This window comes from Choloepus didactylus, chromosome 18, assembly GCF_015220235.1.
Source record: "Choloepus didactylus isolate mChoDid1 chromosome 18, mChoDid1.pri, whole genome shotgun sequence".
NCBI lineage: Eukaryota > Metazoa > Chordata > Mammalia > Pilosa > Megalonychidae > Choloepus > Choloepus didactylus.
In genome coordinates this window covers 50,718,489-50,790,577 of record NC_051324.1, presented here as the reverse complement: position 1 = coordinate 50,790,577, position 72,089 = coordinate 50,718,489, and the positions used below count along the sequence as shown (strand labels likewise).

Genomic DNA, 72,089 nt, shown 5'->3' with positions numbered 1-72,089 from the left:
TATAGAAGCAACACAAGGTGAGCGTATTCCCCGTGCCTTGTTACATGTGTTAGTTCTACTTGGAGAAAGATGCAAATGTTAGGCCTGGAAACAGAGGACCTGGCATTGGGATTGCTTCCATCATTTCCTAGATGTGTGAAATTCATTTTCTCATCCTTAAACTGGCAATGAAATCTCTGCTCTGCCCAATTTATAGGGCCATTTCGAGACTTGAATGAGGTAATAGATATAAAATTCAATTCAAAAGTGAGGACTTATAAAGGAAGCACTATTGAAAAAAAAGAAAACCCAAGAAACATGCCATCTTATGCAAGAAAATACAGATTTTATTAGCAAAGAGCACCTATGAACACAATTCAGATACCATTATGAATGAAAACAAAACTCAAAATAATATCCATATGAAAAATGCTAATCCATTTTGATCATTGTACAGAGCTAAACACACAATCAAAAGATTTAAAATTTTTTTTCTTTTTAGTTAGAGACAAGAAATGATGATCACTTTCCTAAGGCTGAGACTGTGAATCCCGGGCAAATTCACATGGCGCTGCCCAGCACTGAGCGCAGTAATGCGGAGGAAATAAAGGAGATTCAAATCAAGGTGAAGTAGGACGGCATTCCTCAGCAGAATCGCAAGCTTTGCCTTACGAAGATGCCAGCCGTAGTCAAAGTCACATGTTGTTTCTCAGGCAAGCATGGGGGACGAGATTTTTGCAGGAGTAGGAACTTGTAGAACGGTTGAGGATAGATGGTCTGTGGTGGGTGGTGGCTCTGGGTATGTACTTTAGCAACAGGTAGGGCGGCAGCAGCTGGAAACACAGCAAGGGCTGCAGCAGCAGCTAGGGCGGCAGCAGGTGGTCCTACAGCAGGTGGTCTGACAACAGACTGGGCAGCAGCAAGGCTGGCAGCAGCTGGACCCACAGCAGGATGGACAGCAGCAAGGCTGGCAGCAGCCTGACCCACAGCAGGTGTTCTGACAGCATGCTGGCAGCAGCTGGACCCGTAGCAGGATGGACGGCAGCAAGGCTGGCAGCAGTTGGACCCACAGCTATGGGCTAGGCAACCGGGTACGCAGCAGCACGTTGGTTGGTAGCAGGTTCTCGTGCAGTACACGGGGCCACTGCAAGCTGGCCGGCAGCAGGTTGTGTAGCAGCAACTGGGGCGGCAGCACGGCTGGCAGCAGCTGGACCCACATCAGGATGGACAGCAGCAAGGCTGGCAGCAGCTGGAGCCACAGCAGATGGGCTGGCAGCAGTTGGTCCTATAACAGGTGGTCTGACAGCAAGTTGGCTGGCAGCAAGGGGAGCAGCAAGGGGAGCAGCAGCAGCTCATGGTGTCAGGTGTGGAGGGCGAGTTCCTTTTCAAAGGTGAGTTTCCCAGATTCTGAGAAATCCTTCTCTTTGGGGGCTTTTATACACTGGACCCCCAATATGTGGACCAATGAGCAGAAACTTACTTGTTGTTTATGTTGTTTTCATGGTCCATGGGGAAATGGCCCAAGAAGGAAGTTGTTTCTTAAGTGTTAAGAGTTATCTCAAGGTAATTGATTTGTTTGTTTTCTTAAGTGATACATAAAAATAAGACTATTTCCCGGAAATGAGACATGCAGTCATGAAATATTTTTAAGCCTGCTGAGATGTCACAAGTGTCTGTCTGCATCTGCTTTCCCTCGGTGAGACTTACATTGGGAAGCATCTTTGAAGAGAGGGTGATGGTCATGTGTAACATATATGAGCTTTTGCATTATGCCACAACTCTTTCCTTTCCCACAGGCCCTAGAGGACAGATGCTTCCATATGCCTAAGCAAATTGATAGACCAACTTGAAAGCCTTAATTTGATTCCATACACAGCCAACCACAGTGTGTCAGGGCCTCAACCCCACGTCCCTTTGTCTGAAGTTTATCAAACATTGAGTTGTCCTCTGGTCAGTGCTGACGAGCATAGCAAAGAACTTCTGTCTCTTCACGCTGCCGAGGGCGGGGTCCCCACATAAGCCCTGGTAACTTCTCCATCTTATTCTCCAGGCTGGACTCGTCCGAGTCATTCTTTGGTGTGTTGTGCCCCTCGCAGTTGGGTTGAAGGCTGCCTTATAGCACAGCCCCTGGCCTTACTGGAAGCATGCTGAGTCGTGGTGCTGAGTTAAACCCAGGTTTACTAGGCTTCTGGTTCCACCTGCAATGTGGAAGCAGCATAGGATTTACCCTCCAGCTGTAAACAAAATTGAAAGCTGGGGAAACATATAAGACGAGTATTTCCAGGAGAGCAATCTGATTTGCCTATGATTTTTCAGTGAAGGAAACGCATGAGGTAAAGCCTGCATTTTCTCCAGGTGTGCCAGTTTGGATGTATTATGTCCCCCAAACGCCATGTTCTTTAATGCAATCTTGTGGGGACAGATGTATTCGTGTTGATTAGGTTGGAATCTTTAGATTAGGTTTTCCGTGGAGATGTGACCCACCCAACTGTGCGTAATATCTTTGATTAGATTATTTCCATGGAGGTTTGGCCCCACCCATTCAGCCTGGGTCTTGATTTGTTTACTGGAACCCTATAAGTGCTCAGACAGAAGGAACTCAGTGCTGCTTCAGCTTAGACAGACATTTTGGGGATGGCCATTGAAAGTAGATTTTTGCTAGTCCAGAGTTTGCCTGGGAGAAACTAAGAGAACACCCCCAGATACCTAGAGAAAAACATCCTGGGAGAAGGCCATTTTGAAACCAGAACCCCAGAGCAGATGCCAGCCACGTGCCTGTGCATTCCCAGCTGACAGTTGTTTTCCAGACACTATCAATATTCTTCAGTGAAGCATTAGCAAACAGGAACACCAGGTTTTCCTCATTTTTTACAATGTTTGTCCTGGTCAAGAGATATCTCCCTACTTGAAGATCAAAAGTAATTCGCATAACTTATCTGGTAAGACTTTTAAGGTTTTGTTTTGTATCTTTAGGTCATTAATACTCTTAGAATTGATATTTTGTACATTACGTATTCTTGGAATCCAATTTTAACTGTTCCATGTGGATAGTTTGTTTCTAGCTTTGAACAGGGTACATTCTTGCTTCATCCATAATTTTATTATCTCTCTTCTCTCTTTTTCTTGATCACTCCTGACAGTGGTTTGTCAATATGTTAGTTAAAAAAATACAAAACATTTTTTGGGGTTTTTATCTTTCTCCTGTTTCTTTATTAATTATTTTATTAATATACCCTTTAGTTAACTTACGATTTCTTGGTTAATTTAGTTTGTATTTTTCTAACTCATGAAAATGGGTTTTAGTTAACTAATTTTTAGATTTCATTCTAATCAAAGTATTTAAGTCTATAAATGTAGGTATAGAACCAATTTTACAGCATCCCAAAATTTCGGTAAGTAATATTTTCATTGTCATTCATTTAACACATTCTATGGTTCACGCTATGAATTTTTCAGGTTTGGTCTTCCATGTCACTGTATCTTCTACAATTATCCTATCTAGTGTGCAACCTAATGACTATATGCCCCACTCTGTTTTCTAACTAGTATTATGCCTCATATAATCTCCCCCTACTTTCAATTTATTTTATTAAGTCATTTTGTAATTATTTCAGAGTTATAGAAAAATTGCAAAATATTTCAGAGAATTCCCATATATCTCACACTTTATAAAAATAATAAAAATGGATCATGAAATTAAATGCAAAATGTAAAAGTATAAAACTTTCAGAAAGAAACCATAGTAGGAGACATAGGTGAAGCAGGCGGTGTGGGTGGGAAGGAGGTGGGTGTGGCTCACAAGGGCTTCCTGAGGGATCCTGGTGGTGATGGAAATGTTCCGTATCTTCACTGTATTGTTGTCGATTTATGTTTGTGATGTTCTATAGTTTTGAATATTTTGTTTTTTGGAAACCGGGTAAAGGTTAAATTGGTTATCTCTTTTTCAAAATAAAAAAAAATTACTTTAAAATTCTGATTGAAGGAAGGAGGAAAAGTTTAAAAATGCCATCTGTCTATAAAACACAAAAGTATTAGAGGGTTTTGAGATTAGTCAAACATTTAGTCACCTCCACCATAGCCTTGGAGATCATCCATCACTGGGATGTGAGTCACTTCTTAAATAAAAGCCTAACTTGCTGTTGAATGTGGAGTCACAGTATCTGTACTGCATTTCCAAGGAAAGTCTAAAACTTTGCCCTGAAGCCTCTATACTAACTAGAGAGGTACAATAGAAATCTGTCAGACTGGGTAGATCTGGTCACTAATTTGTGAAGCATTTCAACATCTTGGTCATTGTTTCCAGAGGATATTAGAACATTCTGCCAGATTCATGGGCATCCCCATGGATAATTTATATAATGGTTTTGTCAGTCTTTCAAATTTGACAAATTTGTAAAATCATTTATATCACTGAAAAAAAAATTTACACTTGTATATCTCAGTGGAAGTTACTGTACATCTCCCTTGGATTCTTTTTTCATTTTTCCACTTTTCCACATAAGGAAATTCGGAAGATGGTAATTTTCTCAATCCTCCTTTGAATCAATTTGACTTTGATAGGACTTCCATTGTTGGCACTGTTTTTAGGATTCTATCATACACCTTAAATGTCGGTGCTACCACAGAGTTTGGGTACAGAGACTGACTTTCCTTCTCTTTTTCAAATACATCTCAAGTAAAATCATTCTGATACCTAGTTGATTAATGTAAATGACAAAAATGAACAGAATAAAAAGATAAAATTCCATTGTGGATACTCAGGAGGCAGAGACATGAGTCAGTTGGTATCAGAAGTCAGGGAGCACTAGAGCTGCAGCATCAAGGCTGCAGAATTTACGCTAAGTTGATTGAAGATGTTTTCTAAATAACCTGTGACTCTTAAATGGGTCTGGTGAGGTTGGGGCACCATGGCAGCTTAGGAAGAAGAGGGGCACCAATGCAGCTGTCAGCCAGGCCTGGCCAAGCACTGCAGGGGATAGAGAGAGCCGGACAAGGCACATTGAGACTTCAGATTCATTGGCAAACTATTGTGAAACATGTACAGTAGATGCCGTTCAATATTCTTCTCCAAATGCCCTGTTCTGGTATTTTGAACAGGGAATAAACTCCTCGTTATGATTTAACTTTTCACACAGGTATGCTTATAGGAAAAATGTGCTTGTCAAACGACCTATGAAAACTCTAGTTCCTCTTTAATAATTTATTTATCATGTAAATTAATCATAAATTGTAATATTGATTTTATAGGCTTGATAAAAGTGAATCTGCCCCAAGGTGGTTTAACCCTTAAAATGGAAGTTAAAGGCCTTTTTTCCTGTTTCCTTCTTGAAGTTTTGTAGTTTTATGTTGTTACACTTAGGTCCATGGCTTATTTTTTTTTTTTTCATTTTTTATTGAGATTGTTGAGATACCATACAATTATCCAAAGATCCAAAGTGTACAATCACTTGACCCTGGGTACCCTCATACAGCTGTGCATCCATCACATTTAATTTTTGTTCAATTTTTAGAAACTTTTCATTAGTCCCGACAAGAAATAAAGTGAAAGATGAAAAAAAAAAAATAAAAAAAGAAAAGAAAAGGAACTCTAATCCTCCCCTATCCCTAACCAACCCCCCTCAATTATTGACTCGTAGTATTGGTATAGTACATTTGTTACTGTTTATGAAAAAATGTTGAAATACTACTAACTGTAGTATATAGTTTTTAATAGGTATATAGTTCTTCCCTATATGCCCTTCTATTATTAACTTCTAATTGTATTGTCATACATTTGTTCTGGTTCATGGAAGTGATTTCTAGTATTTGTACAGTTGATCATGGACATTGCCCACCATAGGATTCAGTTTTATACATTCCCATCTTTTGACCTCCAACTTTTCTTCTGGTAACATATATGACTCTGAGCTTCCCCTTTCCACCTCATTCACACACCATTCAGTGCTGTTAGTTATTCTCACATCTTGCTACCAACACGCCTGTTCATTTCCAAACATTTAAGTTCATCCTAATTGAACATTCTGCTCATACTAAGCACCCACTCCCCATTCTTAAGCCTCGTCCTATATCTTGGTACCTTATATTTCATGTCTATGAGTTTACATATTATAATTAGTTCCTATCAGTGAGACCCTGCAATAATTGTCCTAATGTGTCTGGCTTATTTCACTCAGTATATTGCCCTCGAGGTTTTGTCATCAACCCATTTTTTTTTAATATGGTTTTGTTCACTCACCATACATTCCATCCCAAGTAAATAATCGATGGTTTTCTGCTTGGTCATACATTTATGTGTTCACTACCTTCACCATTATCTATATAAGAGCATCTACATTTCTTCCACAAGGCAGGAGGGAGAGTCAAAGAAGGTAGAAAGGCAAAAGAAAGAGGAAAAACAAAGACAGCTAGGAAGCAGCAAAAGAAAAAATAACCTTAAATCAAAGTAGAATAGAGAATCAGACAATACCACCAATGTCAAGTGTCTAACATGCCTCCCCTATCCCCCCCTCTTATCTGCATTTACCTTGGTATATCACCTTTGTTACATTAAAGGAAGCATAATACAATGATTCTATTAGTTACAGTCTCTAGTTTATGCTGATTGCATCCCTCCCCCAGTGCCTCCCCATTTTTAACACCTTGCAAGGTTGACATTTGCTTGTTCTCCCTCGTAAAAGAACATATTTGTACGTTTTATCACACTTGTTGAATACTCTAGATTTCACCAGGTTACACAGTCCCAGTCTTTATCTTTCCTCCTTTCTTGCGGTGTCTCACATGCTCCCCACCTTCCTCTCCCAACCGTATTCATAGTTATCTTTGTCCAGTGTACTTACATTGTTGTGCTACCATCTCCCCAAATTGTGTTCCAAACCACGCACTACTGTCTTCTATCACCGTGTAGTGCTCCCTTTAGTATTTCCTGTAGGACAGGTGTCTTGTTCACAAAGTCTCTCATTGTCTGTTTGTCAGAAAATATTTTGAGCTCTCCCTCATATTTGAAGGACAGCTTTGCTGGATACAGGATTCTTGGTTGGCGGTTTTTCTCAGTATCTTAAATATATTACACCACTTCCTTCTTGCCTCCATGGTTTCTGCTGAGAAATCCGCACATAGTCTTATTAAGCTTCCTTTGTATGTAATGGATCGCTTTTCTCTTGCTGCTTTCAGGATTCTCTCTTTGTCTTTGACATTTGATAATCTGATTATTAAGTGTCTTGGCGTAGGTCTATTCATATCTCTTCTGTTTGGAGTACGTTGCGCTTCTTGGATCTGTAATTTTATGTCTTTCATAAGAGATGGGAAATTTTCATTAATTATTTCCTCTATTATTGCTTCTGCCCCCTTTCCCTTCTCTTCTCCTTCTGGGACACCAATGGTACGTAGATTATTGTACTTTGTTTCATCCTTGAGTTTCCGGAGACGTTGCTCATATTTTTTCATTCTTTTCTCCATCTGCTCCTTTGCGTGTAGGCTTTCAGGTGTTTTGTTCTCCAGTTCCTGAGTGTTTTCTTCTGCCTCTTGAGATCTGCTGTTGTATGTTTCCATTGTGTCTTCCATCTCTTGTGTTGTGCCTTTCATTCCCATAGATTCTACTACTTGTTTTTTTGAACTTTTGATTTCTGCCGTATACATGCCCAGTGCTTCCTTTACAGCCTCTATGTCTTTTGCAATATCTTCTCTAAACTTTTTGATTTGATTTAGCATTAGTTGTTTAAATTCCTGTATCTCAGTTGAAGGGTACGTTTGTTCCTTTGACTGGGCCATAACTTTGTTTTTCTTAGTGTAGGTTGTAATTTTCTGTTGTCTAGGCATGGTTTCCTTGGTTATCCAAATCAGGTTTTCCCAGACCAGAACAGGCTCAGGTCCCAGAGGGAAGAAATATTCAGTATCTGGTTTCCCTGCGGGTGTGTCTTAGAAAATAGCTCCACCCTTTGATGCTTCAGGTCACTGTGCTTTTCCGCCCAGCATGTGACGCCTGTTAGCCTATAATTCTTGACTGGTGTGAGGAGGTGTGGCCGTGTTCCCCCAGGCTCTGGGGTCTGGTTGTGAATGGCAAGGGCCCCACCCCTTTCCTCCTAGAGAAGACTGAGCTCCCAGGTGGAGGTCATTAGCATTTCAATGGTCTCACTCTCTCTCCTTGTGCTGTCTCCACCCTTCTCCACTTCACAGCCCTGGAAACTGAAAATGACTGGGGCTTTCTCCACTGAGCCAAAAAAGAAACAGATAGTCCCCTTCAGACCCAGTCCAAGGCGACCCTCCGGCTCTCCCAGGTCAGTCGTCACCCAAAGCCTCTGTCTGTTTTTTGGGGATGCGTACCTGTAGTGAGCAGTTCACACTCGCTACTTAAAACCCCAGTTGGAGCTCAGCTGAGCTATATTCGCTTGCTGGGAGAGAGCTTCTCTCCGGCACCACGAGGCTTTGCAGCTCGGGCTATGGGGAAGGGGGTCCCACGACTTGGTTCCGCAGGTTTTACTTACAGATTTTATGCTGTGTTCTCGGGCATTCCTCCCAATTCAGGTTGGTGTATGATGAGTGGATGGTCTTGTTTGTCCCCCTGCAGTTATTCTGGATTATTTGCTAGTTGTTTCTGGTTTCTTGTAGTTGTTCCAGGGGGACTACTTAGCTTCCACTCTTCTCTATGCCGCCATCTTCCCTACTCTCCATGGCCCATTTTGAGTTGATTTTGGTATATGATGTTACGTAGAATCAAGATTCATTTTTGTAAAGGGATCTTTGATTATTTCAGTACCATTTATTCAAAAGACTAAACTTTCTCCCTACTTATGTTGGCATCTTTCTCTAAAGTCAATGGATGATATGTGTGGATCTATTTCTGGATTCTTATTACTCTCTATTGATCCTATATGGCTATCATTTCACCAATAGCACACAAATTAACATTGCTATTGAAGTCATATAGTGGTGTGCTGTTCATGCAACTTGTGCAAATTGCTCTAAATCCATCATTTATGATTTTCTCAGCTCTAATATAGGGGCAATAATAAAAGACTCTCAGGATTCTATGAGAATGACAGTGTCGATAAAGGATGGAGCTCACTAACTAGAACACAATAGGTACTCAATCAGGATAACTCATCCCTAAGTATTCTCTTTGTTAGAAAGCTCAGTAACTAAGCAAAGAATTCCAGATACATCTTGTAGGAAGATATCACATCTCTTGATCCCATTAACCAACCAAAACAACTTTATATCCCTTAAAAAGGTGACCCTGTCGAAACCTCTTGTTTTCATCTCAGAGCTGCACTAGACTTTGTACTACTGAGTTGCTTTGGTTGTTCTTTTTATTCAGCTTTTCATCAAAAGATCTAGCTACTTGGGAACTAAACGATTGCCAATCTTGACTTTGGGTAATACATCCTTCCTTCTCCTTCTCATCTTGCTTTCTCCCTTTTTTCCCTTCAACTCTGATTTTGATATCCCTTCCCTACTTTATCTTTTTCACGTAAAGCATAAGAAACACCCTTTTATGACCCAGAGATTATGATTAAATCAAAGGCTTATATTCCTATCTCATAACTACCTCAAATCTTAGTACTTGGTACAAATTTACTTTCCTTCATAATGTTGAGGTCATGAGACCAAATTTATTCAAAGTTTGGGAGCACAGGAAATGTGGCCCCAGAGTGTGTGCTTTTCAGGGGTGATTCTTAATCCCAATTTCTGCTGAGATGGATTAAATAATTCAAGAATACCATTTCCATGCCATCCAAGAACAGATTCCTTTAGGTGACGTTGGGGATCACTTTGTTTGTCGGGGACTGTGTGGCAGTGGTTGAACAGAAACCATGGAAAATGCAAGGCCTCCCTTCGTTGATGGGAACTCCTATAGGCAATGTCTGTTGGTCACAGAGGTGGGAAGGGTCTGGGAAGAGCTTTGTAGATAGAAAAGGATCCACAGATGAAGACTGTATTTATTTCCATTGTTAGAGAAGCAAGTCAAGGTGAGCACATTCCCTGTCTTGGTTCTACTTGGAGAAAGATGCAAATAAAAGCGCATTAGGAGAAAGCCAGGAACTGCGTGGACTGGACACCACAGAGCAATCTGACTTTGGGCATACTTCATACAACACTCATGAAAACGTGGAACTGCTGAGATCAGCGAAATCTGTAAGTTTTTGCGGCCAGGGGACCCGCGCCCCTCCCTGCCAGGCTCAGTCCCGTGGGAGGAGGGGCTGTCAGCTCCGGGAGGAGAAGGGAGAACTGCAGTGGCAGCCCTTATCGGAAACTCATTCTGCTGATCCAAACTCCAACCATAGATAGACGGAGACCAGACACCAGAGAATCTGAGAGCAGCCAGCCCAGCAGAGAGGAGACAGGCATAGAAAAAAAACAACACGAAAAACTCCAAAATAAAAGCGGAGGATTTTTGGAGTTCTGATGAACATAGAAGGGGGAAGGGCAGAGCCCAGGCTCGAGCTCAGGCCCTGAGGCACATATGCAAATCCCGAAGAAAAGCTGATCTCTCTGCCCTGTGGACCTTTCCTTAATGGCCCTGGTTGCTTTGTCTATTAGCATTTCAATAACCCATTAGATCTCTGAGGAGGGCCCCCCCTTTTTTTTTTTTTTTAATCCTTTTTTCTTTTTCTAAAACAATTACTCTAAGAAGCCCAATACAGAAAGCTTCAAAGACCTGCAATTTGGGCAGGTCAAGTCAAGAGCAGAACTAGGAGAGCTCTGAGACAAAACGCAATAATCCAGTGGCTGAGAAAATTCACTAAACACCACAACTTCCCAAGAAAAGGGGGGTGTCCACTCACAGCCATCATCCTGGTGGACAGGAAACACTCCTGCCCATCGCCAGCCCCATAGCCCAGAACTGACCCAGACAACCCAGTGTGACGGAAGTGCTTCAAATAACAGGCACACACCACAAAACTGGGCGTGGACATTAGCCTTCCCTGCAACCTCAGCTGATTGTCCCAGAGTTGGGAAGGTAGAGCAGTGTGAATTAACAAAGCCCCATTCAGCCATCATTTCAGCAGACTGGGAGCCTCCCTACACAGCCCAGCAGCCCAGAACTGCCCTGGGGGGACGGCACTCACCTGTGACATAGCACAGTCATCCCTCAACAGAGGACCAGGGGGTGCACGGCCTGGAAGAGGGGCCCACTGGCAAGTCTCAGGAGCCATACACCAATACCAAGGACTTGTGGGTCAGTGGCAGAGACAAACTGTGGCAGGACTGAACTGAAGGATTAGACTATTGCAGCAGCCTTAAAACTCTAGGATCACCAGGGAGATTTGATTGTTAGAGCCACCCCCCACTCCCTGACTGCCCAGAAACACACCCCATATACAGGGCAGGCAACACCAACTACACACGCAAGCTTGGTACACCAATTGGACCCTACAAGACTCACTCCCCCACTCACCAAAAAGGCTAAGCAGGGGAGAACTGGCTTGTGGAGAACAGGTGGCTCGTGGACGCCACCTGCTGGTTAGTTAGAGAAAGTGTACTCCACGAAGCTGTAGATCTGATAAATTAGAGATAAGGACTTCAATTGGTCTACAAATCCTAAAAGAACCCTATCAAGTTCAGCAAATGCCACGAGGCCAAAAACAACAGAAAATTATAAAGCATATGAAAAAACCAGACGATATGGATAACCCAAGCCCAAGCACCCAAATCAAAAGACCAGAAGAGACACAGCACCTAGAGCAGCTACTCAAAGAACTAAAGATGAACAATGAGACCATAGTACGGGAGACAAAGGAAATCAAGAAGACCCTAGAAGAGCATAAAGAAGACATTGCAAGACTAAATAAAAAAATGGATGATCTTATGGAAATTAAAGAAACTGTTGACCAAATTAAAAAGATTCTGGACACTCATAGTACAAGACTAGAGGAAGTTGAACAACGAATCAGTGACCTCGAAGATGACAGAATGGAAAATGAAAGCATAAAAGAAAGAATGGGGAAAAAATTGAAAAAATCGAAATGGACCTCAGGGATATGATAGATAATATGAAACGTCCAAATATAAGACTCATTGATGTCCCAGAAGGGGAAGAAAAGGGTAAAGGTCTAGGAAGAGTATTCAAAGAAATTGTTGGGGAAAACTTCCCAAATCTTCTAAACAACATAAATACACAAATCATAAATGCTCAGCGAACCCCAAATAGAATAAATCCAAATAAACCCACTCCGAGACATATACTGATCACACTGTCAAACACAGAAGAGAAGGAGCAAGTTCTGAAAGCAGCAAGAGAAAAGCAATTCACCACATACAAAGGAAACAGCATAAGACTAAGTAGTGACTACTCATCAGCCACCATGGAGGCAAGAAGGCAGTGGCACGATATATTTCAAATTCTGAGTGAGAAAAATTTCCAGCCAAGAATACTTTATCCAGCAAAGCTCTCCTTCAAATTTGACGGAGAGCTTAAATTTTTCACAGACAAACAAATGCTGAGAGAATTTGCTAACAAGAGACCTGCCCTACTGGAGATACTGAAGGGAGTCCTACAGACAGAGAAACAAAGAAAGGACAGAGAGACTTGGAGAAAGGTTCAGTACTAAAGAGATTCGGTATGGGTACAATAAAGGATATTAATAGACAGAGGGGAAAAATATGACAAACATAAACCAAAGGATAAGATGGCCGATTCAAGAAATGCCTTCACGGTTATAACGTTGAATGTAAATGGATTAAACTCCCCAATTAAAAGATATAGATTCGCAGAATGGATCAAAAAAAATGAACCATCAATATGTTGCATACAAGAGACTCATCTTAGACACAGGGACACAAAGAAACTGAAAGTGAAAGGATGGAAAAAAATATTTCATGCAAGCTACAGCCAAAAGAAAGCAGGTGTAGCAATATTAATCTCAGATAAAATAGACTTCAAATGCAGGGATGTTTTGAGAGACAAAGAAGGCCACTACGTACTAATAAAAGGGGCAATTCAGCAAGAAGAAATAACAATCGTAAATGTCTATGCACCCAATCAAGGTGCCACAAAATACATGAGAGAAACACTGGCAAAACTAAAGGAAGCAATTGATGTTTCCACAATAATTGTGGGAGACTTCAACACATCACTCTCTCCTATAGATAGATCAACCAGACAGAAGACCAATAAGGAAATTGAAAACCTAAACAATCTGATAAATGAATTGGATTTAACAGACATATACAGGACATTACATCCCAAATCACCAGGATACACATACTTTTCTAGTGCTCATGGAACTTTCTCCAGAATAGATCATATGCTGGGACATAAAACAAGCCTCAATAAATTTAAAAAGATTGAAATTATTCAAAGCACATTCTCTGACCACAATGGAATACATTTAGAAGTCAATAACCATCAGAGACTTAGAAAATTCACAAATACCTGGAGGTTAAACAACACACTCCTAAACAATCAGTGGGTTAAAGAAGAAATAGCAAGAGAAATTGCTAAATATATAGAGACGAATGAAAATGAGAACACAACATACCAAAACCTATGGGATGCAGCAAAAGCAGTGCTGAGGGGGAAATTTATAGCACTAAACGCATATATTAAAAAGGAAGAAAGAGCCAAAATCAAAGAACTAATGGATCAACTGAAGAAGCTAGACAATGAACAGAAAACCAATCCTAAACCAAGTAAAAGAAAAGAAATAACAAGGATTAAAGCAGAAATAAATGACATAGAGAACAAAAAAACAATAGAGAGGATAAATATCACCAAAAGTTGGTTCTTTGAGAAGATCAACAAGATTGACAAGCCCCTAGCTAGACTGACAAAATCAAAAAGAGAGAAGACCCATATAAACAAAATAATGAATGAAAAAGGTGACATAACTGCAGATCCTGAAGAAATTAAAAAAATTATAAGAGGATACTATGAACAACTGTATGGCAACAAACTGGATAATGTAGAGGAAATGGACAATTTCCTGGAAACATATGAACAACCTAGACTGACCAGAGAAGAAATAGAAGACCTCAACCAACCCATCACAAGCAAAGAGATCCAATCAGTCATCAAAAATCTTCCCACAAATAAATGCCCAGGGCCAGATGGCTTCACAGGGGAATTCTACCAAACTTTCCAGAAAGAACTGACAGCAATCTTACTCAAACTCTTTCAAAACATTGAAGAAAATGGAACGCTACCTAACTCATTCTATGAAGCTAACATCAATCTAATACCAAAACCAGGCAAAGATGTTACAAAAAAGGAAAACTACCGGCTAATCTCCCTAATGAATATAGATGCAAAAATCCTCAACAAAATACTTGCAAATCGAATCCAAAGACACATTAAAAAAATCATACACCATGACCAAGTGGGGTTTATTCCAGGCATGCAAGGATGGTTCAACATAAGAAAATCAATCAATGTATTACAACACATTAACAAGTCAAAAGGGAAAAATCAATTGATCATCTCAATAGATGCTGAAAAAGCATTTGACAAAATCCAACATCCCTTTTTGATAAAAACACTTCAAAAGGTAGGAATTGAAGGAAACTTCCTCAACATGATAAAGAGCATATATGAAAAACCCACAGCCAGCATAGTACTCAATGGAGAGAGACTGAAAGCCTTCCCTCTAAGATCAGGAACAAGACAAGGATGCCCGCTGTCACCACTGTTATTCAACATTGTGCTGGAAGTGCTAGCCAGGGCAATCCGGCAAGACAAAGAAATAAAAGGCATCCAAATTGGAAAAGAAGAAGTAAAACTGTCATTGTTTGCAGATGATATGATCTTATATCTAGAAAACCCTGAGAAATCGACGATACAGCTACTAGAGCTAATAAACAAATTTAGCAAAGTAGCGGGATACAAGGTTAATGCACATAAGTCAGTAATGTTTCTATATGCTAGAAATGAACAAACTGAAGAGTCACTCAAGAAAAAGATACCATTTTCAATAGCAACTAAAAAAATCAAGTACCTAGGAATAAACTTAACCAAAGATGTAAAAGACCTATACAAAGAAAACTACATAACTCTACTAAAAGAAATAGAAGGGGACCTTAAAAGATGGAAAAATATTCCATGTTCATGGATAGGAAGACTAAGTGTCATTAAGATGTCAGTTCTACCCAAACTCATCTACAGATTCAATGCAATCCCAATCAAAATTCCAACAACCTACTTTGCAGACTTGGAAAAGCTAGTTATCAAATTTATATGGAAAGGGAAGATGCCTCGAATTGCTAAAGACATTCGAAAAAAGAAAAACGAAGTGGGAGGACTTACACTCCCTGACTTTGAAGCTTATTATAAAGCCACAGTTGCCAAAACAGCATGGTACTAGCACAAAGATAGACATATAGATCAATGGAATCGAATTGAGAATTCGGAGATAGACCCTCAGATCTATGGCCGACTGATCTTTGATAAGGCCCGCAAAGTCACTGAACTGAGTCATAATGGTCTTTTCAACAAATGGGGCTGGGAGAGTTGGATATCCATATCCAAAAGAATGAAAGACGACCCCTACCTCACCCCCTACACAAAAATTAACTCAAAATGGACCAAAGATCTCAATATAAAAGAAAGTACCATAAAACTCCTAGAAGATAATGGAGGAAAACATCTTCAAGACCTTGTATTAGGCGGCCACTTCCTAGACTTTACACTCAAAGCACAAGCAACAAAAGAGAAAATAGATAAATGGGAACTCCTCAAGCTTAGAAGTTTCTGCACCTCAAAGGAGTTTCTCAAAAAGGTAAAGAGGCAGCCAACTCAATGGGAAAAAATTTTTGGAAACCATGTATCTGACAAAAGACTGATATCTTGCATATATAAAGAAATCCTACAACTCAATGACAATAGTACAGTCGGCCCAATTATAAAATGGGCAAAAGATGTGAAAAGACAGTTCTCTGAAGAGGAAATACAAATGGCCAAGAAACACATGAAAAAATGTTCAGCTTCACTAGCTATTAGAGAGATGCAAATTAAGACCACAATGAGATACCATCTAACACCGGTTAGAATGGCTGCCATTAAACAAACAGGAAACTACAAATGCTGGAGGGGATGTGGAGAAATTGGAACTCTTATTCACTGTTGGTGGGACTGTATAATGGTTCAGCCACTCTGGAAGTCAGTCTGGCAGTTCCTTAGAAAACTAGATATAGAGTTACCATTCGATCCAGCGACTGCACTTCTCGGTATATACCCGGAAGATCGGAAAGCAGTGACACGAACAGATATCTGCACGCCAATGTTCATAGCAGCATTATTCACAATTGCCAAGAGATGGAAACAACCCAAATGCCCTTGAACAGATGAGTGGATAAATAAAATGTGGTATATACACACGATGGAATACTACGCGGCAGTAAGAAGGAACGATCTCGTGAAACATATGACAACATGGATGAACCTTGAAGACATAATGCTGAGCGAAATAAGCCAGGCACAAAAAGAGAAATATTATATGCTACCACTAATGTGAACTTTGAAAAATGTAAAACAAATGGTTTATAATGTAGAATGTAGGGGAACTAGCAATAGAGAGCAATTAAGGAAGGGGGAACAATAATCCAAGAAGAACAGATAAGCTATTTAATGTTCTGGGGATGCCCAGGAATGACTATAGTCTGTAAATTTCTGATGGATATAGTAGGAGCAAGTTCACAGAAATGTTGCTATATTGGGTAACTTTCTTGGGGTAAAGTAGGAACATGTTGGAAGTTAAGCAGTTATCTTAGGTTAGTTGTCTTTTTCTTACTCCCTTGTTATGGTCTCTTTGAAATGTTCTTTTATTGTATGTTTGTTTTCTTTTTAACTTTTTTTTTCATACAGTTGATTTAAAAAAGAAGGGAAAGTTAAAAAAAAAAAAGAAAAGAAAAACAAGGGAAAAAAAAAGATGTAGTGCCCCCTTGAGGAGCCTGTGGAGAATGCAGGGGTATTCGCCTACCCCACCTCCATGGTTGCCAACACGACCACAGACATAGGGGACTGGTGGTTTGATGGTTTGAGCCCTCTACCACAGGTTTTACCCTTGGGAAGACGGTTGCTGCAAAGGAGAGGCTAGGCCTCCCTATGGTTGTGCCTAAGAGCCTCCTCCCGAATGCCTCTTTGTTGCTCAGATGTGGCCCTGTCTCTCTAGCTAAGCCAACTTGAAAGGTGAAATCACTGCCCTCCCCCCTACATGGGATCAGACACCCAGGGGAGTGAATCTCCCTGGCAACGTGGAATACGACTCCCGGGGAGGAATGTAGACCTGGCATCGTGGGACTGAGAACATCTTCTTGACCAAAAGAGGGATGTGAAAGGAAATGAAATAAGCTTCAGTGGCAGAGAGATTCCAAAAGGAGCCGAGAGATCACTCTGGTGGGCACTCTTACGCACACTTTAGACAACCCTTTTTAGGTTCTAAAGAATTGGGGTAGCTGGTGGTGGATACCTGAAACTATCAAACTACAACCCAGAACCCATGAATCTCGAAGACAGTTGTATAAAAATGTAGCTTATGAGGGGTGACAATGGGATTGGGAAAGCCATAAGGACCACACTCCACTTTGTCTAGTTTATGGATGGATGAGTAGAAAAATAGGGGAAGGAAACAAACAGACAAAGGTACCCAGTGTTCTTTTTTACTTCAATTGCTCTTTTTCACTCTAATTATTATTCTTGTTATTTTTGTGTGTGTGCTAATGAAGGTGCCAGGGATTGATTTGGGTGATGAATGTACCACTATGTAATGGTAGTGTAAACAATCGAAAGTACGATTTGTTTTGTATGACTGCGTGGTATGTGAATATATCTCAATAAAATGAAGATAAAAAAAAAATCCATTAAGTCACGTTGGAAAAGGCAGTAAGCGTACCTCCTAGAGACTAGGGTCTCTTTTTGGCCATCTATGCCATTAATAATAGTATTACCATTAAATTACATAAATTCAAGCTCTGTTCTGCATCCTTCTTAATAAAATATAGTTTGCAGAAAGTTGTAAATTATGCTTGAATCTTTGAAAAAATCAAAGAAAATGCTAGAGAAGTTGTCAACAAATGTCCTAGTATCATATAGAAATTGATATGCTGTTAATATATTGTAACTTTCTTTTTTTAATGTTGGGAAGAATTGATGATTCATATGTTATGAGAATTTAACGTGTCATATGAAGCAAGTTAAATTTATACACCTAGGTTATGGGAATTCTTTTCCATGAAACAGAAACTGATGGTCCTAGCATCATATTTTCTGTGGAGCTTTTGTGTTGTTTTATTAACTCATAGTAAGATATGACTCTGCAGTGATACCAGTGATACTAAAATGGTCTTAATTTGATCATAAAATATTTTAAGGTGGCTTAAGTCTTAGATTCTAGTTGCCACCAATATTTGCCTGTGGTCTGAGCAAACTATCTCCAACATACCATTTTATGTATGCAGCTTACTGTAAAACTCATTTTCACATGGTAAAAGTCCGAAAGCTTTATTTAATAGTCATTTTCTGCAAGTGAAAATGCATTTTCCAAAAGTTCCATTTCTGGCACTGAAATGTCATTTCTGTGTGATTAAGAAATAGGCCACTATGTTCACTTGGCAAAAGATTAAGAATGCCAAGGTTTGGCCCTTCATAACAGAGCTTTGCAATTGTATTAAGGCCAATTTATGGTGACATTTTCATTCAAGACCTCAACACTATAGGGATGTTAACAGCAGAAATGGTTAGTTATTATATTTGTATCCAGTTCATTCCCTCCCCCAGTAAGACCACAGGCAGGGAAAATATACCACAAATGGTACATATGAGAACCTGCATACAAATAAGAACTCAGTGTAACATGAAACTATGTTTGAAAGTGGGTAAACACATATGCATTTACAAAAAAAAAAAAAAAAAAAAAAAAAAAAAATGCCAGGGACTGAAACCATCATCCAGCAATTTAAAAGAAGGTCTTTTATTTCTTCCTATTTTCAATTAAAGTGAACATGTATTCTATAGCATTACTAAATGATGTATATATAATTTCAGAACAAACAAACTCATTGTCTGAGCCTCTGGTGCCTTTTGAAACAATGTAAATAATCATTTTATTTACTTAACAATATCTTTGTAAAATAATGTTCTAATGAGAGAGAATTTCTGTCTTATGGGGCATTGAATACTGCAAAGGAAAATTAGGAAAACTATATCTGAAGGGTATTTTTATTGAATTAGGCAATAATATGTTATCTATGTTCCAATATGGTTTTTATTTACAGTCATGGAGACTACATTCTTCATTATTGTTCTTTAATTCCTTTACATATTTTTGCATTCCATCCAAATATAAGTACTGAACACAAAGAACTGACACATTAATTAAAACACTGATTCTTTATTTCTCATACTGCATAATATCATTTCAAAGACTGCATTTATTAATTGAATGAATTAAGAAATAGAAGACTGAAAAATGTTGGCTTTCCCATAGATGTCACCACATGAAGGAGGCAAATTATAGATGTTCTTATTCATCATAAATTTACCCTACACTGTAATGTTCTGGCCAGGAGTCAGTGATTATCCCATTGCAATTTTAGTCTTCATGGACTTTTAGTTATATGATTTTAACCAACAATAGTAAATGCCAAGATCTTTCCTATATTGAGCCAAAGATAAGAAATATCCATATATGTGGTATGTGTTCTATACTTCATTAGATCTCTGCCTTCATTACTGAAGTTTATATTAATCATATGGAAAGTTGTGTTAAAATCCCAGGTACAATATATTTAATATATATAAATACTACTTCCAGTAAAATGAAAATCAATGTGAGCTTAGATAATTTGGGAAGGCCTCTTGGAGGAAGTGAACTGACCATGAAAAAGAATAAGACCTAACATTTATAGATAGTAACAACTCAATTATTCTTAACAACTGTATAAATTGATACATATATTATACTATTTTATAGGTAGGGAATTTGAGACACAGAGAAATTAAGTAAATTGCCCAATATAGCAGAGCTGGCAAGTGTTGGACTTGTTACATTAAATCCAGGTGGTATAGTTCTCAAACAGCTGGAGTTTGGTTAAAAATGGATCATAGCTTACTATTATCTCAGTACTGTATGGCATACTCCATGAGTAAGAGAAACGTTCACAGTCTTTATCAGGATCATTTTTTGGGTGACTGGGACATGTGCGTGTGTTTGTGTGTGTGTGTGTGTGTGTGTGTGTGTGTGTGTGTGTGTATGAAGCCTGGATTTTAATGTTCTTTTATGTAGATTTTGATAAAACCTTTGGTTATGAGTCTTGCATTAGCTAATATAAAACAGTAAAATGCACCCATTCTGTCATTGTAGAGATTAATTATATTTTAACAAACTTGGCTGCATTTATGAAGTTGTGATTTTATTTATTACATTTTATTCAGGGTGAATAAATCACTTTTGAAAATAATTTATCCATAATAAAGGAATTAACAGCAAAAAAAAAAAAAAAAAAAAAAAAAAGCGCATTAGGCATGGAAGCAGGGGACCTGGACGTTGGGCTTGCTTCTGTGGTCTACTAGATGTGTGAAATTCATTTTCTCTTTCTGAAAATGGCAACAAATCTTTGCTCTGCCCAATTTGTAGGGTCATTGTGAGTCTTGAATGAGATGATAGATACAAAATTCAGTTCAAAAGGGAGGACTTATAAAAGAAGCGCTATTAAAAAGAAAAGCAGAATACATACTATTAGATCGAGGAAAATACAGATTTTATTAGAATAGACCTGCTAGGAAGACAATTCAGATATTATTAAGAGTGAAAAGCAAACACAAAACACTTTCCAATGATAAAAGCTAATAAATATTGATCATTTTAGAGAGCTAAAAATACAATCATCACATTTAATTTTTTTCTTTTTTTTTTCATTAGATACAAAAAATGATGATCGTGTTCCCAAGGCTGAGACCGTGAATCCAGGGCAAATTCAGATGGCGCTGACCAGCATTGAGTACAGCGATCAAGAGGAAATGAAGAATGAAATCAAGGTGAAGTAGACGGCATTCCTCAGCAGACTCACAAGCATTGCCTGAAGAAGATGCCAGCAGTGTTCAATGCCAGCGTGTTGTTTCTCAGGAAAGCATGGGGAGCAAGTTTATTGCAGGAGTAGGAACACTGGCAAATGGTTGAGGAAAGGTGGTCTGTTGTGGGTGGTGGGACTAGGTGAGTGCTTCAGCAACAGGAAGGGCGGCAGCAGCTGGAAAAACAGCAAGGGCTGCAGCAGCTGGGACGGCAGCAGGTGGTCCTACAGCAGGTGGTCTGACAGCAAGTTGGGCGGCAGCAAGGCTGACAGCAGCTGGTTCCACAGCAGGTAGGCTTGGCTAGACAGCCAGGCATGCAGCAGCACGTTGGTTGGCAGCAGGTTCTCGTGCAGTACACGGGGCCACTGCAAGCTGGCCGGCAGCAGGTTGTGTAGCAGCAACTGGGGCAGCAGCAAGGCTGGCAGCAGCTGGAGCCACAGCAGGATGGACGGCAGCAAGGCTGGCAGCAGCTGGAGCCACAGCAGGTGGGCTGGCAGCAGGTGGTCCTATAACAGGTGGTCTGACAGCAAGTTGGCTGGCAGCAAGGGGAGCAGCAAGGGGAGCAGCAGCAGCTCATGGTGTCAGGTGTGGAGGGCGAGTTCCTTTTCAAAGGTGAGTTTCCCAGATTCTGAGAAATCCTTCTGTTCTGGGGCTTTTATACGCTGGACCCCCAATATGTGGACCAATGAGCAGAACCTTACTTGTTGTTTATGTTGTTTCCCATGGTCCAAGGGGAAATGGCCCAAGAAGGAAGTTATTTCTTAAGTGTTAAGTATTTTCTCAAGGTAAGTGATTTGTTTGGTTTCTTAATTGATACATAAAAATATGACTATTTCCCCAAAATGAGATATGCAGTCATGAAATGCTTTTAAGCCTGCTGAGATGTCACAAGTGTCTGTCTACATCTGCTTTCCCTTGGTGAGACTTACATTGGGAAGCACCTTTGAAGAGAGGGTGATAGTCATGTGTGACATATGAGCTTTTGCATTATGCCCCAACTGTTTCCTTTCCCACAGGCCCTAGAGAACAGATGCTTCCATATGCCTAAGCAAATTGATAGGCCAATTGAAAGCCTTAATTTGATTGCATACACAGCCAACCACACTGTGTCAGGGCCTCAACCCCATGTCCCTTTGTCTGAAGCTTATCAAACATTGACTTGTCCTCTGGTCAGCGCTGACCAGCACAGCAAAGAACTTCTGTCTCTTCACGCTGCCGAGGGCGGGGTCCCCATATAAGCCCTGGTAACTTCTCCATCTTATTCTCCAGGCTGGACTCGTCCGAGTCATTCTTTGGTGTGTTGTGCCCCTCGCAGTTGGGTTGAAGGCTGCCTTATAGCACATCCCTGGCCTTACTAGGAACATGCTGAGTCATGGTGCTGAGTTAAACCCAGGTTTACTAGGCTTCTGGTTCCACCTGCAATGTGGAAGCAGCATAGGATTTACCCTCCAGCTGTAAACAAAATTGAAAGCTGGGGAAACATATAAGACAAGTATTTCCAGGAGAGCAATCAGATTCGCCTATGATATTTCAGTGAAGGAAACACATGAGGTAAAGCCCGCATTTTCTCCAGGTGTGCCAGTTTGGATGTATTATGTCCCCCAAATGCCATGTTCTTTAATGCAATCTTGTGGGGACAGATGTATTCGTGTTGATTAGGTTGGAATCTTTGGCTTAGGTTTTTCCATGGAGATGTGACCCACCCAACTGTGCATATTACCTTTGATTAGATTATTTCCATGGAGATGTGACCCCGCCCATTCAGCCTGGGTTGTGATTTGTTTACTGGAACCCTATAAGAGCTCAGACAGAAGGAACTCAGTGCTGCTTCAGCTTAGAGAGACATTTTGGGGATGGCCATTGAAAGTAGACTTTTGCTAGTCCAGAGTTTGCCTGGGAGAAACTAAGAGAACACCACCAGATACCTAGAGAAAAACATCCTGGGAGAAGGCCATTTTGAAACCAGAACCCCAGAGCAGATGCCAGCCACTTGCCTGTGCATTCCCAGCTGACAGATGTTTTCCAGACACTATCAGTGTTCTACAGTGAAGCATTAGCAAACAGGAACACCAGGTTTTCCTCATTTTTTACAATTTTTGTCCTGGTCAAGAGATGTCTCCCTACTTGAATATCAAGAGTAATTCGCATAACTTGTCTGGTAAGACTTGTAAGGTTTTGTTTTTTATCTTTAGTTCATTAATACTCTTAGAATTGACATTTTGTACATTTCGTACTCTTGGAATCCAATTTTAGCTGTTCCACGTGGATAGTTTGTTTCTAGCTTTGATCAGGGTACATTATTGCTTCATCCATAATTTTATTATCTCTCTTCTCTCTTTTCTTGATCACTCCTGACAGTGGTTTGTGAATATGTTAGTTAAAAAAATACAAAACATTTTTTGGGGTGTTTATCTTTCTCCTGTTTCTTTATTAATGATTTTATTAATATACCCTTTAGTTAATTTATGATTTCTTGGTTAATTTAGTTTGTATTTTTCTAACTCATGAAAATGGGTTTTAGTTAACTAATTTTTAGATTTCATTCTAATCAAAGTATTTAAGTCTATAAATGTAGGTATAGTACCAATTTTACAGCATCCCAAAATTTTGACAAGTAATATTTTCATTGTCATTCATTTAACACATTCTATGGTTCACGCTATGAATTTTTCAGGTTTGGTCTTCCATGTCAGTGTATCTTCTACAATTTATCCTGTCTAGTGTGCAATCTAATGACTATATGCCCCACTCTGTTTTCTAACTACTATTATGCCTCATATACTCTGCCCCTACTTTCAATTTATTTTATTAAGTCTTCATTTTGGAATTATTTCAGAGTTATAGAAAAATTGCAAAGTATTTCAAAGAATTCCCATATATCTCACACTTTATAAAAATTAAATTAAAAGTGGATCATGAACTTAAATGCAAAACGTAGAAGTGTAAAACTTTTAGAAAGAAACCATAGTAGGAGGCATAGGTGAAGCAGGTGGTGTGGGTGGGAAGGAGCTGGTTGTGGCTCACAGGGGTACCTGAGGGATCCTGGTGGTGATGGAAATGTTCTGTATCTTCACTGTATCATTGTCAATTTATGGTTGTGACGTTCTATAGTTTTGAGTAGTTTGTTTTTGGAAACTGGGTAAAGGTTAAATTGGTTATCTCTTTTTCAAAGTAAAAAAAAAACTTACTTTAAAATTCTGATTGAAGGAAGGAGGAAAAGTTTAAAAATGCCATCTGTCTATAAAACACAAAAGTATTAGAGGGTTTTGAGATTAGTCAACCATTTGGTCACCTCCACCATAGCCTTGGAGATCATCCATCACTGGGATGTGAGTCACTTCTTAAATAAAAGCCTAACTTGCTGTTGAATGTGGAGTCACAGTATCTGTACTGCATTTCCAAGGAAAGTCTAAAACTTTGCCCTCAAGCCTCTATACTAACTAGAGAGGTACAATAGAAATCTGTCAGACTGGGTAGATCTGGTCACTAATTTGTGAAGCATTTCAACATCTTGGTCAGTGTTTCCAGAGGATATTAAAACATTCTGCCAGATTCATGGGCATCCCCATGGATAATTTATATAATGGTTTTGTCAGTCTTTCAAATTTGACAAATTTGTAAAATCATTTATATCACTGAAAAAAAAATTTACACTTGTATATCTCAGTGGAAGTTACTGTACATCTCCCTTGGATTCTTTTTTCATCTTTCCACTTTTCCACATAAGAAATTTCTGAAGATAGTAATCTTCTCAATCCTCCTTTGAATCAATTTGACTTTGATAGGACTTCCTTTGTTGGCATTGATTTTAGGATTCTATCATACACCTTAAATGTCAGTGCTACCACAGTGTTTGGGTACAGAGACTGACATTCCTTCTCCTTTTTAAATACATCTCAAGTAAAATCATTGTGATAGCTAGTTGACTAATGTAATGACAAAAAATGAACAGAATAAAATTATAAAATTCCATTGTGGATGCTCAGGAGGCAGAGACATGAGTCAGTTGGTATCAGAAGTCAGGGAGCACTAGAGCTGCAGCGTCAAGGCTGCAGAATTTACGCTAAGTTGATTGAAGGTGTTTTCTAAATAACCTGCGACTCTTAAATGGGGCTGGTGAGGCTGGTGCACCATGGCAGCTTAGCAAGAGGAGGGGCACCAATGCAGCTGTCAGCCAGGCTTGGCCAAGCACTGAAGGGGATAGAGAGAGCCGGACAAGGCACATTGAGACTTCAGATTCATTGGCAAACTATTGTGAAACATGTGCAGTAGATGCCGTTCAATATTCTTCTCCAAATGCCCTGTTCTGGTATTTTGCTCAGGGAATAAACTCCTCGTTATGATTTAACTTTTCACGCAGGTATGCTTATAGGAAAAATGTGCTAGTCAAACGACCTATGAAAACTCTAGTTCCTCTTTAATAAGTTATTTATCGTGTAAATTCATCATAAATTTTAATACTGATTTTATAGGCTTGATAAAAGTGAATGTGCCCCAAGGTGGTTTAACCCTTAAAATGTAAGTCAAAAGGCCTTTTTTCCTGTTTCCTTCTTGAAGTTTTGTAGTTTTATGTTGTTACACTTAGGTCCATGGCCCATTTTGAGTTGATTTTTGTATATGATGTGACGTAGAATCAAGGTTCATTTTTGTACAGGGATCTTTGATTGTTTCAGTACCATTTATTCAAAAGACTAAACTTTCTCCCTACTTATGTTGGCACCTTTCTCTAAAGTCAATGGATGATATGTGTGGATCTATTTCTGGATTCTTATTACTTTCCATTGATCCTATATGGCTATCATTTCACCAAGAGCACGCATAATAACATTGCTATTGAAGTCATATAATGGTGTGCTGTTCATGCAACTTGTGCAAATTGCTCTAAATCCATCATTTATGATTTTCTCAGCTCTAATATAGGGGCAATAATAATAGGCTCTCAGGGTTGTATGAGAATGACAGTGTCGATAAAGGATGGAGCTCACTAACTAGAACATAATAGGTACTCGATCAGGGTAACTCATCCCTAAGTATTCTCTCTGTTCTAAAGCTAAGTAACTAAGCAAAGAATTCCAGATACATCTTGTAGGAAGATATCACATCTCTTGATCCCATTAACCAACCAAAACAACTTTATATCCCTTAAAAAGGTGACCCTGTCGAAACCTCTTGTTTTCATCTCAGAGCTGCATTAGACCTTGTACTACTGAGTTGCTTTGGTTGTTCTTTTTATTCAGCTTTTCATCAAAAGATCTAGCTACTTGGGAACTAAACGATTGCCAATCTTGACTTTGGGTAACACATCCTTCCTTCTCCTTTTCATCTTGCTTTCTCCCTTTTTTTCCCTTCAACTCTGATTTTGATATCCCTTCCCTACTTTATCTTTTTCACGTAAAGCACAAGAAACACACTTTTATGATCCAGAGATTATGATTAAATCAAAGGCTTGTATTCCTATCTCATAACTACCTCAAATCTTAGTACTTGGTACAAATTTACTTTCCTTCATAATGTTGAGGTCATGAGACCAAATTTATTCAAAGTTTGGGAGCACAGGAAAGGTGGCCCCAGTGTGTGTGCTTTTCAGGGGTGATTCTTAATCCCAGTTTCTGCTGAGATGGATTAAATAATTCAAGAATACCATTTCCATGCCATCCAAGAACAGATTCCTTTAGGTGACGTTGGGGATCACTTTGTTTGTCGGGGACAGTTTGCCGGTGGTTGAACAGAAACCATGGAAAATGCAAGGCCTCCCTTCATTGACGGGAACTCCTAAAGGCAATGTCTGTTGGTCATAGAGGTGGGAAGGGGTCTGGGAAGAGCTTTGTAGATAGAAAAGGATCCACAGATGAAGACTATAGTTATTTCCATTGTTAGAGAAGCAAGTCAAGGTGAGCACATTCCCTGTCTTAGTTCTACTTGGAGAAAGATGCAAATAAAAGCGCATTAGGCGTGGAAGCAGGGGACCTGGGCGTTGGGCTTGCTTCTGTGGTCTACTAGATGTGTGAAATTCATTTTCTCATTCTGAAAATGGCAACAAATCTTTGCTCTGCCCAATTTGTAGGGTCATTGTGAGTCTTGAATGAGATGATAGATACAAAATTCAGTTCAAAAGGGAGGACTTATAAAAGAAGAACTATTAAAAAGAAAAGCAAAATACATAGTATTAGGACCAGGAAAATATAGATTTTATTAGAATAGACCTGTTAGGAAGACAATTCAGATATTATTAAGAGTGAAAAGGAAACCCAAAATACTTTCCAATGATAAAAGCTAATGAATAGTGATCATTTTAGAGAGCTAAAACTACAATGATCACATTTAATTTTTTTCTTTTTTTTTCATTAGATACAAAAAATGATGATCATGTTCCCAAGGCTGAGACCGTGAATCCAGAGCAAATTCAGATGGCACTGACCAGCATTGAGTACAGCGATCAAGAGGAAATGGAGAATGAAATCAAGGTGAAGTAGACGGCATTCCTCAGCAGACTCACAAGCATTGCCTGAAGAAGATGCCAGCAGTGTTCAATGCCAGCGTGTTGTTTCTCAGGAAAGCATGGGAGCAAGTTTATTGCAGGAGTAGGAACATTGGCAAATGGTTGAGGAAAGGTGGTCTGTGGTAGGTGGTGGGACTAGGTGAGTGCTTCAGCACCAGGAAGGGCGGCAGCAGCTGGAAAGACAGCAAGGGCTGCAGCAGCAGCTGGGGCGGCAGCAGGTGGTCCTACAGCAGTGGTCTGACAGCAGACTGGGCGGCAGCAAGGCTGGCAGCAGCTGGACCCACAGCAGGTGTTCTGACAGCAAGGCTGGCAGCAGCTGGTTCCACAGCTATTGGCTAGGCTACCGGGCACGCAGCAGCACGTTGGTTGGTAGCAGGTTCTCGTGCAGTACACGGGGCCACTGCAAGGTGGCCGGCAGCAGGTTGTGTAGCAGCAACTGGGGCAGCAGCAAGGCTGGCAGCAGCTGGAGCCACAGCAAGTGGGCTGGCAGCAGGTGGTCCTACAACAGGTGGTTCTGCAGCAAGTTGGCTGGCAGCAAGGGGAGCAGCAAGGAGAGCAGCAGCAGCTCATGTTGTCAGGTGTGGAGGGTGAATTCCTGTCCAAAGATGAGTTTCCCAGATTCTGAGAAATCCTTCTATTCTGGGGCTTTTATACACTGGACCCCCAATGTTGAGACCAATGAGCAGAACTTTTCCTTGTTGTCGTTTATGTTATTTTCCATGGTCCATGGGGAAATGGTCCAAGGAGGAAGTTGGTCCTGAAGTGTTAAGAATTTTCTCAGGGTAATTGATTTGTTTTCCTAATTGAAGCCTAAAAATAAGAGTATTTTCCTGAAATGATCTATGCAGTCAAGAAATACTGTTAAGCCTGTTAAGATGTCAGAAGTGTCAGTGTGCATCTGCTTTCCCTTGGCAAGACTTACATTGGGAAGCATTTTGTAGAGAGGGTGATGGTGATGTGTGTAAGATATACGATCCTTTGCATTATTCCCCAACTCTTCCCTTTCCCACAGGTTCTAGGGAATAGATGTTCCTCTATCACGAAAACAGTGCATCTTCCCTTGAGGACAACATCACGTGTTGTCGAAGCTTGATAAGCCAACTTGAAATCCGTCATTTGATTCCGTACACAGCCAACGACACAGTGCCAGAACCTCAACCCCACATCCCCGTATTCAAAGCTCATCAAACACGGGCCTGTCCTCTGGTCAGTGCTGACCAGCGTAGCAAGAGATTTCTGTCCCTCCTCCCGCTGCTGAGGACGAGGTCCCCGTTAAAGCCCCTAATAAATGCTGCATCTTATTCTCCAGGCTGGACTCGTCCGAGTCACTCTTTGGTGTGTTGTGCCCCTCGCAGTTGGGTTGAAGGCTGCCTTGTAGCACATCCCTGGCCTTACTGGAAACATGCTGAGTCATGGTGCTGAGTTAAACCCAGGTTTACTAGGTTGACTAGGCTTCTGATTCCACCTGTAACGTGGAGAAGCATAGGATTTACCCTTCAGTTGTAGACAATAACGAGGGCTGGAGAAATATAGAGAACAAGTATTAACAGCACAGCAGCCAACTTGTGCTACAGTCCTTGAAAAAGGGAAACCCGCGAGGTGTAGCTCGCATTTCCCCAGGGTTTTCTCTGTTTTCAGGATTTTTTTCCTTTCAAGGGATATCGCCCTACCTCCAGATCAAAAGTCATCCTCAAAAATTATCTAGTAAGAATTTTAAGGTTTTGTTTTTTATCTTTTTGGAATTCATACTCCTAGATTGAACTTTTGTACATTGCATGTGGTTGGAATCCAATTTTTTCTGTCCCTTGTGGATAGATTGTTTCTAGCTTTTATCAATGTACATTCTAGGCTCCATCCTTCATGTTTTTATCTCTGTCTTCTCTCTTATTTTTGATCACTTCTGACAATGGGTTATCAATTTGTTACTTAAAGAAACAAAAAAGAGAGCAAATTTTGGCTTTGTTGGTCCTCTCTTTTGTATCTTTGTTAATTATTTCAATAACTGAAACTTTAATTATTTTATGATTTCTTCATTAATCCTTTTTAATTTTCTAACTCTTTCAGACAGGCACTTAATTTTGAAGTTTTCTTCTCATCATAATATTTAAGGCTATAAATGTAGTTAAAGTACCAATTTTACAGTATCCCAAAATTTTTAGCATTTTCTTTGTCATTCTTTTAACACATTGTATACCTCACATTTTATTTATTCGGGTTTGGTCTTCCATGTCACTGTATCTCCTGCTATTTTTCCCATCCATTGTGCAGTGTAATGACTGTAAGTTCTACTATTTGTTTTCTAAGTAATATTTTCTAGCTAATATTGTACCTGTTCTCTCTGCCTTTAGCATGAATTTATTTTTATTAACACACGCTTTTGGAATTATTTCATACTTATAGAAAAGTTGCAATAATATTACAAAGTATTCCCGTGTATCTCATATTTTATACAAAAATGAATTAAAGTTGATCATGGTCTTAAATGTAAATTTTGAAACCATGAAACTGTTAAAGAAAAACAGTGTATTAGAAGACATAGGTGAAGCAGATGGTGTGGGAGGGAAGGAGGTAGGTGTGGCTCACGAAGTCTACCTGAGGGATCCTTCTGAGAATGGAAATGTTCTACATCTTGACAGTATCAATGTCAATTCCTGGTTGTGATATTCTATAGTTTTTCAAAATAGGCTTGTTGGATACTGTGTGGAGGTTATAGGGGTGATGTGTTTCAAAATAAAAATTTTCTTTAAAAATCTGAAGGAAGGAAGGACAGTTTATATCTCCTTTTGTTTTCTCTTCATTTTCTCCACATTTTACACATCAGGGAACTGTGAACATAGCAAGCTTCTCAATCCTCCTGTGCATCAATTTGTCATTGATAGGACTACCAGGATTGGCATTTGTATGGATACTGGCATATGCCTTAAACTATTGGTGCTATACCAGAGTTCAGGTCCAGAGACTGACAGTCCTTCCCTATTTAAGCACAACTCAAGTAAAATCATTCTGATACATATGCCATGTGCAAAGAATTCGGAGTAGACATTCTCTAGTAGAAAAGGTGGAGAGCATTGTTACGTAGTTTGAATAGAGGCAAAGAAGATGAAGAAGGGTTTCCTGAAAGTATTACCTTGTCTTTTCCATAATAATGTGTTTAAAGAGGACAGAAAGATGGAATTATCTTTTATGTTCAGCTGTTGTCATAGGAAGAGGAGATTGCTGCAGGCTGTGCGTCTCCCATCACCACTCATGGCAGGAGTCCTGTGTGGGATGGATGGGTCCCGTACAAGCTGATGATGCAGTAGTATTATTTTTTGAAAGTAAAGGGCCAATGCCATTTTCTGAGGATAAACATGCATGGTTGAATTTGATATATTTGCTAGGAAGGAAGAGAAAGTGTATGAAACCCAGAGTAACCTAATATATTTAGACTTCTATGACCTGAAGTTTCTCAAATAGTCAATAAATATTATGACAAAAAAGAGAAGAATAAAGACATAAAATTCCAGTGTCGATGCTCATGAGGCAGAGAGATGGGTGAGGTTGTATCAGAAGTCAGGCACTGGAGTTGGGGCAAGATGGTGGCATAGGGAGGTGTGGAATTTAGTTAGTCTCCTAGATCAACTAGCAAATATCCAGAAACAACTAGTTAAATAAACTGGAACAAATGTTGGGGGACTTCTGTGACCAGACAACATTGTACACCAGTCTGGAATGAGTGGAACAACTAAGATCATAGCATAGAACTGCTAAGTAAAACTCTCCAAACTGCAGAGCTGGTGCCCCCCTCCCCCCATCGGCATGGCAGGCAGAGTTGAACACTTCCCCATGGGAAAAAGAACCAATCCCTGCTGGGGGCAAGGGAATATAGCCCAACCAAGCTTGAATTGTGGTTTTAATTAACAAATTTGGACTACTGAATACAAGCTACAAGCACAGATAAACCCAGAGCAAACAGGAAAGGAACCTGGAGGTTTCTCCTGGCAGAGAGGAGGCAGGGCTGATGGAAAAAAAATACATAAATAAATAAAAGCAGAGGCTTTTGGAGTCAGCTGAGCTCAGAATACTGGAAAAGAGCTGTGTCCCCAAGAAAAGGAGCACATAGAACCAGGTACCACCTCTGGATCTTGATTGGTGAACTGGAGGGCTGGGGACAGGCTGTGAAAAGGCGACTGCTTTCTTTTTAGCTTTTGTTTTCTCTCATTCTAACTAGCTCATTAGAGAAAGCCTCAGGCATTTTCAGTTGTCAGCACTGACCCAGGCAATGGTGGAGTTAAGATAGAGAGTCAAAAGAAAAACTCAAGTGTGGGAGATATTTCCCTAAAGGGCTTATCTTCCCTAAGAAAAGGGGGGTCAGGGCCCACTCAAGTGGTGGCCCTTCTTCAGAGAACTCAGACCCCAAGGGCTGGGGGAGAAAAAAAAGACTTAAGCTTGGCTTCTGACACCCTCAGCCTCTGGCAGGGACAGGGTGTACTAAGAATTAAAGGTACCACAACTCTTTATGATGGTGGGGAGCTGCAGGCAGGCAAGCACTACCTTCTGGGTGGGGCAGAAAAAAACACAGCATCTAGAGGTCTCACAGGAAAGTCTGACAATCTTCTGGGTCTCACCCTCAGGTAAAGCTGATACTGAATACACTCTCCTCATGACACCTGGGCCCATCTGGTCTGGGAAAATCTGATTGGGATAATCAGGGAAAACAGATGCCTACGCAACAACAGATTGCAAATCACACTGGAAAATGAAGCTATGGCCCAATCAAAGGAAAAAACTTACACTTCAAATGAGATACAGGGGCTGAAACAACTCATTAAAGATCTTCAAACAAATATGCTAAATCAATTCAAAATTCAAATCAACGAGTTGAGGGAAGATATGGTCAAAGCGATGAAGGATACAAAGAAGACATTGGGTGAAGATAAGGAAGAACTCAAAAATGTGAAAAAACAATTGGCAGAACTTATGGGAATGAAAGGCACAATACAAGAGATGAAAAACACAATGGACACATACAACAACAGATTTGAAGAGTAAGAAGAAAGGATTCATGAATTGGAGAACAGGACATCTGAAATCCGACACACAAAAGAACAGATAGGGAAAGCAATGGAAAAATATGAGCAGGGTCTCAGGGAATTGAATGACAACACAAAGCACGTGAATATATGTGTTGTGGGTGTCCCAGAAGGAGAATAGAAGGGAAAAGGGGCAGAAACAAATAATAGTGGAAAATCACAGAAAAGTTCCTATTTCTTATAAAAGACATAAAATTACAAATCCAAGAAATGCAGCATACCCCAAACGGAATAGATAAAAGTAGACTGATGAGGCGGGGCAAGATGGCAGACTGGTGAGCTGTAAGTTTTAGTTACTCCTCCAGGAAAGTAGGTAAAAAGCCAGGAACTGTGTGGACTGGACACCACAGAGCAATCTGTCTTTGGGCATACTTCATACAACACTCATGAAAACGTGGAACTGCTGAGATCAGCGAAATCTGTAAGTTTTTGCGGCCAGGGGACCCGCGCCCCTCCCTGCCAGGCTCAGTCCCGGGGGATGAGGGGCTGTCAGCTCCGGGAAGGAGAAGGGAGAACTGCAGTGGCTGTTCTTATCGGAAACTCATTCTACTGATTCAAACTCCAACCATAGATAGACTGAGACCAGACACCGGAGACTCTGAGAGCAGCCAGCCCAGCAGAGAGGAGACAGGCATAGAAAAAAAACAACACGAAAAACTCCAAAATAAAAGCAGAGGATTTTTGGAGTTCTGGTGAACACAGAAAGGGGAAGGGCGGAGCTCAGGCCTTGAGGCGCATATGCAAATCCCGAAGAAAAGCTGATCTCTCTGCCCTGTGGACCTTTCCTTTATGGCCCTGGTTGCTTTGTCTATTAGCATTTCAATAACCCATTAGATCTCTGAGGAGGGCCGTTTTTTTTTTTTTTTTTTAAACCCTTTTTTCTTTTTCTAAAACAATTACTCTAAGAAGCCCAATTCAGAAAGCTTCAAAGAATTGCAATTTGGGCACGTCAAGTCAAGAGCAGAACTAAGAGAGCTCTGAGACAAAAGGCAATAATCCAGTGGCTGAGAAAATTCACTAAACAACACAACTTCCCAAGAAAAGGGGGGTGTCCACTCACAGCCACCATCCTGGTGGACAGGAAACACTCCTGCCCATCGCCAGCCCCATAGCCCAGAGCTGCCCCAGACAACCCAGTGTGATGGAAGTGCTTCAAATAACAGGCACACACCACAAAACTGGGTGTGGACATTAGCCTTCCCTGCAACCTCAGCTGAATGTCCCAGAGCTGGGAAGGTGTAGCAGTGTGAATTAACAAAGCCCCATTCAGCCATCATTTGAGCAGACTGGGAGCCTCCCTACACAGCCCAGCAGCCCAGAACTGCCCTGGGGGGACGGCACTCACCTGTGACATAGCACAGTCATCCCTCAACAGAGGACCCGGGGTGCACAGCCTGGAAGAGGGGCCCACTTGCAAGTCTCAGGAGCCATACGCCAATACCAAAGACTTGTGGGTCAGTTGCAGAGACAAACTGTGGCAGGACTGAACTGAAGGATTAGACTATTGCAGCAGCTTTAAAACTCTAGGATCATCAGGGAGATTTGATTGTTAGGGCCACCCCCCCTCCTCGACTGCCCAGAAACACGCCCCACATACAGGGCAGGAAACACCAACTACACACGCAAGCTTGGTACACCAATTGGGCCCCACAAGACTCACTCCCCCACTCACCAAAAAGGCTAAGCAGGGGAGAACTGGCTTGTGGAGAACAGGTGGCTCGTGGACGCCACCTGCTGGTTAGTTAGAGAAAGTGTACTCCACGAAGCTGTAGATCTGATAAATTAGAGATAAGGACTTCAATAGGTCTACAAACCCTAAAAGAACCCTATCAAGTTCAGCAAATGCCACGAGGCCAAAAACAACAGAAAATTATAAAGCATATGAAAAAACCAGACGATATGGATAACCCAAGCCCAAGCACCCAAATCAAAAGACCAGAAGAGACACAGCACCTAGAGCAGCTACTCAAAGAACTAAAGATGAACAATGAGACCATAGTACGGGATATGAAGGAAATCAAGAAAACACTAGAAGAGCATAAAGAAGACATTGCAAGACTAAATAAAAAAATGGATGATCTTATGGAAATTAAAGAAACTGTTGACCAAATTAAAAAGATTCTGGACACTCATAGTACAAGACTAGAGGAAGTTGAACAATGAATCAGTGACCTCGAAGATGACAGAATGGAAAATGAAAGCATAAAAGAAAGAATGGGGAAAAAAATTGAAAAAATCGAAATGGACCTCAGGGATATGATAGATAATATGAAACGTCCGAATATAAGACTCATTGGTGTCCCAGAAGGGGAAGAAAAGGGTAAAGGTCTAGGAAGAGTATTCAAAGAAATTGTTGGGGAAAACTTCCCAAATCTTCTAAACAACATAAATACACAAATCATAAATGCTCAGCGAACTCCAAATAGAATAAATCCAAAAAAACCCACTCCGAGACATATACTGATCACACTGTCAAACATAGAAGAGAAGGAGCAAGTTCTGAAAGCAGCAAGAGAAAAGCAATTCACCACATACAAGGGAAACAGCATAAGACTAAGTAGTGACTACTCAGCAGCCACCATGGAGGCAAGAAGGCAGTGGCACGATATATTTCAAATTCTGAGTGAGAGGAATTTCCAGCCAAGAATACTTTATCCAGCAAAGCTCTCCTTCAAATTTGAGGGAGAGCTTAAAATTTTCACAGACAAACAGATGCTGAGAGAATTTGCTAACAAGAGACCTGCCCTACTGGAGATACTAAAGGGAGCCCTACAGACAGAGAAACAAAGACAGGACAGAGAGACTTGGAGAAAGGTTCAGTACTAAAGAGATTCGGTATGGGTACAATAAAGGATATTAATAGAGAGAGGGAAAAATATGGCAAACATAAACCAAAGGATAAGATGGCCGATTCAAGAAATGCCTTCACGGTTTTAACGTTGAATGTAAATGGATTAAACTCCCCAATTAAAAGATCCATTCGCAGAATGGATCAAAAAAAATGAACCATCAATATGTTGCATACAAGAGACTCATCTTAGACACAGGGACACAAAGAAACTGAAAGTGAAAGGATGGAAAAAAATATTTCATGCAAGCTACAGCCAAAAGAAAGCAGGTGTAGCAATATTAATCTCAGATAAAATAGACTTCAAATGCAGGGATGTTTTGAGAGACAAAGAAGGCCACTACATACATATAAAAGGGGCAATTCAGCAAGAAGAAATAACAATCGTAAATGTCTATGCACCCAATCAAGGTGCCACAAAATACATGAGAGAAACACTGGCAAAACTAAAGGAAGCAATTGATGTCTCCACAATAATTGTGGGAGACTTCAACACATCACTCTCTCCTATAGATAGATCAACCAGACAGAAGACCAATAAGGAAATTGAAAACCTAAACAATCTGATAAATGAATTAGATTTAACAGACATCTACAGGACATTACATCCAAAATCACCAGGATACACATACTTTTCTAGTGCTCACGGTACTTTCTCCAGAATAGATCATATGCTGGGACATAAAACAAGCCTCAATAAATTTAAAAAGATTGAAATTATTCAAAGCACATTCTCTGACCACAATGGAATACAATTAGAAGTCAATAACCATCAGAGACTTAGAAAATTCACAAATACCTGGAGGTTAAACAACACACTCCTAAACAATCAGTGGGTTAAAGAAGAAATAGCAAGAGAAATTGCTAAATATATAGAGACGAATGAAAATGAGCACACAACATACCAAAACCTATGGGATGCAGCAAAAGCAGTGCTAAGGGGGAAATTTATAGCACTAAACGCATATATTAAAAAGGAAGAAAGAGCCAAAATCAAAGAACTAATGGATCAACTGAAGAAGCTAGAAAATGAACAGCAAACCAATCCTAAACCAAGTACAAGAAAAGAAATAACAAGGATTAAAGCAGAAATAAATGACATAGAGAACAAAAAAACAATAGAGAGGATAAATATCACCAAAAGTTGGTTCTTTGAGAAGATCAACAAGATTGACAAGCCCCTAGCTAGACTGACAAAATCAAAAACAGAGAAGACCCATATAAACAAAATAATGAATGAAAAAGGTGACATAACTGCAGATCCTGAAGAAATAAAAAAAATTATAAGAGGATATTACGAACAACTATATGGCAACAAACTGGATAATGTAGAAGAAATGGACAATTTCCTGGAAACATATGAACAACCTAGACTGACCAGAGAAGAAATAGAAGACCTCAACCAACCCATCACAAGCAAAGAGATCCAATCAGTCATCAAAAATCTTCCCACAAATAAATGCCCAGGGCCAGATGGCTTCACAGGGGAATTCTACCAAACTTTCCAGAAAGAACTGACACCAATCTTACTCAAACTCTTTCAAAACATTGAAGAAAATGGAACACTACCTAACTCATTTTATGAAGCTAACATCAATCTAATACCAAAACCAGGCAAAGATGCTACAAAAAAGGAAAACTACCGGCCAATCTCCCTAATGAATATAGATGCAAAAATCCTCAACAAAATAGTTGCAAATCGAATCCAAAGACACATTAAAAAAATCATACACCATGACCAAGTGGGGTTCATTCCAGGCATGCAAGGATGGTTCAACATAAGAAAAACAATCAATGTATTACAACACATTAAAAACTCGAAAGGGAAAAATCAATTGATCATCTCAATATATGCTGAAAAAGCATTTGACAAAATCCAACATCCTTTTTTGGTAAAAACACTTCAAAAGGTAGGAATTGAAGGAAACTTCCTCAACATGATAAAGAGCATATATGAAAAACCCACAGCCAGCATAGTACTCAATGGTGAGAGACTGAAAGCCTTCCCTCTAAGATCAGGAACAAGACAAGGATGCCCGCTGTCACCACTGTTATTCAACATTGTGCTGGAAGTGCTAGCCAGGGCAATCCGGCAAGACAAAGAAATAAAAGGCATCCAAATTGGAAAAGAAGAAGTAAAACTGTCATTGTTTGCAGATGATATGATCTTATATCTAGAAAACCCTGAGAAATCAACGATACACCTACTAGAGCTAATAAACAAATTTAGCAAAGTAGCGGGAAACAAGATTAATGCACATAAGTCAGTAATGTTTCTATATGCTAGAAATGAACAAACTGAAGAGACACTCAAGAAAAAGATACCATTTTCAATAGCAACTAAAAAAATCAAGTACCTAGGAATAAACTTAACCAAAGATGTAAAAGACCTATACAAAGAAAACTACATAACTCTACTAAAAGAAATAGAAGGGGACCTTAAAAGATGGAAAAATATTCCATGTTCATGGATAGGAAGGCTAAATGTCATTAAGATGTCAATTCTACCCAAACTCATCTACAGATTCAATGCAATCCCAATCAAAATTCCAACAACCTACTTTGCAGAGTTGGAAAAGCTAGTTATCAAATTTATTTGGAAAGGGAAGATGCCTCGAATTGCTAAAGACACTCTAAAAAAGAAAAACGAAGTGGGAGGACTTACACTCCCTGACTTTGAAGATTATTATAAAGCCACAGTTGCCAAAACAGCATGGTACTGGCACAAAGATAGACATATAGATCAATGGAATCGAATTGAGAATTCAGAGATAGACCCTCAGATCTATGGCCGACTGATCTTTGATAAGGCCCCCAAAGTCACTGAACTGAGCCATAATGGTCTTTTCAACAAATGGGGCTGGGAGAGTTGGATATCCATATCCAAAAGAATGAAAGAGGACCCCTACCTCACCCCCTACACAAAAATTAACTCAAAATGGACCAAAGATCCAATATAAAAGAAAGTACCATAAAACTCCTAGAAGATAATGTAGGAAAACATCTTCAAGACTTTGTATTAGGAGGCCACTTCCTAGACTTTACACCCAAAGCAAAAGCAACAAAAGAGAAAATAGATAAATGGGAACTCCTCAAGCTTAGAAGTTTCTGCACCTCAAAGGAATTTCTCAAAAAGGTAAAGAGGCAGCCAACTCAATGGGAAAACATTTTTGGAAACCATGTATCTGACAAAAGACTGATATCTTGCATATACAAAGAAATCCTACAACTGAATGACAATAGTACAGTCGGCCCAATTATAAAATGGGCAAAATATATGAAAAGACAGTTCTCTGAAGAGGAAATACAAATGGCCAATAAACACATGAAAAAATGTTCAGCTTCACTAGCTATTAGAGAGATGCAAATTAAGACCACAATGAGATACCATCTAACGCCGGTTAGAATGGCTGCCATTAAACAAACAGGAAAGTACAAATGCTGGAGGGGATGTGGAGAAATTGGAACTCTTATTCATTGTTGGTGGGACTGTATAATGGTTCAGCCACTCTGGAAGTCAGTCTGGCAGTTCCTTAGAAAACTAGATATAGAGCTACCATTCGATCCAGCGATTGCACTTCTCGGTATATACCCGGAAGATCGGAAAGCAGTGACACGAACAGATATCTGCACGCCAACGTTCATAGCAGCATTATTCACAATTGCCAAGAGATGAAAACAACCCAAATGTCCTTCAACAGATGAGTGGATAAATAAAATGTGGTATATACACACGATGGAATACTACGCGGCAGTAAGAAGGAACGATCTCGTGAAACATATGACAACATGGATGAACCTTGAAGACATAATGCTGAGCGAAATAAGCCAGGCACAAAAAGAGAAATATTACATGCTACCACTAATGTGAACTTTGAAAAATGTAAAACAAATGGTTTATAATGTAGAATGTAGGGGAACTAGCAGTAGAGAGCAATTAAGGAAGGGGGAACAATAATCCAAGAAGAACAGATAAGCTATTTAACGTTCTGGGGATGCCCAGAAATGACTATGGTCTGTTAATTTCTGATGGATGTAGTAGGAACAAGTTCACTGAAATGTTGCTATATTATGTAACTTTCTTGGGGTAAAGTAGGAACATGTTGGAAGTTAAGCAGTTATCTTAGGTTAGTTGTCTTTTTCTTACTCCCTTGGTATGGTCTCTTTGAAATGTTTTTTTATTGTATGTTTGTTTTCTTTTTAACTTTTTTTTTTCATACAGTTGATTTAAAAAAGAAGGGAAAGCTAAAAAAAAAAAAGAAAGAAAAAAGAAAAAAGACAAACAAGGAAAAAAAAAAAAAAAGATGTAGTGCCCCCTTGACGAGCCTGTGGAGAATGCAGGGGTATTCGCCTACCCCACCTCCATGGTTGCTACCATGACCACAGACATAGGGGACTGGTGGTTTGATGTGTTGAGCCCTCTACCATAAGTTTTACCCTTGGGAAGACGGTTGCTGCAAAGGAGAGGCTAGGCCTCCCTATATTTGTGCCTAAGAGTCTCCTCCTGAGTGCCTCTTTGTTGCTCAGATGTGGCCCTCTCTCTCTGGCTAAGCCAACTTGAAAGGTGAAATCACTGCCCTCCCCCCTACGTGGGACCAGACACCCAAGGGAGTGAATCTCCCTGGCAACGTGGAATATGACTCCCGGAGAGGAATGTAGACCCGGCATCGTGGGATGGAGAACATCTTCTTGACCAAAAGGGGGATGTGAAAGGAAATGAAATAAGCTTCAGTGGCAGAGAGATTCCAAAAGGAGCCAACAGATCACTCTGGTGGGCACTCTTACGCACACTTTAGACAACCCTTTTTAGGTTCTAAAGAATTGGGGTAGCTGGTGGTGGATACCTGAAACTATTAAACTACAACCCAGAACCCATGAATCTCGAAGACAGTTGTATAAAAATGTAGCTTATGAGGGGTGACAATGGGATTGGGAAAGCCATAAGGACCAAACTCCACTTTGTCTAGTTTATGGATGGATGTGTAGAAAAGTAGGGGAAGGAAACAAACAGACAAAGGTACCCAGTGTTCTTTTTTACTTCAATTGCTCTTTTTCACTCTAATTATTATTCTTGTTATTTTGTGTGTGTGCTAATGAAGGTGTCAGGGATTGATTTAGGTGATGAATGTACAACTATGTAATGGTACTGTAAACAATCGAAAGTACAATTTGTTTTGTATGACTGCGTGGTATGTGAATATATCTCAATAAAATGATGATTAAAAAAAAAAGTAGACTGACTGCAAGACACTTAATAATCGGATTATCAAATGTCAAAGACAAAGAGAGAATTCTGAAATCAGCAAGAGGAAAGTGATCCATCATATAGAAGGGAAGCTCGACAAGACTTTGCAGATTTCTCAGTAGAAAGTGGAAGCAAGAAGGAAGTGGTGTGATATATTAAAGATACTGAAGGAGAAAAACTGCCAACCAAGAATTCTGTATCCGGTAAATCTGTCCTTCAAATATAAGGGAGAGATTAAAATATTTACAGATAAACAGACACTGAAAGAGTTTGTGAATGAGATACCTGCTCTACCAAAAATACTAAAGGGAGCAGTACAGTCAGACAGGACAAGACAGGAGAGAGAGGTTTGGAGAAGAGTATATAAATGAAGACTATCAGTAAGGGTAAAAAGAGAGAAAGGGCAAAAAATAAAAACTAAAATGAGATATGACATATAAAATCCAAAAGACAAAACGGTAGACAGTAGACATTACATTGAGTGAAATTAGCCAGAAATAAAAGGATGGATACTGTATTGTCTCACTAATATGAACCAGCATTCATGAGGGAAATTTGAGAGTTGAGAACACAGGGTATCAGGAGATAGAAAGAGGTTAGAGATCGGGCATTTGATGCTGAAGGAGTACAGATAGTTCAACAGGATTGATCGTATAGATTCAGAAATGGAATGGATAGCATAACACTGTGTGAAGGTAGTAGAATATTGTAGGTACTTTGAACAAAGATGAGTGTGAGTATGGTTGAAACAGGAAAGCTAGGGGCATGTATGCCACCAGAAAGAAAGATAGAAGATAAAGAGTGGAATTATATAACTTAGCGACAGCTAGAGTGGTCAGTGATGCTGATTACATGTAGAAATATAAGAATGTTTTTAAATGAGGGAGAACAAATGAAGGTCAACATTGCAAGGTGTTGAAAATTGGATGGCATAGGGGAAAAATACAATCAACGCAAACTAGAGACTATGGTTAACATAAATATTGTATATGTTTCCATTCACAGTAACAAAGGCAATATATCAAAGCTAAATATCTATAAGAGGGGGATATATGGGATTCTTGGTTGTGGTGGTATTGTCTGACCTACTTTGTATTTTATTTTGTTTTATTTTATATTATTTTATTTTTTCTTCTATCTTTTATTTTTTTATGCTTCATTCTTTTCTCCTCTTCCTCTTTCTCTGTGGGAGAAAAGAGGTGGCCTAAGGGTACATCAGCTGATAAATGGAATGATGGAATAATGAGCAACAGTAAGAAGGAATGAAGTTGTGACATATGCTACTAGGTAAATGGACCTTGAGGAAAGTGTGTTGAGTGAAATAAGCCAGAATCAAAAAGACAAACATTGTAATACCTCACTAATGTGGACAAACTATAATGTGCAAACTCTAAGAATTGAATCTGAGAACGTAGGTTAACGGGGGAAAGCTTATGGTAAAGGTTCCTAGATTGCAAGCTCTTACAGCAGTCACATCTATTTGTGAGTTTTAACAGTTGTCTCTCAATTCTGAGATGCTGAGCTGTTTGTGTATAACCCTGGTTGGTCCCTGGAACTTCAGGTATCTGTGTGACACCTGAGACTCAGAGCGAGTTCAGCAGCTATGAATGTCAGCCTTACCCCATACAACAAATTTTAAAGAAGCTGAAAAAGAGATCAGACTTCAATTAGAGATATGAATGAAATGGGCTTGGTTAGGACTAAGGTAAACCAGACTAAAGGGTAAAGGATGATATTGACTGTATTTTAAAACCTGAACTTCTGTGTGAGACCAAAGGAAGAGATGTTTATTTGGTGGAAAATCTTTATTTTCTTTAGCATGCTGTATAATTTTACATGTATGGTCAGTTTATTCAAACACCATAATTACATGGAACCTTGAACAGGGTGTGAGATCTGGTTGGTTTGTATAGGTTAGCATGAAACCCTGATACATCCCAGAGTAATTTGGGCAGAAAATAAAAAGTATTTGCAAAGCCCCCTTGAGGACCAGAGGAAAAATGTGGAAATAGTAAACTTCCCCACCTGGGGAATCCCTGATACTTTTGCAAGCATTGGAGACTACCGGTTTAGTAGGCAAAGCCCTCGATCTTGGTGCTTGCCCTTATGCAGCTTGTTACTGCAAAAGAGAGGCTAAGCCTACCTACAATTGTACCTAAGAGTTACCCCTAGAGAACCTCTTTTGTTGCTCAGATGTGGGCTGTCTCTCTAAGCCAACTCGGCAGTTAAATTACTGCTCTCCCCTCTACATCAGACATGACTCCCAAGGGTGTAAATATCCCTGGCAAGGTGGAACATGACTCCCAGAGATGAGCCTGAAACCGGCATCATGGGAATGAGAAAACCTTCTTGGACCAAAAAGGGAAAGCAAAATGAAACATAATAAAGTTGCAGTGTCTGAGAGATTTCAAATGGTATGAAGAAGACATTCTGGAGGTTATTCTTATGCATTATATGGATATCCCTTTTTTGTTTTTAGTGTATTAGAGTAGCTAGAAGGAAATACCTGAGACTGTTGAACTGCAATCCGGTGGCCTTGATTCTTGAAGACGATCGTATAACCATGTAGCTTACATGGTGTGACTGTGTGATTGTGAAGACCTTGTGGCTCACACTGTCTTCATCCAGTGTATGGACAGATGAGTGGAAAAATGGGGAAAAAAAGTAAATGAATAATAGCAGAGGAGAAGGGGTATGAGACGCTTTGGGACTTCTTTTTTACTTTTATTTTTATTCTTATTTTTATTTTTATTTTTTAGAGTAACGAAAATGTTCAAAAAGTTGATTGTGGTGATGAATGCACAACTGTATGATGATACTGTGAACATTGATTGTACACTTTGGATGATTGTATGGTATGTGCATATATCTCAATAAAATTGGATTAAAAAAAAGAAGTCAGGAATCAGAAGAGATGCAGCATCAAGGCTGCGGAATTTACGCTAAGTTGATTGAAGGTGTTTGTTAAAGAACCTGCGACTCTTAAATGGGGCTGGTGGGGTTGGTGCATCATGGCAGCTTAGAAAGAGGAGGGGCACCAATGCAGCTGTCAGCGAGGCCTGGCCAAGCAGTGCAGGGGATAGAGAGAGCCAGATAAGACACCTTGAGCCTTCAGATTTGTTGGCAAATCTATTTTGAAGCTTATACATTAGATGCCATTAAATATTCTTCTCAAATGTCCTGTTCTGATAACCTTCTGGTTATGATTTAGCTTTTCATGCAGATACTCTTATAGAAACAGTATGTTTGTCTAAATGACCTATGAAAACTCTAGTTCCTCTCTAAGTTATTTCTCATGTAAATTAATTATAAATTGTTAATACTGATTTTATGGGCTTGGTAAAATTGGGTCCGCCCTGAGGTGGTTTCACCCTTAAAATTTCAGTCAAAGGGCCTTTTTCCTAGGTTTCCTTCTTGAAGTTGTGTAGTTTTTTACACATAGGTCCATGGTCTATATTGAGTTGATTTTGTATATGATGTAAAGCATGAGTCAAGGTTAATTTTTTTGCACAGGGATGTTTAATTGTTTCAGCGCCGTTTGTTTAAAAGACGAACATTTCTCACTACTTATCTTGGCATCTTTGTCTAAAATCAATGGGTAATATATGTGTGGATCTATTTCTGGAGTCTCAAGAATGTTGTTCCATTGACCTTGACAGATGTGATTTCACAATAGCACACAAATTAACCTTGCTATTGAAGCCAAATAATGGTGTGCTTCATGCAACTTGTGCAAGTTACTCTACCTCCCTCATCTATGATTTCATCAGCTCTAATATAGGAGAAATAATAACAGCCTCTCAGGATTGTATGAGAATGAGATTGTCGATAAAGGATCCAGCTCATTACCTAATGCATAGTAGCTACTCATTAAATCACAGTAACTCATTCCAAAGTATTCCCTCTGTTGCAAAGCCAAGTTACTAAGCGAAGAATTCCAGAGACACCCTCTAGGAAGATAACACATCTCTTGCCTCTTAAGGTGATGCTGTCAAACCTCTTCTTTTCGTCTCAGACCTGCATTAGACTTTGTGCAACTAAGTGCTTTGGCTGTTCTTTTTATTCAGCTTTTCGTCAGAAGGTCCAGCTGCCCACCACTTGGGAACCCACCTAATGCCAATCTTAACTTTGGATAGTACATCCTTCCTCCTCCTTTACAGATTCCTACCCATTCTCTTTTTCCCAGTAAACTCGGATTTTAATATCCCTAGCTGCTTTATCTTTTTCACACAAAGTGAAAGAAGCACCCTTTTATGATCCAGAGATTAAGATTAGATCAAAGGGTTATATTCCTATTTCATAGCTACCTCAAATCTTAGGACTCGGTACAAGTTTATTTTCCTTTATAATGTTTATGGCATGAGACCAACTTTATTCAAAGTTTGGGAGCACAAGAAAGGTGGCCCCAGAGTGTGTGCTTTTCAGGGGTGATTCTTAATCCCAATTCCTGCTGAGATGAATTAAATGATACCAAAATACCATTTCCATGCCATCAAAGAACAGATTCCTTCAGGTGAGGGTGGGGCTCACTTTGTTCGTTGGTGCCAGAGTGCGCCAGTGGTTGACCAGAAACCTTAAAATATTCAAGGCCTCCCGTCGTTGATGGGGACTCCTAAAGGCAGTGTCTATTGGTCATAGAGGTGGAAACGGTAATTGGGAAGAGCTTTGCAGATAGAAAAGTGTTCCACAGATGGAGCACAGTTATTTCGATTGTTAGAGACGCAACTCAAAGTCAGCACATTCCCTGTGTCCTGTTCCCTGTGTTAGTTCTACTTGGAGAAAGATGCAAATAAAAGCACATTAAGCCCGGAAGCAGGGGACCTGGGCATTGTGACTGCTGCTATCATTCATTAGATGTGTGAATTTCATTTTCTCATTCTGAAAATGGCAACTAAATCTTTGCTCTGCCCAACATGTAGGGTCATTGTGAGTCTTGAATGAGATAATAGATACAAAATTCAGGTCAAAAGGGAGGCCTTATAAAGGAAGTGCTATTAAAAAAAAAAGCAAAATACATAAAATGAGATCCGAAAATACAGATTTTATTACAATAGACCAGCTAGGGAAGACAATTCAGATATCATCAAGAGTGAAAAACAAACACGAAACACTTTCCAATGAAAAAAAGCTAATCAGTATTGATCATTTCGAGAGCTAAATACACAATCATAAGATTTAAATTTTTTTTCTTTAATTAGAGACGAAAATTGATGATTGCTTTCCCAAGGCTGAGACAATGAATCCAGGGCAACTTCTGATGGTGCTGACCAGCATTCTAGAGGAAATGAAGAATGAAATCAAGGTGAAGTAGACGGCATTCCTCAGCAGACTCACAAGCATCGCCTGAAGAAGATGCCAGCAGTGTTCAATGTCAGCATGTTGTTCTCAGGAAAGCATGGGGAGCAAGTTCACTGCAGGAGTAGGAACATTGGTAAATGGTTGAGAAAAGATGGCTCATGGCGTTGGTGAGTCTGGGTGAGTGCTTTAGCAACAGGAAGGGCGGCAGCAGCTGGAAAGACAGCAAGGGCTGCAGCAGCAGCTGGGGTGGCAGCAGGTGGTCCTACAGCAGGTGGTCTGACAGCAGACTGGGCGGCAGCAAGGCTGGCAACAGCCTGACCCACAGCAGGTGTTCTGACAGCAACGCTGGCAGCAGCTGGACCCGCAGCAGGATGGACAGCAGCAAGGCTGGCAGCAGCTGGACCCACAGCAGGTGGGCTGGCAGCAGGTGGTCCTACAACAGGTGGTTCTGCAGCAAGTTGGCTGGCAGCAAGGGGACCAGCAGCAGCACATGGTGTCAGGTGTGGAGGGCGGGTTCCTGTTTAAAGGTGAGTTTCCCAGATTCTGAGAAGTCCTTGTCTTCTGGGGCTTTTATACACTGGACCCCCCAGTGTTGGGACCAATGAGCAGAACTTTTCCTTGTTGTTGTTTATGTTATTTTCCATGGTCCATGGGGAAATGGCCCAAGGAGGAAGTTGGCCCTGAAGTATTAAGAATTTTCTCAGGGTAATTGATTTGTTTCTTTTCCTAATTGAAACCTAAAAATAAGAGTATTTTCCTGAAATGATCTATGCAGCAAGAAATACTGTTAAGGCTGTTGAGACGTCACAAGTGTCAATCTGCATCTGCTTCCCCTTGGCAAGACTTACATTGGGAAGCACTTTGTAGAGATGGTGATGGTGATGTGTGTAAGATATACAATCCTTTGCATTATTCCCCAACTCTTCCCTTTCCCACAGGTTCTAGGGAATAGATGTTCCTCTATCATGAAAACAGTGCATTTTACCTTGAGGACAACATCACGTGTTGTCGAAGCTTGATAAGCCAACTTGAAATCCGTCATTTGACTCCATACATAGCCAACCACACAGTGCCAGGTCCTCAACCCCACTTCCCTTTGTCTGACGCTTATCAAGCATTGACCTGTCCTCTGGGTAGTGTGGATGAGCATAGGAAGGAGTTTCTGTCTCTCGTCCCACCACTGAGGACAAGGACCTCGTTAAGGCCCCTAATAAATGCTCCATCTTATTCCCCAGGCTGGACTCCTCCATGTCCTTCTTTGGTGTGTTGTGCCCCTCGCGGTTGGGTTGAAGGCTGCCTTATAGCACAGCCCCTGGCCTTACTGGAAACATGCTGAGTCATGGTGCTGAGATAAACCAGGTTTACTAGGCTTCTCAATCCACCTGTAATGTGGAAGCAGCATAACATTTTCCCTCAGGCTGTAAAAAATAATGAAGGCTGGAGAAATGTAGAAAACCACTATTTTCAGGACATCGGTCAACTTTGTGCTATCTTCGAACGTGGGAAACGTGCGGTAAAGCTTGCATTTTCCCCATGTGTTTTTCTTCTTTCACTATTTTTTCCTGGTCAAGATCAAAAGTCATCCCCATAAATTATCCAATAAGGGTTTTAAGATTTTGTTTATGTTTAAATATTTCATACTCCTAGAGTTTACTTGTACATTAGGTGTGGTCGGAATCCAATTTTATCTCTCCCGTATGGATAGTTTGTTTCTAGCTTTGGTCAATGCACATTATAGTCTTCATCCATAATATTTTTTTATCTCTGTCTTCTCTCTTTTTCCTGAACACTTTTGCCAGTGGTTTATCAATTTTTTAGTCAAAAAATTACATTTTGCCTTTGTTGGTCTTCTCTTCTGTATCAATATTTTACACGTTAATTTATGATTTTTTGGTTAATTCTATTTTTATATTTCTAGCTCTTTCATATGGGCATTTAATTGCTTTTGAAGTTTTATTCTCATCAGTGTATTGAAGGTTATAAATGTAGCTGAAGTACCAATTTTCCAGCTCCCCCAAATTTTGATATGTAGCATTTTCATTGTCATTCATTTAACACATTCTGTGCTTCACAGTATGAATTATTCAGGGTTATCTCCCCATCAGTTTACCTTCTACAATTTATCCCATCTATTGTGCACTGTAACGACGACATGATCTACTGTTTGCTTTGTACCTACTATTGTGCTTGGTTCTCTCTGTTCTTACCATAAATTTATTTTTATTAAGTCTTCATTTTGGAATTATTTCAGATTTATACAAAAGTTTCAAAAGTATAACAAAAAATTCCCTTATGTCTCACACTTTTGTACAAAGGGATCCAGGTCTTAAATGTCAAATGTCAAACAGCATTCATGTTATTGCTATACATCAACAAGGGCAAATACAGGTAATTTTTAAAAACCATTTATACAGATGTTATTGATAAAGCTCATGTAACAACTGAGTGAAAATACAAAGTAATGGTTGAGTTTTGTATATTTATTTGAAGAAAGATAAAAAGTGGATGAAACCCCAAGTCACTTAAAATATAATTAGACTTCCATGACATGGTATTTTAAAAATAGTCAATAAATGTAACTACAAAACTGAACAGAATAAAAATATAAAATTCCATTGTAGATACTCATGAGGCAGAGACATAAGCAAGTTTGTATCAGAACTCAGGGACCAGAAGAGGTGCCACGTCAAAGCTGCGGAATTTACACTACGTTGATTGAAGGTGTTTTCTAAATAACCTGCGACTCTTAAATGGGGCTGGTGAGGCTGGTGCACTGTGGCAGCTTAGAAAGAGGAGGGGCACCAATGCAGCTGTCAGCGAGGCCTGGCCAAGCACTGCAGCGGACAGAGAGAGCCAGACAAGGCACTTTAAGTCTTGAGATTCATTGCCAAACTATTGTGAAATGTGTGCATTAGATGCCATGCAAAATAATTCTCCGAATGCCCTGTTCTGATACTTTGGTTATGATTTAACTTTTCATGCATTTATGCATATAGGAAAAATATACTGGTCAAAATGACCTATGGAAATTGTAGTTCCTCTTTAAATTATTTCTCGTGTAAATTAATAATAAATTTGCATACTTATTTTATGGGCTTGATTACAGTGAGTCTACCCCAAGGTGGTTTCACCCTTAAAATGTAAGCCAAAATGCATTTTGCCTGTTTCCTTTTTGAAGTTCTGTAGTGTTACATTTTTACGCTTAGCTCCTGATCCTCTTTGACTTGATTTCTGTATATGATGTGAAACATGAGTCAAGGTTCATTTTCTTGCACAGGGGTGTCATTTGGTCAAAAGACTAAACTTTCTGACTACTCATCTTGGCACCTTTGTCTAAGATCAATGGGTAATGTATATGTGGATCTATTTGTGGACCCTCAATTATGTTCCATTTATCTACATGGCTCTCAATTCCCAAACAACACCGAAAACAGCATTGCTAGTGAAGCCATATTAAGATGTGTTATTCATGCAAGTTTGGAAATTACCTCCAACATTTATGGTTTCTTAAGATCTGATATAGAGGCAATAATACCCACCTTTCAGGAATCTTCGAGAATGGGATTGTGGATAAAGGATCCAGCTCACTACCTAGTATGGAATAGGGACTCATTAAATCAGCGTAACTCATCCCAAAGTGTTCCCTCTGTTGGAAAACTAAGTAACTAAGCAAAGAATTCCAGATACAACCTCTAGGAAGATAATACATCTCGTGCACATCTAGTGCATTAACCATCCAAAACACCTTTGTGTCCCTTAAAAAGGTGACCCCATAAAACCCTCCTACTTTCATCTCAGAATTGCTTTTGCCTTTGTACCACTGAGTGTTTTGGCTGTTCTTTTTTTTTCATCTTTTCATTGAGTGATCCAGGTTCCCTCCACTTGGGAACCAAACTAATGTCCATCTTGACTTTGGGTAGTGCATGCTTCCTTCTCCTTTTCACATTCCTATCCATTCTGTCATGTTCCCTGTAAACTCTGATTTTAATATCCCTTCCCTGCTTTATCTTTTTCCCATAAAGCAGAAGGACCCTTTTATGTTCCAGAGATTATGATTAGGCCAAGGGTTTTTAGCCCATTTCATTGTTACCTCAGAACTCATGACTTGGTACACATTTCATTGCTTCGTAATGTTGAGGTCATGAGACCAAATCTACTCAATGTTCGGGAGCCCAGGAAATGTGGCCCAACGTGTGTGCTAGTTATGGCTGAGATGAATTAAGTGATACCGTGATACCATTTCCATGCAATCAAAGAGCAGATGTCTTTAGATGACATTGGGTCTCCCTCGGTTCATTGAAGACAGAGTGCATTAGTGGTTGACCAGAACCCATAAAAGATGCAAGACCTCCCTTTGTTGACAGGAAATCCTAAAGGCAATGTCTGTTGGTCATAGAGGAGGAAAGGGTATCTGGGAAGAGCAGTGAAGATAGAAAAGTGTTCCACAGCTCAAGAGTCTAGTTACTTCCATTCTTATAGAAGCAACACAAGGTGAGCGTATTCCCCGTACCTTGTTACATGTGTTAGTTCTACTTGGAGAAAGATGCAAATGTTAGGCCTGGAAACAGAGGACCTGGCATTGGGATTGCTTCCATCATTTCCTAGATGTGTGAAATTCATTTTCTCATCCTTAAACTGGCAATGAAATCTCTGCTCTGCCCAATTTATAGGGCCATTTCGAGACTTGAATGAGGTAATAGATATAAATTCAATTCAAAAGTGAGGACTTATAAAGGAAGCACTATTGAAAAAAAAGAAAACCCAAGAAACATGCCATCTGATGCAAGAAAATACAGATTTTATTAGCAAAGAGCACCTATGAACACAATTCAGATACCATTATGAATGAAAACAAAACTCAAAATAATATCCATATGAAAAATGCTAATCCATTTTGATCATTGTACAGTGCTAAACACACAATCAAAAGATTAAAAAATTTTTTCTTTTTAGTTAGAGACAAGAAATGATGATCACTTTCCCAAGGCTGAGACTGTGAATCCCGGGAAAATTCACATGGCGCTGCCCAGCACTGAGCGCAGTAATGCCGAGGAAATAAAGGAGATTCAAATCAAGGTGAAGTAGGACGGCATTCCTCAGCAGACTCACAAGCTTTGCCTTAAGAAGATGCCAGCAGTAGTCAAAGTCACATGTTGTTTCTCAGGCAAGCATGGGGGACGAGATTTTTGCAGGAGTAGGATCTTGTAGAACGGTTGAGGATAGATGGTCTGTGGTGGGTGGTGGCTCTGGGTGAGTGCTTTAGCAACAGGTAGGGCGGCAGCAGCTGGAAACACAGCAAGGGCTGCAGCAGCAGCTGGGGCGGCAGCAGGTGGTCCTACAGCAGGTGGTCTGACAACAGACTGGGCGGCAGCAAGGCTGGCAGCAGCTGGACCCACAGGAGGATGGACAGCAGCAAGGCTGGCAGCAGCCTGACCCACAGCAGGTGTTCTGACAGCAAGGCTGGCAGCAGCTGGACCCGCAGCAGGATGGATGGCAGCAAGGCTGGCAGCAGCTGGACCCACAGCAGGAGGGCTGGCAGCAGGTGGTCCTACAACAGGTGGTTCTGCAGCAAGTTGGCTGGCAGCAAGGGGAGCAGCAGTAGCACATGGTGTCAGGTGTGGAGGGGGAGTTCCTGTTCAAAGGTGAGTTTCCCAGATTCTGAGAAGTCCTTCTCTTCTGGGCCTTTTATACACTGGACCCCCAATGTTGGGACCAATGATCAGAACTTTTCCTTGTTGTTGTTTATGTTATTTTCCATGGTCCATGGGGAAATGGCCCAAGGAGGAAGTTGGTCCTGAAGTGTTAAGAATTTTCTCAGGGTAATTGATTTGTTTGCTTTCCTTATTGATACATAAATTAAGACTATTTTCCTGAAATGCGTTATGCAGCCATGAAGCACTGTTAAGCCTGTTGAGACGTCACAAGTGTCAGTCTGCATCTGCTTTCCCTTGGTGAGACTTACATTGGGAAGCACCTCTGAAGAGAGGGTGATGGTCATGTGTAAGATATATGAACTTTTGCATCTTCCCCAACTCTTCCCTCTCGCACAGGCCCTAGAGAACAGATATTTCCCTTTCCGTGATACACTATAATTTACCTTGAGGACAACATAAAGTGTTGTGGAAGCTGATAGGCCAACTTGAAATCCTAAATTTGAATGCATACCCAGCCAACCACACGGTGCCAGGGCCTCAACCCCACATCCCTTTGTCTGAAGCTTATCAAACATTGGCCTGGTCAGTGCAGACAAGCATAGCAAGGAATTTCTGTCCCTCTTCATGCTGCTGAGGGCGAAGTCCCTATATTAGCCCCTAATAAATGGTCCATCTTACTCGCCAGGCTGGACTCGCCCGAGTCACTCTTTGGTGTGTTGTGCCCCTCGCAGTTGGGTTGAAGGCTGCCTTATAGCATGGCCCCTGGCCTTACTGGAAACGTGCTGAGTCATGGTGCTGAGTTAACCCAGGTTACTGGTCTTCTGGTTCAACCTGTAACGTGGAAGCAGCATAGGATTTACCCTCCGGCTATGAATAATCATGAAAGCTGGAGAAATATATGACAAGTATTTCCAGGAAAGCAATCAAATTTGGGCTACAGTTTTCCAGTGAAGGAAACATGTGAGGTGAAGCCTGCATTTTCCCCAGGTTTTTCTCCTTTTTCACTATTTTTGTCCTTGTAAGAGATCTCTATTTGAAGATCAAAAGTCATTCCCATAACTTATCTACTAAGACTTTTAAGGTTTCGATATCTTTATCTTTAGGTATTAATATCCCTACAGTTGACTTTTTGTACATTACATGTGCTTGAAATCCAATTTTAACTGTCCCATGTGGACAGTTTGTTTCTATCTTTGATCAGGGTACATCCTATGCTTCACCCATAATTTTGTTATCTCTGTCTTCTCTCTTTTTCTTGATCACTCCTGACAGTGGTTTATCAATATTTTAGTTAGCAAAAAAAACAAAAATATTTTTTTGGCTTTTTTGTTTTCTCCACTGTATCTTTGTAAATTATTTCATTAATATACCCTTTAGTTAATTTATGATTCCTTGGTTAATACAATTTTTATTTTCCTAACTCATTAAAGTGGTTTTTAGTTAATTAATTTTTAGATTTTATTCTAATGAAACTATTTAAGTCCATAAATGCAGGTATAGTACCAATTTTACAGCATCCCAAAATTTTGACAAGTAATATTTTCATTGTCATTCAGTTAAAACATTCTATACTTCACACTCTGAATTATTCAGCTTTAGTCTTCCATGTCAGTGTATCTTCTACAATTTATCCTATCTATTGTGCAACCTAATGACTATATGCCCCACTCTGTTTTCTAACTAATATTATGCCTCATATACTCTATCCCTACTTTCAATTTATTTTATTAAGTCTTCATTTTGGAATTATTTCAGACTTCTAGTAAAGTTATAAAAGATTTACAAAGAATTCCCTCTGTACCCCAATAAACACATGTTCTTAACCTTAATCTGCATTCCTGTGGGGCTAAACCCATCATAAACAGGACCTCTTGAAGATGCCATTTTAGTAAGGTGTGGCCCAACTGAATGAGGGGGTCCTCAGTCTGGATTAGTGGAGGCCTTATAAGGAGAAGGCCATGAGGAGAAGTCAGTGTGACCCCGAAAGAAAAAGGAGAGGGCATGGCCATATGATGGGAGGCGGAAACAAGAAACCCCCAAGGTTGCTGGCAGCTAGGACTAGAACGCCACAGATCTTTGGGGAGAAAGCAAGCCTTCCTGGGATCCTGATTTCTGACTTCTAGCCTCAGAACTGTGAGCCAATAAATTCCTGTTGTTCAAGCCAATGCATTGTGTGGTATTTGTCAGAGCAGCCTGGCAAACTAAGACATACAGTTAATAGTATTGTACCAAGGTTTATTTCTTGGTTTTGATAATTTTTAGATGGTTAGATGTTACCTAAAATAAGGAGAAGGGAGTACATGATCTCTGTACTATTTTTTGCAATTCTTCTTTAAGTCTAAAATTATTTCAAATTTAAAAGTAAAGAAAAATAAATGAATGTGGGATCCTAAATAGGATCCTGGAAAAAAAAAAAAGGACACAAATGGAAAAAAACTAGTGAAATTCTCACACAGGATGTAGTTTAGTTCAGGCCTGCAACCAAGCCTGCAATGATTTTGTAAATTAAGTTTTCCTGAAAGACAGCCAAGCTCATTTACTTACAAACTGTCTGTGGCTGTCTTCTTGCTAAAACAAAAGCATTGAGTAGTTGGAACAGACATCATAGGGGCCAAAAACCTAAAATACTTACTCTCTAGCCCTTTACAGAAAAAATTGTCAAACCCTGGTTTAATCAATAAAGTTGTACTAATGTTGATTTCCTGTTTTTGAGAATTGTATTACAGTTTTATAAGAGATTAACATTAGGGGAAGCTGGGTGAGAGATATAAAGAAACTCTGTACCGTTTTTGCAACTTTTATCTAAGTCTAAAATTGGTAAAAGCTAAAAAGTTAAAAAAAAAAGAATTCCCATATTTCTCACACTTTATACAACAATTAATTTAAAATGGATCATGGACTTAAATGTAAAATGTAAATCTATAAAACTTTTAGGAAAAAACACAGAAGACATAGGTGAAGCAGGTGGTGTGGGTGGGATGAGGTAGGTGTGGCTCACAAGGGCTACCTGAGGGTTCCTGGTGGGGACTGAGAAGTTTTGTGTCTAGGCTGTATCAATGTCAATTCATGGTTTTGGTATTCTTTAGTTTTAGAAGATGTTGTTTTTGGAAACTGGGTAAAGGTCTATTGGGCTATCTGTTACAATATAAAAACATTTACTTTAAAAATCCCATGAAGGATGGGAGGAAAAATTTTAAAATGCAATTTTCTGTTGTGCCAGTTTGAATGTATTGTGTCCCCCAAATGCCATTATCTTTGTGGTCTTGTGTGGGGCAGAAGTTTTGGTGCTGGTTGGATTTGCTTGGAGTGTGCTCCACCCAGCTGTCGGTGATAATTTTGATGAGATGTTCCCATGGAGGCGTGGCCCCGCCCATTCGGGGTGGGCCTTGATCGGTGGAGCTATATAAATGAGCTGACTCAAAGAGGAAAGAGAGTGCAGCTGGGAGTGATGTTTTGAAGAGGAGCAAGCTTGCTAGAGAGGAACGTCCTGGGAGAAAGCCGTTTTGAGGCCGGAGCTTTGGAGCAGATGCCAGCTGCCTTCCTAGCTAACAGAGGTTTTCCGGAGGCCATTGGCCATCCTCCGGTGAGGGTACCCGATTGCTGATGTGTTGCCTTGGACGCTTTGTGGCCTTAAGACTGTAACTGTGTAGCGAAATAAATCCCCGTTTTATAAAAGCCAATCCATCTCTGGTGTTTTGCATTCTGCAGCATTAGCAAACTAGAACATCTGTAAAACGCAAAAGAATGAGGGATATGGAGATTATCCAACATTTGAACACCTCCACTATAGCCTGGAGATCATCTATCAGAGGGAGGTGAGTGACTCCTGAAATAAAAGTCTAAATTCCTGTTGAATCTGAAGTCCCAATATCCGTACTGCATTCTCAAGGAACATCTAAAATTTTGCTGCTCAAGCTTTTATACTAACTAAATTGTTACAGTAGAAATCTGTCAGATGGGGTGGATCTGGTCACCAATTTGTGACGCATTTCAACATCCTGGTATTTACTTCCAGAAGACGTTAAAACATCCTGCCAATTCTTGGGCATCCCAATGACAATTTACATAAGAGCTTTACCAGTCTTCAGAAGGTAAATTAATAAAATCCTTTATATCTCTGAAAAAATATTCTATACACATTTTTATGTCAGTGGCATTCATTATACATCTCCAACTGATTCTTTTTCCATATGTCTTAGTTTGCTAATGCTGGAGAATGCAAAACACCAGAGATGGATAGGCTTTTATAAAACGGGGGTTTATTTCACTAAACAATTAGTCTTAAGGCCACAAAGCATCCAAGGTAACACCTCAGCAATTGGATACCTTCACCGGAGGACGGCCAGTGGTGTCCGGAAAACCTCTGTTAGCTAGGAAGGCAGCTGGCATCTGCTCCAAAGCTCCGGCCTCAAAACGGCTTTCTCCCAGGACGTTCCTCTCTAGCAAGCTTGCTTCTCTTCAAAACATCACTCCCAGCTGCACTCTCTTTTCTCCCCCCAAGTTAGCTCATTTATATAGCTCCACCGATCAAGGCCCACCCCAAATGGGCGGGGCCACGCCTCCATGGGAACATTTCATCAGAATCATCTCCCACAGCTGGGTGGGGCACATTCCAAGCAAATCCAACCAGCACCAAAAACTTCTGCCCCACACAAGACCACAAAGATAATGGCATTTGGGGGACACAATACATTCAAACTGGCACATTCCACCCCCTGGAACCTAAAATGACATTATCTTTCCAAATAAAAAATACATTCATTCCATCACAATACCACAAAAACTTACATCATCTCAGTAACAATAGTCAAGTACAAAATCCCATCAAAATCAATTTAGGCGTGGTCAGTCCTAAGGCATAATTTTCCTTTAGCTGTGGATCTGTGAACCTAGAACAAGTTATGTGCTTCCAATATACAAAGGAGAGACATTCATAGGATAAACATTTCCATTGCCATAAGGAGAAACAGTAAGGAAAACAGGGTTAACAGGACCAAAACAGTTCCTAAAACCTGCAGGACAAACTCCATTAGATTTCAAAGTCTGAGAGTCATTTACAGAACGACGTTGCATCCTTGGGGCTTGAGAGAGCGGGAGCCTAACCCTTCCTAAGGGCCCTTTCGGCAGCCCTTTCCTCTCCAAACACTTAGGTGAGTGCTCCAACATATCCACACATTGGGGAGACCACCTTCTCGGCCCCACCCTCCTCAAACATCGGGGCAGCTCCCGGATTCCCTTCCATCTCCGGGGCACACGCTCAACCCCTTCAGAACAGCGTGGTGGCAGCCAGGCTCTCCCCAATTCCCTGGGAATGTGCTCCACCCTCTTTGGGGCTTGGGGTGGCAGGACATTTCCTGAGCAACGAGGTGGAAGGCCCGCCCTCGACCTCCAGGGCAAACTCACCCTTTCCCTGCGTGTGGGCTGCTCCGCTCTCTCAGCCCTAGACCTCCTGACTCCAGACCTCAACCTCCACGGCTCTGTCTTTGAAGAAATTTTTCCTTTAATTTTTTCCTTGTCTGTCTCCTCCAGTCCAGACCGGCAATGGCTCTGTCTATAAAGATCTCGCAAAAATTCTGTTGGCTTTGCATGAAGCACACAGGGGTCAAAGCCATCAGACAATAGGACTTTCCACAAATCCTTTCTGGATAATTCCATCTCCAATCTTGGCTTATACTGAAATGGCGGCTGGGTTCTGTGTTTGGTTACATCCTCACGTTGGGCTGTAGCCTCTGGGATTCCACCCCCTGGAAGCTCGTAATTTTCTAAGCCATCAGCTTCTGGTTTCTTTGAACCCAAGAGTTCAGTTCTAAGTTTATCTCTCTCCACTTGCATTTTACTATAAGCTGCAAGGAGAAGCCAGGGTATATCCTCCACAGATAGTCTGGAGATCTCCTCAGCTAAGTATTCCAGGTTGTCACTTTTAAATTCTTCCTTCCATCTGACACCAGGACTCAATTTTGCCAAATTTTGTGCCACTTTAAAACAAGGATCACCTTTCTTCCAGTTTGCAACAACACATTCATCATTTCTGCTCAAGTCCTCATCAGAAGTATCTTTAGAGTCCATATTTCCATAAACAGTCTCTTTAAAGCAGTTTTGGCCTTTTCTATCAAGCTCCTCACAACTCTTCCAGAAACTCCCCATTATCCATTTAAAAAGCCGTTCCAACATGTTTGGTATTTGCAAACTCAGCAGCAAAAGCACCCCACTTCCGGTACCAAAATCTGTCTTAGTTTGCTAATGCTGGAGAATGCAAAACACCAGAGATGGATAGGCTTTTATAAAACGGGGGTTTATTTCACTAAACAATTAGTCTTAAGGCCACAAAGCATCCAAGGTAACACCTCAGCAATTGGATACCTTCACCGGAGGACGGCCAGTGGTGTCCGGAAAACCTCTGTTAGCTAGGAAGGCAGCTGGCATCTGCTCCAAAGCTCCGGCCTCAAAACGGCTTTCTCCCAGGACGTTCCTCTCTAGCAAGCTTGCTTCTCTTCAAAACATCACTCCCAGCTGCACTCTCTTTTCTCCCCCCAAGTTAGCTCATTTATATAGCTCCACCGATCAAGGCCCACCCCAAATGGGCGGGGCCACGCCTCCATGGGAACATTTCATCAGAATCATCTCCCACAGCTGGGTGGGGCACATTCCAAGCAAATCCAACCAGCACCAAAAACTTCTGCCCCACACAAGACCACAAAGATAATGGCATTTGGGGGACACAATACATTCAAACTGGCACACCATATTCTCCACGTTTTACACATAAGGAGACTGGGGTTAATGACTGCACACAAGGCTGCAGGGTCCAGATCCCAAGATGAAGAAAATGGAGGAAAGGTTCTGCAAGTCTGCCCCCACCCCCACCCCTGTACCTATCAACTGGGATTACTCTAGAAAGATCCACTGTGAACAGGAAGAGACCATGGAGCAGAGAAACATGGAGGGACAGGTCAGTCCTCTGGGATCACTGATCAAGAGAAGGAGTTGTCAGGCAATGCTTTTCAAGCCTTCATAGCTGGGAATTGTGATGCATGTCTGCAGCACCTTGCCTGCCTACAAGATGTAAACAGAGATAATTATAAAATAATTTTGAATACAGCAGTAGCTGAATTTTTTAAATAAAATAACCAAATGACAGCAGATAATTTGAGACAAACACTTAACCAACTGAAGAATCGTGTCCACTCAGCTGTTGAAATGGATGGATTAGATAATGTGGAAAACAGCACGTTGTATTACAATCAAGCAGTCATTATCACTTGCGGCAGTATACAGAAGCAGTATCAGTCAGCAAAAAACTATCAGTTCATAGAGACTTTTCAGGAAAAATTTACCTAAGCCATGTGTTTTTTGCTTGTAGACCTGTATAGATTAACCTACCAAGCTGAGAAATCTTTGTATCTTCTTGCTGTCCTAGCAAAAATGATTTCCCAGGGCAAAGTAACAAAAACGGAAAGATTGAGGCTGGTAATAACACCCTCAAAAATGGATCTAATCATAGAGCTCAAAATGGAGCTCTCATAGAGGCTGTAAAATCAAAGATACATCAGTGTAAACTGAGAGCTTATATCCAAATGAAGTCCCTGAAAGCATGCAAAAGGGACACGCAGTCAGTTATGAATACCTCTGGAAATTCGGCACCCTCTCTATTTCTTAAAAACAATTTTGAGTACTTTAAAGAACAATCGTCTGGTCAAAATGCATGCATGTGTCTCTGTATACAGTTCATACTGAAGCCGGTCAACCAGTTTAGCGCTGAGAATTTTTAATGGATATTGCTTCTTTTAGTAGCAAGGTGTTGGGGTAATTTTGAATTACCAAAGACAACTAAAATAGCATTCCATTTTCCATGAATTTCATCAGAGTCCCATGTGCTAATGTTATAAACCAGAATATTTGATTATTCAAGACTAAGATTTCTTGACTGTGCCAAACTGGGTTTAGTATAGCTCCTTTTTGTTCACCTGTGATAGTTGGCAGCATCTGACAATTTTTAAACACATTCCTGAAGTTTTTTTCTTTAATACTCATTATTTCTGGATCCTTGATGTTGAATGCATATAAAGAAGCAATTATTTAGCTTTCTAAATATAAGGAAAGTAGCCTCTTCAACAAATGGGACTGGGAGAACTGGATATGCATATCCAAAAGAAGGAAAGAGGACCGCTATCTCACACCATATACAAAAATTAACTCGAAGTGGATTAAAGACCTAAATATAAGAGCCAGTACCATAAAACTTCTAGAATATAATATGTGGGAACTTCAAGATCTAGTCATAGGAGGTGGCTTCTTAGATCTTACATCCAAAGCACAAGAAATGAAAAAAAAAAAAAAGAGATAAATGGGAACTCATCAAAATCAAAAGCTTCTCTGCCTTAAAGGGCTTTGTCAAAAAGGTGAAGATGCAGCCAACTCAATGGGAGAAAATATTTGGTAACCATGTATCCAATAAGGGACTGATATCCAGCATTTATGAAGAAATCCTACAACTCATTGACAGAAGTACAAACGGCCCAATTATGAAATGGTCAAAAGATATGAAAAGACATTTTTCCAAAGAGGAAATAAACATGGCTAAAAAGCACATGAAAAAAATGTTCATCTTCATTAGCTATCAGGGAAATGAAAAACCGCAATGAGCTATCTCATACCTGTAAGAATGGTTGCTATTAAACAAACAAGTAAGTACAAATGTAGGAGAGGATATGGAGAAATTAGAACTCTTATCCACAGCTGGTGGGACTGGATAATGTTACAGCTGCTGTGGAAGACAATTTGGCGGTTCCTCAGAAAACTAAGTATCAAGCTACCCTGTGACCTGGCAATTCCACTACTTGGTATAAATCCAGAAGATCTGAAAGCAGTGACACGAACAGAAGTTTGCACTCTAATGTTCATAGCAGCATTATTTGCAATTGCCAGAACATGGAGACAACCCAAGTGTCCTTCAACAGATGAACGTGTGAACAAAATGTTGTATATATGTACGAAGGAATGCTATGCAGCAGTAAAAGGAATGAAATCCTGAAACATGGCAATGTGAATGAACCTTGAGGACATAATGCTGAGTGAAATAAGTCAGACACAAAAGGAGAGATATAGTATGGTATCACTAATATGAACTGCCTCGATAGTGTAAAATTAGTGACTTAAAATGTAGAATATAGGGGACCTAGAGAGAGAAAGAAGCTCGAGAAAGGGGAACGATCACCTAATATGTACAGACTTGTTAACAAAGTTGAACTTAAAGGTATGAGAATGGACTGGGGTGGTGACAGTTCATTAATGGGTTTAGAAGTATCAGTGCTGTATTGAAGGCCAACACAATTGGAAGGGTTGTTTAATGTCATGGATCTCATGCATTAGCACTACAAATATAAATAAGTTCTTGCATGGCCTACTTCTAAGGTATGAAACTTGAAGAAAGAGTTAACAACAGAATGGTATATGGGGAAAACTACCTGTTATATACTATGGACTATATTTAGTAGGAATACCTTATGGTACTCACCAATACTAGGGGTAAATAATTGGGTGGGGAATAAGAGTTATGGGGTGTTCTGGGTTATGATAATTGTTTAAAATGGAGAGTGATGATGATTGTACAACTAAATGAGGATAATGTGAGACGTTGATTGTTTATTTTGGACAGAATATATGCTATGTGAGATTAGGGACCCCCTACTTAATAAGTAAAGTCCTTGCTCTTGAGGCTTGCTCTTATGAGACTTCCTGCTGCTAAGGGAAGGCTAAGCCCACCTATAATTGTGCCTAAGAGTCACTTCCAGGGAACCTCTTCTGTTGTTCACATGTGGCCTTTCTCTCTCAGGCCCATCTCTGCACATGGATTCATGACCCTCCCCCTTATGTGGGACATGACTCCCAGGGGTATGAGTCTCCCTGGCAAAGTGGGACATGACTCCCAGGATGAGCCTGGCCCCGGCATGGAGGGATTATACTCAGCTTTTCATGAGAAGACCCAGGTGTCCCCCACTTGGGATCCAGCCTTTGCCCATAATTACTTCGGATAATGAATCCTTCCTTCCCCTTTTCATCTTCCTAAACTTTCTCTCTTTTTCCCTGTAAACTCTGATTTTAATTTTCCTGAGCTGCTTTGCCTTTTTCACATAAAGCACAAGAAACATGCTTTCCCAGTCCACAGATTGTTATTAGATCAAAGGGTTATAAGCCTATTTCATAGCTACCTCAAATCTCAGGAACTGGTACAAATTTATTTTCCTGCATAGTGTTTACATCAGGTGCCAAATGTATTCAAGTTTGGAGTGCAGGAAAGGTGGCTGGAACATGTGTGCTTTACAGGGGTGATTCTTGATCCCAATTTCTGCTGAAGTGAATTAAATGATAACACAATACCATTTCCAAGTCATCAAAGAAGAGATCCCATTAGGTGAGGGTGGGGCTCACATTGTTGGTGACGGGGTGCACCAGTGGTCGACCAGAACCCATAGAAACTAGAAGAAGAAAACCTGGGAAATGGACCTGCATCTGTCATTTATAGATGTGTGAGATTCATTTACTCACCCCTAAAATGTTAATGAAATCTTTGCTCTGGCCAACTTGTGGGCCATTGTAAGACTCAAATGAGATAACAGATATAAAATTCAATTCAAAAGTGAGGACTTATAAAAGAAGTGCTGTAAAAAAAAACAAGCAAAAACATACCATCCAATGCAGGAAAATAAGATTTTATTAGAAAAGACCACCTAGGAATATAATTCAGATATCATTATGAGTGAAAACAAAACTCAAAAAAAAAATCTGTTTGAGAAATGATAATAAATATTGATCACTGTAGAGAGCTAAAGAGAATCAAGATTAAATTTTGTTTTTAGTTAGACGTAAGAAATGATGATCATTTTCCTAAAGCTCAGACCATGAATCCATAGCAAATTCAGATGGAGCTGAGCAGCGTAGATTAAAGCGACATAAATGAAACAAAGAAGAATCAAATCAAGGTGAAGTAGGACGGCATTCCTCAGCAGACTCCCAGCTTTGCCTGAAGAAGATGCCAGCAGTGGTTAAAGTCACATGTAGGAATTTGGCAAAATGGTTGAGGATAGATGGTCTGTGGTGGGTGGTGTGTCTGGGTGAGTGCGTCAGCAACAGGAAGGGCAGCAGCAGCTGGACCCACAGCAAGGGCTGCAGCAGCAGCTGGGGCGGCAGCAGGTGGTCCTACAGCAGGTGGTCTGACAACAGACTGGGCGGCAGCAAGGCTGGCAGCAGGTGGACCCGCAGCAGGTGTTCTGACAGCAAGGCTGGCAGCAGCTGGTTCCACAGCTATTGGCTAGGCAACCGGGCACGCAGCAGCACGTCGGTTGGTAGCAGGTTCTCGTGCAGTACACGGGGCCACTGCAAGCTGGCCGGCAGCAGGTTGTGTAGCAGCAACTGGGGCGGCAGCAAGGCTGGCAGCAGCTGGAGCCACAGCAGGTGGGCTGGCAGCAGGTGGTCCTACAACAGGTGGTCTGACAGCAAGTTGGCTGGCAGCAAGGGGAGCAGCAAGGGGAGCAGCAGCAGCTCATGGTGTCAGGTGTGGAGGGGGAGTTCCTGTTCAAAGGTGAGTTTCCCAGATTCTGAGAAGTCCTTCTCTTCTGGGGCTTTTATACACTGGACCCCCAATTTTGAGACCAATGGGCAGAACTTTTCCTTGTTGTTGTTTATGTTGTTTTCCAGGGTCCATAGGGAAATGGCCCAAGAAGGAAGTTGTTCCTGAAGTGTTAAGAATTTTCTCAGGGTAATTGATTTGTTTGTTTTCCTAATTGAAACCTAAAAATAAGAGTATTTTTCTGAAATCATCTATGTAGTCAAGAAATTGTATTAAGCCTGTTAAGATGTCACAGGTGTCAGTGTGCATCTGCTTTCCCTTGGCAAGACTTACATTGGGAAGCACTTTGTAGAGAGGGTGATGGTGATGTGTGTAAGATATACGAACCTTTGCTTTATTCCCCAACTCTTCCCTTTCCCACAGGCCCTAGGGAATAGATGTTCCTCTATCATGAAACAGTGCATCTTCCCTTGAGGACAACATCAAGTGTTGTTGAAGCTTGATAAGCCACCTTGAAATCCTGAATTTGATTCCGTACACAGCCAACCACACAGTACCAGAACCTCAACCCCACCCCCCACCCCTCCTTTTTCAAAGCTTATCAAATATTGACCTGTCCTTTGGTCTCTGCCGTCCAGCATAGCAAGGAATTTCTGTCCCGCTGCTGAGGACAAGGTCCCCATTAAAGCCCCTAATAAACGCTGCATCTTACTCTCCAGGCTGGACTCGCCCGAGTCACTCTTTGGTGTGTTGTGCCCCTCGCAGTTGGGTTGAAGGCTGCCTTATAGCACAGCCCCTGGCCTTACTGGAAACATGCTGAGTCATGGTGCTGAGTTAAACCAGGTTTACTAGGTTGACTAGGCTTCTGATTCCACCTGTAACGTGGAGAAGCATAGGATTTACCCTTCAGTTGTAGACAATAATGAAGGCTGGAGAAATACATAAAACAAGTATTTACAGCACAGCAGCCAACTTGTGCTACAATCCTTGAAAAAGGGAAACCCGCGAGGTGAAGCTCGCATTTTCCGCAGGGTTTTCTCTTTTTTCAGGTTTTTTTCCTGTCAAGGGATACCTCCCTACCTCCAGATCAAAAGTCATCCTCATAAATTATCTAGTAAGAATTTGAAGGTTTTGTTTTTTATCTTTAGGTAATTCATACTCCTAGATTGAACTTTTGTACATTGCATGTGGTTGGAATCCAATTTTTTCTGTCCCTTGTGGATAGATTGTTTCTAGCTATGATCAATATACATTCTAGGCTTCATCCTTCATGTTTTTATCCCTGTCTTCTCTCTTATTTTTGATCACTTCTGACAGTGGGTTATCAATTTTTTACTTAAAGAAACAAAAAAGAGAGCAAATTTTGGCTTTGTTGGTCCTCTCTTTTGTATCTTTGTTAATTATTTCTATAACTGACACTTTAATTATTTTATGATTTCTTGATTAATTCTGTTTTTATTTTTCTAACTCATTCAGACAGGCACTTAATTAAGTTTGAGGTTTTCTTCTCATCATAATAATTAAAGTTATAAATGTAGTTAAAGTACCAATTTTACAGCATCCCCAAATTTTGCTATTTAACATTTTCTTTGTCATTCTTTTAACACATTCTATACCTCACATTTTATTTATTCGGGTTTGGTCTTCCATGTCACTGTATCTCCTGCCATTTTTCCCATCTATTGTGCACTGTAATGACTGTAAGTTCTACTATTTGTTTTCTAAGTAATATTTTCTAGCTAATATTGTGCCTGTTCTCTCTGCCTTTAGCATAAATTTATTTTTATTAACACACCCTTTTGGAATTATTTCATACTTATAGAAAAGTTGGAATCATATTACAAAGCATTCCTGTGTATCTCATATTTTATACAAAAATTAATTAAAGTTGATCATGGTCTTAAATGTAAATTTTGAAAGCATGAAACTGTTAAAGAAAAACAGCGTATTAGAAGACATAGGTGAAGCAGATAGTGTGGGAGGGAAGGAGGTATGTGTGGCTCACAAAGTCTACCTGAGGGATCCTTCTGAGAATGGAAATGTTCTATATCTTGACTGTATCAATGTCAATTCCTGGTTGTGATATTCTATAGTTTTGCAAGATAGGCTTGTTGGATACTGTGTAGAGGTTACAGGGGATAGATGTGTTTCAAAATAACAATTTTCTGTAAAACTCCGACTGAAGGAAGGAAGGACAGGTTATATCTCCTTTTCTTTTTTCTTCATTTCCTCCACATTTTACACACAAGGGAACTCTGAACATAGCAGGCTTCTCAATCCTCCTGTGCATCAATTTGTCATTGATAGGACTACCAGGATTGGCATTTGTATGGAACTGGCATATGCCTTAAACTATTGGTGCTATCCCAGATTTCAGGTCCAGAGACTGACATTCCTTCCCTATTTAAATACAACTCAAGTGAAATCATTCTGATACATATGCCATGTGCAAAGAATTCGGAGTAGACATTCTCTAGTAGAAAAGGAGGGGAGCATTGTTACGTACTTTCTATAGAGGCAAAGAAGATGAAGAAGGGTTTCCTGAAAGTATTACTTTGTCTTTTCCATAATAATATATTTTAAGAGGACAGAAACGTGGAATTATCTTTTATGTTCAGCTGTTGTCATAGGAAGAGGAAATTGCTGCAGGCCATGCCTCCCCCGTCACCACTCACGGTGGGAGTCCTGCGTGGGATGGATGGGTCCCGTACAAGCTGATGATGTCATATTATTACCTAATGAAAGTAAAGGGCCAAAGTCCGTTCCTGAGGACAGACATGTATGGTTGAGTGTTAAATATTTGGAAGAAAGAGAATGGGATGAAACCCTGAGTCACCTAAAATATAATTTGATTTCTACGCACGAAACTTCAAAAATAGTCCATAAATTTTATGACAAAAATCAACAGGGAAAAAACATAAATTCCCACTGTCGATGCTCATGTGCAGAGACATGAGTGAGTCTGTATCAGAAGTCAGGGAGCACTAGAGGTGCCGCGTCAAAGCTGCGGAATTTACACTACGTTGATTGAAGGTGTTTTCTAAATAACCTGCGACTCTTAAATGGGGCTGGTGAGGCTGGTGCACCGTGGCAGCTTAGAAAGAGGAGGGGCACCAATGCAGCTGTCAGCGAGGCCTGGCCAAGCACTGCAGGGGATAGAGAGAGCCAGACAAGGCACTTTGAGTCTTGAGATTCATTGGCAAACTATTGTGAAACGTGTGCATTAGATGCCATTCAAAATTCTTCTCCGAATGCCCTGTTCTGATACCTTGTTTATGATTTAACTTTTCATATATTTATGCATATAGGAAAAATACGGTGGTCAAAATGACCTATGGAAATTCTAGTTCCTCTTTACGTTATTTCTCGTGTAAATTAATAATAAATTTGCATACTTATTTTATGGGCATGATTACAGTGAGTCTACCCCAAGGTGGTTTCACCCTTAAAATGTAAGCCAAAATGCGTTTTGCCTGTTTCCTTTCTGAAGTTCTGTAATGTTACATTTTTATGCTTAGGTCCTGATCCTTTTTCACTTGATTTCTGTATATGATGTGAAGCATGAGTCAAGGTTCATCGTTTTGCACAAGGGTGTAATATGTATCAGCATCATTTGGTCAAAAGACTAAACTTTCTCACTACTTATCTTGGCACCTTTGTCTAAAATCAATGGGTAATGTATATGGGGATATATTTCTGGACTCTCAATTATGTTCCGTTTATGTATATGGCTCTCAATTCCCCAACAACACAGAAAACAGCATTGCTGGTGAAGACATATTAAGGTGTGTTATTCATGCAAGTTTGCAAATTACCTCCAACATTTATGATTTCTTAAGATGTGATAGAGGAGCAATAATACCTGCCTTTCAGGAATCTACGAGAATGAGATTGTGGATAAAGGATCCAGCTCACTACCTAGTACAGAGTAGGGACTCATTAAATCAGGGTAACTCATCCCAAAGTGTTCCCTCTGTTGGAAAACTAAGTAACTAAGCAAAGAATTCCAGATACAACCTCTAGGAAGATAGTACATCTCGTGCACATCTAGTGCATTAACCAGCCAAAACACCTTTGTGTCCCTTAAAAAGGTGACCCCATAAAACCCTCTTACTTTCATCTCAGAGTTGCTTTTGCCTTTGTACCACTGAGTGTTTTGGCTGTTCTTTTTTTTTTTTTTTTCATCTTTTCATTGAGTGATCCATGTTCCCTCCACTTAGGAACCAAACTAATGTCCATCTTGACTTTGGGTAGCGCATGCTTCCTTCTCCTTTTCAGATTCCTATCCATTCTCTCTTTTTCCCTGTAAACTCTGATTTTAATATCCCTTCCCTGCTTTATCTTTTTCCCATAAAGCAGAAGGACCCTTTTATGTTCCAGAGATTATGATTAGACCAAGGGTTTTAAGCCCATTTCATTGTTACCTCAGAACTCATGACTTGGTACACATTTCATTGCTTCATAATGTTGAGGTCATGAGACCAAATCTATTCAATGTTCGGGAGCCCAGGAAATGTGGCCCAACGTCTGTATCAGTTACCGCTGAGATGAATTAAGTGATACCAGGATACCATTTCCATGCAATCAAAGAGCAGATCTCTTTAGATGACATTGGGTCTCCCTTGGTTCGTTGATGACAGAGTGCATCAGTGGTTGACCAGAACCCATAAAAGATGCAAGGCCTCCCTTTGTTGACCGGAAATCCTAAAGGCAATGTCTGTTGGTCATAGAGGAGGAAAGGGTATCTGGGAAGAGCAGTGAAGACAGAAAAGTGTTCCACAGCTCAAGAGTCTAGTTACTTCCATTGTTATAGAAGCAATACAAGGTGAGCGTATTCCCCGTGCCTTGTTACGTGTGTTAGTTCTACTTGGAGAAAGATGCAAATGAAAGTGTGTTAAGCCTGGAAACAGAGGACTTGGGCTTAGGGATTGCTTCCATCATTTCCTAGATGTGTGAAATTCATTTTCTCATCCTTAAACTGGCAGTGAAATCTTTGCTCTGCCGAATATATAGGGCCATTTTGAGACTTGAATGAGGTAATATATGTGAAATTCATTTTAAAAGTGCGGACTTACAAAAAAAGCACTATTGAAAAAAAAGAAAACCCAAAAACATACCATCTGATGCAGGAAAATACAGATTTTATTAGAAAAGAGCACCTATGAACACAATTCAAATATCATTAGGAATGAAAACACAACTCAAAATAATATCCATATGAAAAATGCTAATCTATTTTGATCATTGTACAGAGCTAAACACACAATCAAAAGGTTTAAAATTTTTTTTCTTTTTAGAGACAAGAAGTGATGATCACTTTCCCAAGGCTGAGACCGTGAATCCACGGCAAATTCACATGGCGCTGCCCAGCACTGAGCGCAGCAATGTGGAGGAAATAAAGAAGATTCAAATCAAGGTGAAGTAGGACGGCATTCCTCAGCAGACTCGCAAGCTTTGGCTGAAGAAGATGCCAGCAGTAGTCAAAGTCACATGTTGTTTCTCAGGCAAGCATGGGGGACGAGATTTTTGCAGGAGTAGGAACTTGTAGAACGGTTGAGGATAGATGGTCTGTGGTGGGTGGTGGCTCTGGCTATGTGCTTTAGCAACAGGAAGGGCGGCAGCAGCTGGAAACACAGCAAGGGCTGCAGCAGCAGCTGGGGCGGCAGCAGGTGGTCCTACAGCAGGTGGTCTGACAGCAGACTGGGCGGCAGCAAGGCTGGCAGCAGCTGGACCCATGGCAGGTGTTCTGGCAGCAAGGCTGGCAGCAGCTGGTTCCACAGCTATTGGCTAGGCAACTGGGCACGCAGCAGCACGTTGGTTGGTAGCAGGTTCTCGAGCAGTACACGGGGCCACTGCAAGCTGGCCGGCAGCAGGTTGTGTAGCAGCAACTGGGGCGGCAGCACGGCTGGCAGCAGCTGGAGCCACAGCAGGATGGATGGCAGCAAGGCTGGCAGCAGCTGGAGCCACAGCAGGATGGATGGCAGCAAGGCTGGCAGCAGCTGGACCCACAGCAGGTGGGCTGGCAGCAGGTGGTCCTACAACAGGTGGTCTGACAGCAAGTTGGCTGGCAGCAAGGGGAGCAGCAGCTGGACCTGTAAGAACTGGACTCACAGCAGGTGGGCTGGCAGCAGGGAGAGCAGCAGGAATGGGTCATGGTGTCAGGTGTGGAGTGGGGGGCTCCTGTTCAGAGGTATTTCCCAGAATCTGATGACTCCTTAAGCTCTTCATCTTTTATACACTGGGCCCCAATACTTGGACCAATAAGGAGGTCATTTCTGTGTTGTTGACAGTGTTCTCCATAGAATTGTGAAGGAGGAAGTTTCCCTCAAAGTGTTATGAATCTTCTGAAAATAAGTGTTTAATCATTTTCTTAATTGATGCATTTATAGAAACTTTTTTCAGTTATAGGAAAAGTGGTCACACCAACAGCATCTTTCCCGGGTAATTGTCCTCTGTCATGTGACAGTTCTACTGGCCTGGGCAGGGTCCTAGCTATGGTCCCTTAGTTCCTTTGGCTGTACTTAGATTTGCAAGTGCCCTTGGGGAGGCACCTGTTCCCAGAACGTGCTGATATGTTCCTAGTGACAAATGGATCCCTGCCTGGGTCTGTATCTGTTCACCCACAAAAATCTGCTTCAGGGCTATAAAGGTCATCTGTTTTCTCTGTAGCAACCCACTCTGCCTGGGATGTATCCTAATTCTGTCAAAGATATTTGGGTAGATGATGCTTGGCATTCTGGCTTCCACATGGCAAAGCAGAAGCAAAACAGGTGGATAGAAGTAGAAGGATTCTACACTGGGATTCAGAAAGTATTTATCAGTTTACATCTGGGGTTCTAACCATCCTAGTTTTGCCAAGGCTGTGGGTTTCCCCACGATGTGGGGCTTCAGTGATAAAACTGTGACAGTTTCTTGCAAACCAGATGAGTTTCCATTCTGGTCCTAACCTGTGTCCTGCCACTCAGTAACCTTGGGTGAAACACCTGCACCCACAACCTACACTTCTTTTGTCATGAGGGAATTAGATTAGATCATACACCTGAGGTATCTTTGAGCTCTAACTTATTTTAAACTTCGATTATCCCGAAGATAACACACCCATGTCACTATGGCCAGGTTAAGGAACAGAATTTAACCCCAAACCCTTCAAATTATACCACTTCTCTCACCCCCAAATTAATCTCTCTGTGAACTTGCAATCCTATAGCCAAGTTTTGCCTATTTTTGAAGTTGTTTAAAGTAAACTAATATAGAATTGTCTTCTTTCTAACTATGTCATCATTGTGAGATTCATCTTTGTAGTCATTACAATTTATTCATCATCTTTTCTTTATAATTTTCCACTGGTTTAATAGAACGCTATTTATTTGTTCACTCAATAGTTGGTAGACTTGGGTTGTTTGCTGTTCAGGAATATTAAAAATCATGCTGCTAGAACATTATTCTACAGATCTTTGGTGAACATATATAAACATTACTGTTGTACTAGGCAAGCATTGCTTTGTCAAAACGATGTTTGAAACTGTCTTCTAGAAGTCTGTCCCATCTTTCATTAGATTATTTCCAAGGTAATTTATTTTTTATTTTATCACAGATGCTATCATTTAAAATTCCACCTTAACTTGCTTCTGATGTGAAAAAATTCATTTATACGAATTGATTTTTATTCAGACTCCCTTATATTTTCTATTAGTTTATCAATAGGTTATTGCAGAAATTTAACCTGTGCAGTCATATCATCTACAAGTTACGTTAGTTTTATTCCTTTCGTTGCAGACTCTTTATCTATAATTTTTTTTTTTTTGCTGTAGCCACAGTTTTAGTTTACTGTCTGCTAAAATGAATACCTTACAATGGGTTGGCTTAAACAATGGGAACTTATTGCCTCAAGGTTTTGACCTTAGGAGATCTCCCAAATCGGTCTTTAGCAATGGAATGCTTCCTTTCCAAAGACGGTGGCATTCTGGGTCTGGCCCTGGTCCTCGGCTTTTCTGTTACATGGCGATGCACAGGGCCATGTCTTCTCCTTCCTCCCTGGGTTCCTTTGTCTTCTGACTCCTACTTCCCCCACGGAGTTCTCTTTGTGGCCTTCTCTGTAAGAAGTCCAGTAATAGGATAAGACCCGTCCTGATTCAGCTGGCCACACCTTAACTAAAAAGAACCTCATTGGAAAGTCCTGTTTACAATAGGTTCACATCCATCCACAGGCATGGGTTAAGGTTAGGACGTTTTTCTGGGGCACACAACTCCAAGGCACCACATCCACTCTTAGGACCTCCAGTACAACATTGAACTGAATGGTACAGTGGACATCTTTGTATTATTCTCAGTATTAGGGATAACTTTCAACATTTCGTTTTTTAGTATGATGCTTGCTGTCTTTTTGGTAGCCTTTAAAAAAATCAGAATCAGGTCGCTTTTTCTATTCCTGATTTCCTAAGATCTTTTATCATCAAAATGGGATGAAATTTATAAAATGCATTTTCTTTGCTTAATGAGACTCATTTGAAGTGAACGTGATGAAAAAAATTGGTTAATGTTCAAACGACAAATGAACCATGCATTTTAGAAAATAATCAGATGTGGTTATGATCATATGTGTATGATGCTGTATTTGATTGGCTTATATTATTTGAAATACATACTCTGATTCTATCCCATGAATTTTGATATTTATTCTTCTCATTATCAATCAGTTCTGTTCATTTCTTATATTCCACATTGATATGTCATCTAAGTCAGTACTTTCTTCTTGGCCATATTTCTTCTATGGCCATATTTCTTCTATGATTTCCCCATCTATTGTGGATTTAATTTTTCTACAAGTTTATACCAAATACAAGCGTGATTATTTTCAATGCCTTATTGTTTCATTTGCTAATAACTTCCCTTCTAAATTTTAGGGAACTTACTTGGCTTATATTAAAAAT

General features: G+C 40.3%; 1 protein-coding gene and 1 pseudogene across 1 annotated transcript; both read right to left on the bottom strand.

Moving 5' to 3' along the window:
- Positions 1-787: 787 nt before the first annotated feature.
- On the bottom strand, positions 788-1,335 carry LOC119514099 (annotated as a pseudogene).
- Positions 1,336-21,128: 19,793 nt separating this feature from the next.
- Positions 21,129-69,313, bottom strand: LOC119514096 (keratin-associated protein 10-4-like). Its single transcript, XM_037809661.1, is given in 8 exon segments — positions 21,129-21,523; positions 27,911-28,005; positions 46,142-46,398; positions 51,196-51,530; positions 62,713-62,830; positions 62,975-63,116; positions 68,766-68,875; positions 69,020-69,313. Coding segments are annotated over 8 exon segments (1,746 nt in total).
- Positions 69,314-72,089: the final 2,776 nt, after the last annotated feature.